Source organism: Chenopodium album, chromosome 24, assembly GCF_948465745.1.
Source record: "Chenopodium album chromosome 24, dcCheAlbu1.1, whole genome shotgun sequence".
Lineage (NCBI taxonomy): Eukaryota > Viridiplantae > Streptophyta > Magnoliopsida > Caryophyllales > Amaranthaceae > Chenopodium > Chenopodium album.
The window spans coordinates 13950551-14022639 of NC_137857.1; the positions used below are offsets into that span (position 1 = coordinate 13950551).

General features: G+C 33.2%; 7 protein-coding genes across 7 annotated transcripts; 2 read left to right on the forward strand and 5 right to left on the reverse strand.

Moving 5' to 3' along the window:
* The first annotated feature begins 12297 nt into the window (after positions 1-12297).
* On the forward strand, positions 12298-17977 carry LOC145610105 (ACT domain-containing protein ACR11-like). The gene is made up of 10 exons (XM_081665368.1): positions 12298-12659; positions 13394-13457; positions 13551-13676; positions 13958-14052; positions 14681-14765; positions 14870-14929; positions 15449-15504; positions 17021-17126; positions 17476-17544; positions 17634-17977. Exons 1-10 carry the CDS (start codon positions 12529-12531, stop codon positions 17694-17696), a joined length of 855 nt encoding a protein of 284 aa, XP_081521494.1. The 5' UTR covers positions 12298-12528; the 3' UTR covers positions 17697-17977.
* A 4836-nt stretch (positions 17978-22813) lies between these two features.
* On the reverse strand, positions 22814-24241 carry LOC145610576 (putative F-box/LRR-repeat/kelch-repeat protein At1g11620). The gene has a single exon (XM_081665888.1). It carries the CDS (start codon positions 24239-24241, stop codon positions 22814-22816), a length of 1428 nt encoding a protein of 475 aa, XP_081522014.1.
* Positions 24242-27848: 3607 nt separating this feature from the next.
* On the forward strand, positions 27849-31746 carry LOC145612320 (transcriptional repressor ILP1-like). Its single transcript, XM_081667687.1, has 3 exons — positions 27849-27970; positions 28637-29768; positions 31279-31746. The coding sequence occupies exons 2-3, from the start codon at positions 28692-28694 to the stop codon at positions 31528-31530; spliced, it is 1329 nt and encodes a 442-aa protein (XP_081523813.1). The 5' UTR covers positions 27849-27970; positions 28637-28691; the 3' UTR covers positions 31531-31746.
* Positions 31747-35917: 4171 nt separating this feature from the next.
* On the reverse strand, positions 35918-37093 carry LOC145610577 (F-box protein CPR1-like). Its single transcript, XM_081665889.1, has one exon. The coding sequence runs from the start codon at positions 37091-37093 to the stop codon at positions 35918-35920; it is 1176 nt and encodes a 391-aa protein (XP_081522015.1).
* Positions 37094-42660: 5567 nt separating this feature from the next.
* On the reverse strand, positions 42661-44048 carry LOC145610578 (uncharacterized). The gene is made up of 2 exons (XM_081665890.1): positions 43676-44048; positions 42661-43370 (listed from the first exon to the last, which is right to left on the reverse strand). Exons 1-2 carry the CDS (start codon positions 44046-44048, stop codon positions 42661-42663), a joined length of 1083 nt encoding a protein of 360 aa, XP_081522016.1.
* An 8676-nt stretch (positions 44049-52724) lies between these two features.
* LOC145610579 (F-box protein CPR1-like) lies at positions 52725-53933 on the reverse strand. Its single transcript, XM_081665891.1, has one exon. The coding sequence runs from the start codon at positions 53931-53933 to the stop codon at positions 52725-52727; it is 1209 nt and encodes a 402-aa protein (XP_081522017.1).
* A 4859-nt stretch (positions 53934-58792) lies between these two features.
* Positions 58793-59746, reverse strand: LOC145610580 (uncharacterized). The gene has a single exon (XM_081665892.1). It carries the CDS (start codon positions 59744-59746, stop codon positions 58793-58795), a length of 954 nt encoding a protein of 317 aa, XP_081522018.1.
* Between the last annotated feature and the right edge of the window lie 12343 nt (positions 59747-72089).

The window sequence follows — 72089 nt, forward strand, 5'->3', positions numbered from 1 at the left end:
TATACAATATTTTCTACTTTATATTATTCTCATACAACATTCTTTACTTTTTATTTTTTTCATACAATATTCCTCTACTTTTTCTATTCTCCTTAAAAACCATACTTTTTAGAGTTATTTACCTGTGATTATGAGACGGAGGGAGTATATTTCATGTTACACTTAACTATGTGACAAAACTAATAAAAATGATGGATATAAATAATCGTTTTAAAAGACTTATTACTGTTAATTGTTAATTGTAATATATAATAATATTAATGTCTTACGCACTTCCCATGAGTGGGAGATTTTCATGACGGAGGTTGACTTAGATGATACTATGTCCATGCGCTTCGAGGACAGATGGTCAGTTTTTGTTGAGGAGAATGACATCCACCTCGGTGACACGTTGCAAATATATTATGGTTTGGAAGGAAGTAATTACTAAAGAATTTTTAGGGGACAAGTTGGTATAAGTGCATATCAACACAAACCCCCCCCCCTTCATGGTGAGGGAAGTACTTCACGTCGTATTAATTACTGTCTGGTAGAGTTTGAATTACGAAGACAAGCCACCATTTGGAAGCTTGATTAGATAACATGTCCACACTATATTGGTGTTGTATTGACCAAGTCTAGAGATTGTGGTAAATTACTTGCACCCTCAACGAGTTTAACATTTCGTTAACATTCTCATTTGTGTCCATTAAATTCGTTTTACATATTTTGTGCTTGTTTTATCAGAATATCCCTATTAAATTTGCAAGAGCAAACTTTGTTAGAATGGGAGAAATCTTAAGACATGGCCCGCGAAACTCCATATTGCGAAAGGGGATGTCAAAAGGGAGTTGGAAATTGTTTGGGCTACATTTTACAAGGGATCAAGGCTAACAAGGATAACAACATTTATTGACAAAACAAGCACAACATTCAATTACAGATCTCAGTATCACAATTGTCACCCAATAACTACGATTCTAAAAATGAATCACAGAAAAAATCTCCTACTTCATTGAGGTAATCAAGCAATGAACGACTAAATCCACTAACTCACATCAAATAGAAATTAAATTTAGTAGTGTTGGTGAAAAGACATAAATGTTGGTTATTGCATTGTTCATATTGCACAGAAAAAGCTGGAGTCAATGTACTATGTGTATGAGAATGGGTAATTAGAATACTATAATAAAGGGTTAAGAAATGCAACTAACATATCGCCTTGTTGCGCCATTTGAAGGGATACTCAAGGTCATTTAGTCACAACTTCAATTGGCCATGAAAAAACCAAATTCTGGACTGCAAAAAATCCATTAATGTAGCCTGCATGTACACATTATGAACCACAATTCAAATTTGTATACAAATATTTATACACAAAGACAATTTTCCAGAGAGCAAGAGATTTTGTGTCTAAAAACACAAGTAGATAATAGTAGGGTTGGTGGCAAACATATTAAAAGTAACTAGGTTGGTTGGCTTTCAAAATTGGTTTGTCTTAAATAGGCTCAGTCCAAAGCTGTATACCAATATTCACAACATTGCATGCTTATATTTTCCACCGGACTATGTAGGACATGTTAATAATTTTTCATTCTTGAACAAGAGACACAATTTCTTTAGTAAACATATTTAAATGACTTATTACAAGTTGAGTGACCTCAACACATAAAATCAGTTGTGTTTTTTGTTTCAAGGGAATCAATAACAAGGACCTCTTCTCTGTTCATTGAGAACGCAGAACACCACCATTGCCCATTGTTAACAATTGGTACACCTAAATTCACAAATGAGGTTTAAGATAAGAGCTTCACATTGAATTAGAAACAGAATTCATCAAATAACTATACCAATTGCACCACATTCAGTCGGTTAGGTGTCGTCGTTAGTTGCCTGGCATACACCTTCACAACCTTATTTAACTCCTCTAAGCAACCATTTGCACATAGTATTTTTATCTATAACAGAAGTCGTACTTAGTGTCACAGACGTGATCATTAGTCTAAAAGGAAATAACCAAATGGAAAGGACATTTACCCTAAATGTCAACTCTAGGATGAAACGCCTACTCTTGTTTGCCAATTGTGTCTTCCAAACCTTTTCATATATCTACAAGTAACCCTAGTATACTGCATGAACACAACATTACACCAGTTTACTTCTCGACTTTTTCAAAAATTTTAAACAAAAATATATCTAATGTGTGCATTACCTGGTCACAAACATTCCCTTTAGCACTTACAATCGAACCACATAGACTTAACTTCACATAGTCTCCATCATACCTAAGGTATGTTCAATCATGCACAAACAACAACCATCAAATATAAAATTTAAATTGGTAAACATGTGAGGCCAATATACATAACATTAAAGTCTGCATTTACTCAAGATTCCTTACTCTTTCAGAAGAAGTAGCATGAGACATAACATATTGTACTAGGGGCTCACGAAACCTTCAAATGCCCATAGTAGGGATGTCAACCGGTCGGGGCAGGGCGGGTTTTGGCATTCTCATCCCCATCACCGCCTCGCATTTTCATCCCCATTCCCACAACAGGTCTGAAAATTATCCCCATCGCCGGCCCGACAGGTCTAACTTCAAAACCACCTCCACCCCATCCTCATGTGGATATCCATCCCCGTCTCAGCCCCACATAATCTCCGCCCCATCCCCACCAAATCCCCACCTGAAATCTACCACAAATAATATATTTAAATCATTCTAAAAAAAATAAAAACTGTACTATAGACTAATTCAGGCCTATAGCTCAAATAAAAAGAAAGAAGAACATACTCAACATATTGAAGGAAAAAAAAAAAAAAGTAACTCCAAATTGTCCAAAGTCCAAAGTCCAAATATTAATTTTTTTTTTTGAAAGATCCAAATAGTAAAAATACTACAAGTCTACAAATATTAAAATACATAATAAGAAATCCATTAGGCCTTGAATTATTCAGTGCAAACTCCACTTGGTTCGGAATCGATATCTCATGTTTCAAATTCTTCCTCTAATTATCCCACTAATTTAGCATATTCGTCATCCTTGAATTCTCCATAATCCACAAATATAATGTGAGTTTCTTCAAATACAAATACAAATTATTCAGTTGGGATTTTCTTCACAAAATTAAATACAAATAGGCATGAAATATAATTTTCTAAATGTTGCAGCTTATCTAGACTTCTAGAACAGATCATTTATATCAATATCATGCAACTCAAAAAAACAAGTAATTAAACATCATAGCAAAATATCCAGTTGATTAGTCAAATTATTTTTCATTAAAAAAAATGGTTTTGTTACCAAGGACAGACGCAAATCAATTAAATTAACTCATACATAATCAAACTTGTAGTTTTAAGCATCCAAAATCTGAATGGCTTCTTAATTTCTTAGTTGATTAGTCAACTTATTTTTCATCAAAAAATTGGTAAGGGAAAAAATAATTGGGGAAAAAAAGAGAGAGAGTTAGAGAAATAACCGAATAGGAAGAAGTGCACGCCGATCGGAATTTTAATTGGAGCATTGACTGGCGATGAGATTTAGAGCATCAGAGGTGGTGATTGATTAGATCTTGAGAGGAAGTAAGGTGAGAGGAGAGACCGAGAGAGTAGTGTAACAGCTAGGGTTGAGATTTTGAGAATGAGAATGAATAAGTGTGGGTTTTCTTTTTCGAGGAAGTCTAGAAACTTTATTAATTAAGTCAGCATTTTTTTTTTTGCTGTATACATAATAATATTATGTACACATGGGTCGGGTATAATGCGGGTAAGGGGTGGGTCAAGCGGGGCGGGGAGGGTATGGGGCGGGTCAGACGGGGCGGGACGAGTAATGCTTACAATCCACCCCCGCCCCATCACCCATGGCGGGTATGGATTATAGACCCATCCCCGCCCCAAGACCCGCCAAAGGTAGACCCATCCCCGCCCACTAACATCCCTAGCTCTTAGGCCTCCAGCATCTTACATATATAATAAGCAGGAAACATTTGAGTCCCAACAGTCTACCAATGATTCCTACTACACCCGGTTTTCCTACTCACCTTTTGTATTTGGGCAGTGGTCTGGTCCTTTACCGGGGTAGTTGGTTCATCTTCAGACTCAAATGGATGTCCTCATATATGGGAGAATATATATATCAAAGGTTGGATTATTTTGGTAGAAGTGGCGAAAGGTTGGATTATTTATGTTAAATCTTCCTTATATATATTATATGTATACACAGTGAATGAAATAAGAGATAGAATATTCCATTTTATATAGAATTAGGAGAATATATAGTTTCCAACACCAAACTAATTCTTCTCAAAGCATCTACACTTACATATAACTTATTAAGAGAATATTTCAAAATTTTCACCTTATACCTCAGAGCAAGAATGTCGGCACATGACAACTACAAATTGTAACCCGACCAATACTTGTCAAATTTTACAAGCATTGGTTGCACCATTTCATTTAAGTAATCATAAGGACCTTTATCCGTCTCAAGCAAATGGCGAGGCACCCTTGAAATACACATTAAAAGTAGGATAATTCTCCACTGAAAACATACAATTAACCTCATAAAAACAACTCCAAAAAATTGTGAATCATGCTTACTTTTTCCTACTCCTTTAAAAGGACTGAATATATGATTGAAATGAAGCATGGCTAGATCACAAGTGAAGAAAACATCTTTGAAGTAAAGCAAAGTGTCAAGCATTTTATACTTGGAATTCCAACAGACTTGCATATCAAAATTTAATTTCCTATTTACATCTAGGTGAAATATCTTATGCGCACAATCATATAGTTCTTCACTTCTATGAGAAGATAGTGATCAACTTTATCAATGAACCAATTTTATTAATAAGATTAATAAACATCAATATATACTCCCTTCATTTTAAAATATTTCCTACATTTCTCCATGCGCGAAATTTAGGAGGAAAGAAAAATTGGTAAAAATAACCCCAACTGTCGTTGGTTCGCTCAAAATAATTCCAACTTTGGATTATTTTTGAATAACCCGAACTTTGGGGGTTATTCGCTCAGTATGGTTCCATGTGACCGGTTACTTGTTAAAGAGGTAATTGTTTTTTGGGTTTAAGTGACTCGTATCACCATGTGAATGGTTAAAAATAAATTAAAAAATAACTAAAAAAAAAAAGACACAGCCCCAACCTGAACCCATGAAAACCCCACCACCACCCACGTCCGGCACTTCGGTGTCCCTCCTCGCACCAGCCCAGCCCAGACCCCCTCCAGTACCGCCAACCCAGCCTTCCTCCCCAACCGCGGCCCGGCCTTACCCGATGCTCTTTCCCTGAAACCCCCTTTGTTAAACCACCGTAAAACAAACCCAAAATCCTGTAAAAAAATACCAGTTCGCCGTATAAACACCAATTTGGGGGTTTGTGCAATGGGCTGGTTTTTTTTTTAAAAAAAAGGGTTTCAGGTACTTTAATTTTTTTTTTATTTTTTTTTTGTGCAGTGGAGGTTACGTGATTTAGAGGGAAAGAGGAGGGAGGCGCCAGCACCTGCGTGAGGGAGGGATGGTCTGGGAGCCAACACCGGCGTGAGGAAGGGTCAACGGTGGCGGTTGGGGACTCTGGAAGCAGCCGGTGCCGGAGTTATTGAGGGTTGTCGGGTATTGATCCTCTCTAAATATTTTTAGTTGTTTTTGTTTTTCTTTTTTATTTTTAAATTTTTTTTAAAAAACCAATCTTTTGGTATGACGTGTCCCTGTAACTTGTGTCCCTATAACTTGATAACAAGTTTGGTGACCGGTTGGGACTGTTTAAAGCGAATAACCCCCAAAGTTCGGATTATAAAAAAATATTCTAAAGTTGGGATTATTTTGAGCGAACCGGCAAAGTTAAGATTATTTTTACCAATTTTTTCTAGGAGAAACTGGAGAAATTCATAAAGGCCATGTTTGGTAAATGGCTTTTTGGTGGCTTTTTGGTTAGCTTATGGCTTATGGCTTTTTTATGTGGTCAAACAGCCAAAAATGTGTCAGGTAATTGGCTTTTTAGCTAGTGAAAAAGCTAGCTTTTAAGCCAAAATGAAAAAGCTGCTTTAAGTAGCTTTTTTTGTTGGCTTTTGGCTTGTTGGCCCACAAATTATCTAATAAACAGCGAACAACCAACAATTAATTTACCAAACACTTTTATAAACAGCCAGCTTAAACAACCAATTTCAAAAGCCATTATAAACAGCCAAACATACCAGCTGGTCAAACAAGCCAAGCCAACAGCCAACCGCAAACAACCAACAGTCACTTGCCAAACAAAGCCAAAATATGGAGGTAGTGGGATAGGTGGTAAAATAAAATATTTTAAAACGCAAAAGTTGTACAATTGAGAATTGGAAGAGAGAGAATATGAAATTAATAAAATCTAATTTATGTGGGGTTCACTAGTTAAGATTAAAGGGGTTCACTAGTTAAGATTAAAGGAAATAAATATTGTAAAAGCTTATCAAATAAGGAAATGGAGCAAGTATTCAAAAACTGCTAGAATTGGAAAGTGGAGTAAGTATTTAAAAACAGTGCACATAAAACAATGCCTTATCACAACTTAACCTTCCTCTAGGAACCAGACGTCACTTCAAATAATATATCATGACTACATCATTGTAAGTTACATTATCAATGGTGATAGAGAGTATCCTATTATCTTATTTTCACTAGCTAAGAAACATACATGTCTCATTAACAATCAGTGGCGGATCCATGATTCCAAACTAGGGGTAGCACTAAACGAAGGGGGAAAAAAATTATACACCTACTAACTTGAAACTCAAACTAATTTAATTTTAAGTTGGTAATAAGTTATCAAGTTAACTTTTTGCATAATGTATAGTGACTATGTGAAAAAAGTTAACATCAAATTTTTGAATATATATAGATTTTACATTGAGTTATTATCTGCAGTGATAAATTATATATGTACACAAAATACTTTGAATTACAATCATATAAAAGTAGTCAAATTATAAGATATTACTAACTTTCTCCATAGACAAATTATCCATACTATTAACTGTTCGTAACCAATTTTTTATGAGAGTTAACTTTTATTTAATTGAACATTAATGTCAAAAATGTGGAAATTAATAATTTGGGAAGAATCAATATTTTATGGAAGTCATTTTTATCTAAATCTATTTGAATATAAATGTCAAGAAAGAAAAAAAAAATATCATGAAAAAGGAAAGTAATTTGGGGATTAAAATATTAATGACGCAATCTTTAAAAAAATAATAAATAAACATTGATATTCGGGAAAAAAAAACAACAAAGGCATAGAAAATAGAAATGAACCAAAAATTAGCATGGGAGGAGATTCAAACCCAACTCAACTGCCTAAGAAAGTTTTGATCAACACCTTAGTTACCACTGAAGCAGCTTCAATTATTCCACAAGATAAGCATTATTTAATGGTTATATTGTATTTCACATGATACATTTTTTGTAAACAATTTTTTTTTCTTTTTTCTGGGGGTAGCACGTGACCCCCCCCCCCCCCCCCCCCCCGGGTCTCAACATGGATACGCTAGTGTTAGCAATACTTACCCCATCATATGGAGGAGCCAGGGTCCTAAACCTAAGAATTCTTATATGGGGTGTCCAAGTATTATCAACAAAGTGAGAAGTGACACAAATAATGTTATGTTGCCTAACATGATTTGATTTTCAGTTATGAATTGTTAAACAAATGTTACCTAAAACATCAGACAACAAATGTTTTAATTTATTCCTCTCTAAAACCAATTATTGCATTGTTTTGTACAGGCGGGTGTACCATGCGTAACATGCACATGATACACCTGAAAGAACATTACCCTATAAATAAAAAACATAACTTATAAATAAATAAAAGAACACATCTTATAAACAAGGAAAATTTGTGAGGAAGATCTTTTAAGAGGTCGACTTTGTGAATAAGGACCTTTTAAGAAAAAAGTTATGAGAAATTATGGATCTTATAAGCTGTGTGAGGTCGTCAAGAAGGATTTTGGTTGGGTTTTTGTCTAGTATACGCATGACTCCGGCATTGACTATCAGGTTCCTAGTACATGTCACTTAAAAAAGACTTTCCCCACACTTTCCTCCATTTCAAATAATCCCGTGCTACGCACATGAGGGGAAACGTGGGGAAAATAATAAGTAATTGGGGGTCTTTTTTCAGTGTCATATGCTTGGCACGTGAAAGTCAATGCTAGAATCAGGCGTTGACTAGCCAGAAAACCAACCAATGCCCCTTTTTTCACAACCTCACACAACTTATAAGGTCATTTCTCACAACTTTTGTCTTAAAAGGTCCTTCTTCACAAAGTTGCTCTTTTAAAAGGTCATTTTCGCAAATTTTACTATAAATAAAAGAACATTACCTATAAATAAAAAATTGTAGTTATAATAATTTATTATACATTACAAACGAACATAGAGTACATCATTATTATGAAAAAGAACATCACATATAAATTAGGGAACATTACATATAAATAAAAGAACATAACTTATAAATAAAAGAACATTACATATAAGTAAAAGAACATAACTTAAAAATAAAAGAACATTACATATAAATAAAAGAACATTGCCGTTCTGAAAAAACACATTACATATAAAAATAAAGAAAATTACATATAAATAATGGAAAATGCTACTACCCAAACCCATGGAAGAAGATGATGAACAACAATGCATGGTAGTGCAAAAAATTCAAACAATCAAATAATTTTATGATAATCAAGCTTCATAAGAACATAAAACATCATCACAAAACACAAAATAAAGGTAAAAAGAACAAGCAAAGAGAGTTCACCATTGAAGCACAACCTAGGGTTTCAATGAAGTAGAACAAAGATGAACAAAGAAAGAGAAATCATGCCTCAAATGAGTAAAAAAAAACCCTTGCAAAGTGAATTAATAGTGGAAATCAAGCAAATTAAATAGAACACTCAATTGCAAATTCGTTCTTTAGCGAAAATCAAAAATACCCAAATTTCACAAATCATGAAAAATCCAAAAATTTGGTTGTGAAATTCGGATTTAGGAGTGTTAAATATAGTAAAAATGTGTTTGTAAGTGATGAATTAAGCACATAAAAGCTATAAACATCAAAAAATAAAATAAATTGAAATAAGAAGTTAGAAAGAGGATTTGGTTCTGAATCGTTACTTGCCTTTCTGAGGTAGGGATGTCCATTTTTTTTACTTAAAGTTTTTCTTCTACCTCTCTTTTTTCAGTCTCACTACCCTCATTTGTTTTGTCATTCGGGAAATGCAACCTGAGGGGTACTTTGTGGAGAGGAGAGAGAGAAAAAATGAAGTGGTGAAAAAAATCGGAATAATTCACTTGTTCGAAGGACACCATTCATTTCAGAAAGAAGGACCGGGGATGATGGTACGAAGTGAGTCATAGAGTCACATTTGCCTAAATTGGTCTCTACTCGATTCTTATAGTAAAAAGTATTACATGCGATGCCAAAGGCACACAAACATAGATTCAATTTGCTACAAACTAAATTAGGCTAAATTGGTTAAATATTATGCACACATAATTCTAAGTATAAGTGACCACTTCAATTAACAATAAGATTAAAAAAGGAATGAACCTAAACCGGTCATCCAAATTATTTTATTAGTCGTGATATTCAATTACATGATCACTTTAAACATGCAATATGGTGATAAGCTATAATAATAGAAAAATAATTATATTAAAAGCAATAATTTAACCATAACATCGTTAGTCAAATCATCAAAGATATAACAATAACCCTAAACATGATATTAGCAAATAATAATAATAAGATTAAGTAATTAAATTAATAAATTACTAACATTACGCACGCTCCTTCAAATTGTTACATCATGAATAAATTGTTAGTAATTTCAAAAGTAGAACATTTAAAGATCTTTTTCCTTAGCGTGGATCGGGATTGAGCATTCCTCTCCTTTAACTTGGATTAATAACACCTTCATGCCTTAGTCAAAAGGTAGAACCTTCGGATCTTGTTTTGGACTTTGAATTACTTGAATAGAGTTAGAAATAAAGCTAAGAACAATAGAATTGTAAGTCAAAGCTTTACGTCTAAGCCTTTTGAAAAATAAGGGATGAAATATAGTTGCTAGGATCTCAAAATCGCCTCCACGAAAATCAGAAAAGATGATGGTATTTGTAGACTTAAAATTGAGTGAGATTTTAAGAAAAGATAGAATTTAGAAAACGCGTCACGGGTTAGCAGTGTTGCGGTTTTTGTTTTTTATCATATCTTTTGATCCCAAAGTCGAAGTAAGATAAATAATATACCGTTATAAAGCTCTAGAAGTCTACTTTCCAACAAAATTAGAATCAGATCATTGATATTTTTATTTATTTTCAAATATATAGCAAAATAGTGGGAGGGTGTCAATTTTTGATAGAGTTTATTTTGATCGTATATTTTTTGTAATAGCTTGGAATTAGGCATATGATATATCATTGGAAAGATTATTTCAAATTCTATCCAACCATATAATATTTGAATATAAACTATGAGGTTTGAAAATCAGATTTATTTGATTTGGGCATTAATTATGGGAAAATTTGTAAATTACAACCCAAAAAGGAGTCATGTTTTGAAATTACCACCCATTAAAACTTTTATTTTAAATAACCACCCATTAAATTAAAAAAACATTTCAAATTACCACCTTTTTTGGAATTTCGGTGGAAAATCCGGTTGAGGGCCCCACATAACGGCTAAAAACGGTGAATTTGACTCTTTTAAATGTTTCCCTCCTCGATTTTTTTTCTTTATAAATTATCCAACATCAATTCACAACTTTTGCCCCAAATTTCATCCAAATTTCCTCAAATTGCAGCTGGTACATGTCTGAAATTTTGGAATTAGGGTTCTTGGGGCAATAAAATTGGGGGTTTCTGCAATTTTGGAATTAGGGTTCTTGGGGCTTTAAAATTGGGGGTTTTTTGCAATTAGGCTACATGTCTGAAATTGTAAAGGGTCCCAATTTCTCACCTCAAGCTCGCCATTGACATCACCATTTGACAGGAGCTTCACCTACGCGCTTTTGGTCCCCAGAAAACACACCAAGATGTCGACTTCAACAGCACATGCAAGTACAAATAGGGTCCCAATTTGCAGAAAAAAAAAAGTTAGGGTTCTGATTCAACCCTTAAGGGTTAGTTGCAAAGTTGACAGAGAATTAAAGGAAGAAAAAGGGGAAAGATTGATGCTTTTGGATGAATTAATTGAAGAAATTGATGAGAGAAGATGTTTTTTTTTTTGAGTTTAATGTTCAATCAGAAGGTTAGGTCAAGGGAAATGAAAAAAAAGGAGGGAAGTTGATAAGGTGGGGCCCTCAACCGGATTTTCCACCGGAATTCCAATGTAATCTGAAATGTTTTTTAATTTAATGGGTGGTTATTTAAAATAAAAGTTTTAATGGGTGGTAATTTCAAAATAGGACCCTTTTATGGGTGGTAATTTATAAATTTTCCTTAATTATGAAAAGAGGAAATTGGGCTAAGGTTTAAGGATTTTCGGTTAAAAAAAAGGGGCTTTTTGGGTTTTATGGATAAAAAATGGATTAGAAAAAAGTAGTAGGATAGAACAAAAGGTCTATTCTAGATCCATTACGCGAATCAGACCAAATTAGGCAATGAATGTTCTATCGTCGTCAGGCTTTTGGTCGAGGCGACATAAATTTTAGGTGTCTACACATAGTGGTTCACTATGTGTTTAAGTCGAAACGATTGCGATAATGAGTGGTTTAGTTAGAATCCCGATTTGTTTAATTTTGAATCATAAGTATATGATGCGATTCAACTCTCGACCAGGATATATCACCAAATCTATAAATTACTTCAAAAATATTCGATATTAACTTTACTTTTAAAAATGACCATATAGCTTATAATCTATTGACTCTTATGTTGCCCAAAATTTTAAAAAGAGAAAAGATAGAAAAGTTAAAAAAGATTACACTTCCAAAAATAAAAAAATAAAAAAAATTAACACACATATCACTCAGAGCTAACACAATTGGCTTGCATACACCAAACACGTCACTATTTCTACATCTTCCTCCTTATCACAAGGTGGAAATTACAATACAACATCCTCTTGAAAATAATAAATTCCAAAATTCCAATAATTTTCTATTTTTTTTTTCCTTTAATTTTCATATAAAAATAAAAAAAGACAAATAATCCAAGTCAATAATAATAAGAAAACAGCCATATATTGTCACACAAAAAGTCTTTTTCTTCTACACGCACTAATCTCATATAATGGCGGATAATCCAATATCAAAAATAACATCATCCAACCACACTTCATATTCTTCTTTCATTACTATAAACCAAATTCATTTCATCCATTTCTTCAATTTCTTCTTCCTTTTTCTTTACTTTTTCGTTTTCCTCTAGAATCCTCCACCTCTTTTTTCTCACCAATCTTTTTTTTTCCAGATCTTCCCATTAATTTTTAATTTCTGGGTATTTTTCTCTTCAATTAAATTGGTTGATTTCATCGATTTTTGCAAAAATGGCGGTTGCTATGGCTTCTGGGAGCTTAGCTGGAGCTCATACTCTTTGTAGAAGTAAAGATGTCCCTTTTTCTGCTAAGGCTGTGTTTGGTATTTCTTCTCGGAGGCTCTGCTTTTTTCCCCGGCAAAAGTATGATTTTTAATTTTAATTTTATTTTCTCTTTTATTTGTCATTTTTTTAATGTTTAAAATGAGGTGTTCAAGTGATATAGACGAGATTTGATCTTTACAACTGTCGTAAATGACTTTAACTAACTAAGCTAGCTGACATTCTCGAATCAATTTTAGTCTTATGCTTAATTTTGTTATGATTTAATATCATGTTAGTTGATTGCTTTGATTGGGCATTGTTTGTCATATACTCGCTTCGTCTCTAAAAGTTCTTTGTGTTTGGACATAGATTGTCTCTCAAAAAAGTCAAAACATAAACAATTTTTTAGAGATGGAGGGAATATGATGTTGGTGGCCTTGGTGTAGCAAATAGTGCAGAATAAATATATTGCAACATTGAACTGATATTGATGTTGTTAGTTGATTGCTTTGGATGCATATTGTATACTATGTTGCTTAGCTTAAATTTGATTTTAATACCAGTATGTTTTTTCACACTGAATCAGCTTAAAATTGATATTGATAGTTGATTGCTTTTGATGGTATTGTATATTATGTTACTTAGCTTAAAATTGATTTTGATATCAGTTTGTTTTTCACCATGAATCAGCTTAAAATTGATGGTGATAGTTGATTGCTTTGGATTAGTTTTGTATATTATGTTGCTCAGCTTAGAATAAATTTTAATATCAGTATGTTTAGTTGGATTGCTTAGAAAGAAACATTTTTTAATATTACTGTTCTTTGCATCAGATTCTCGGTATTGACAACACCAATCTCTGTTAGTCCACAAGCATCCTTGTCTACAGCTGTGGAGGTATATTAGCTCAATTTATGGCTATGGGTTGAATTCTTTGATCTTCAGTTTTATAAACTTATGGTTATGATTGTTTTCATTTTGTGTTGTTAGGATGGAAGCTACCGAGAAACAGAAGATGTCCCGACCCCAAAGGTTATAATAGATCAAGATTCGGATCCAAATGCAACTATTGTGGAGATAACCTTTGGTGATCGTCTGGGTGCCCTTCTTGATACTGTATGTTACCCAATTATGTTGCTTATTGTTGTTATTGCTATACTCTGAATACTCATATATACGATGATACAAATACTCACTCTGGCTAGGTTTAGCTGCTACATTTTTAGTTGAAATTACAGTATCATGATTCAATGTGACTTCTGATTCCGGACAGAGGGAGTATATATATTTGGTTTACTTTGATGGTTTTATTATAATAATTACTCTGCGAACTTGTGATTACTCTGCTATGGTACTCAATGCTACCATCATGTGATCATTTACAATCTGGTTTCCAGATGAACGCACTGAAAAACCTTGGGCTCAATGTGGTGAAGGCAAATGTCTTTCTGGATTCATCTGGGAAGCACAACACTTTTGCCATTACTAAAGCGTATGTCTGGTGCCGTTATTTGGATTCTATTTTTATTGTTATTTTGCATTACTAATTGAAAATATAATTGTTAATTCTTCCTTTCCTCCAATTTTTTTCCGCATGCTCAATGCCAATTCTATGTGCTTTATCTCTCTATCTGAGGCTTGCCAATTTGTTATCTGTTTAATGTATTTCATCATTTCAGTGTTTTGAGTTATTTTGTCTGTTTGTCAGCACTTAACAGCTTCTGCCAATCCTCTTTTGCTCCTTTGAATCCGTGGCTCATTATATTTGTTTCATAACTGAGATTGATTCCAGATATGAGCTTTTGCAAGCTGTCAGATGTTTGACACCTTTGCTTCTGCTGTTTTGCTCCTATGTTATGAAAATAAAGTTTGTTTAATTATTTTTATATAAAGCTCTGCAAGCTCTTCTATACATTGCATTATCAACTGAACATCTAAAAAAAAAAAAACTTGTTAGTTGTCACATGCTATTATAGAGAGTGCAATGGTAATCATAATAAGAAATGCCCTTTTCGTGTTTCAGATTGATTGCAGTTTTGCTCATGCATGTAATATTTCTATTTTATTTTTTAATTGGAAATCTGCATCCCTATTAATATAATGTGCTGAATTTCTTGTAGTGATACTGGAAGAAAGGTTGATGATCCAGAGTTGCTGGAGTCAATTCGCTTGACTATTATCAACAATCTGCTTCAATATCATCCGGTATTTCCATCTTTACCAAGCTTTTCTCAAGCTTGAGATTCATTATAATAGCAGAGGAAATATAAATACTATACATAACTTCATTTTGATACTCTCTTTTTTAGGAATCAAGTGAGCAATTGGCTATGGGAGCAACTTTTGGAATCTCCCCGCCAAAACAAGAGGTTGCACATCCAATGATCTTCAAACTTGATATTATTTTATGAATTCTGTCTTGGATTTTGCATTGTTCATGTAGTATTTGACCGTAATTGCATAATGGACCGTGTTGGTCAAGAACAATATCTTTGTACTTCTTTTTCAATCTCTCTTCTGTTTCAATATAATACATTAACAAAAATATTTTTTCAAGGGGCAAATATCTGTTTTCTTGTTTTGCAATAAAAAGACATTTTTCAGGAAAATCCTGGTTAGGTGAAAGAACAATCACATCAGTCAAGAACTCTATTGTTATTAATACTAGTGCAAGATATCATAGCTGCCTTTATTATTCTCGAGTTCAGTTTCTCATCAAACTGTTTGACTATCTGTATGCTTTAGTTTACTTTGGTCGCCTTTTCTTTTTTCTCTTTTAAAGACATCAGGCATTGCAGAAAACATATAGTCATATACCTCCCGTTTGATGCTTGGTTTCTGTTATTTATTATTTCTCCCCATCTCTTAACAAATATAAAATTGGGCAGGTTGATGTGGATATAGCAACACATATAAGTATTAAAGACGATGGTCCGAGCCGCAGGTAATGCGTTGCATGTTTGTTATACTTTATCTATTGTTTCTTAACTTTTTTTTTTGGCAACAATATAACATTTGCATTATTCTTATATCAAATTGACCGCAATTTTTTTACCATAATACTTCAACTATTGTTTTTAGATGATCTGTTTGACTTTTAACTTTATTCACATAAGTTACTTTGATCGTCTTTGTTTTATACGTAAGGTAGATTATAGTCTATGTGAGATCGTGTTAAATTCATTTCTATATTAACAGTACAATGTTAATGTTTAAAGATATTGCCATCATGCCTACTTGAAGCAGGTCATCTATATAAATTATTCTGTATATAAGAACAGAGGAAGTATATATTATAATGAATGTTAAAATATCATTTTTTTTTTTTTTTTTTTGTATGATATCTAACAAGAATGATCACAAATTTCAATGGTTTAAATTGTGAATTGGTAACTGTGAAAGTCAACTTGTTACTACTAAAAAGAACGGAGAAAGCCTGTGTGTTATACTTATTTTGTTTACTAATTCGAATTAACTTTACCAAAAGTGGATCTCTGTAATAGTCTATTGGAATAAACTTGTGTGATGAAATGTATGTTCAAGTTTGTTAAATGAACTCAGTATACTAGGATTGAAGCTTTATTGCTTAAAAATCTTACATCTGTTACAAGTACTTTTCTTCTTCTTCTTCCTCTTTTTTTTTTTTTTTTTTTTTTTTTTTTTTTTTTTTTTTTTTTTAATTTATAGTTTTCATTCACTTTTGAGGTACAAAGCTGTCAAAATGTAAGGAGGCCTGCTGAACTATCTTACGCCTTTGATAAGTATTAGGAGCTTTGATTTTCACAAAAAGTTACTTTTGTGTAGTGAGTCATACAATGCTTTTGAATTGGTCGCTTTTCCATATGTGCAACCTATCTTGTAGATCTTTACTTCCTAACCTTCTTATCAAGTATTACTATTTACTAATTGTTTTTTCAAATCATTGCTCAACATTATTATTTCTGCCCTGTTCTCCTTGCCTTATGTTATCTTATTTCAGATTTAGTAAGTTAAAGTTCAAATTCTGATAAGGTAAGACAAGTTAAGGTTTAGTTAGTTAAGGGTAAGATTATTTAACTATTTATTAAGAGCTAATATGTTTTAATAGTTCAGATTAAATAAGTTAAAAATTTTATTTTCTCCACTTTATTTTCAAATAAGATAAACTCAGGTCTAATAAATTTATACTCATTCCTGTCAAAAAAAAAAAAAAAAAAAAAAAAAAATTATAATCAATTCCTGACCGGACCCTTCGCTTATCTGTCTATTCTTATGATCCATCCTTGCCTCTTTAAAGAAAAAAATAATAAAATTAGACCATTGATGGTGTATAAGTGTATAACAGCATCTAATCTACTATGTTAATTTGTGATTATGACCTTAAACTACAGATCTTTCAAGTGAATGATTACTAACAGCAGTTTTCCAGATATTAACTTTGTTAAAGGCTGTATTTAACAAAATAAAAGTTCATCTTGCAGCTTGCTTTACGTTGAAACTGTTGATCATCCTGGATTGTTGGTGGACCTGGTGAAAATGATAACTGACATTAATATTTTTGTTGAATCTGGAGAATTTGACACTGAGGTAACTTTAACTATCTCAGCACTCTCTTTTGGAGTTGAGAGTTATTTCGCTTGTTGGACATCTGCATATATGCTAGCAATTATATATACTCCATACATTTTTTTCTACTGAATGAAAAAAAAAATGGCTTGCTAATGATTGAATTTGGAGAGGTCCAAAAGTAAACTTTCAATGGCTTCGAAGTATTTTTTTTTTTTTTTTGTTCTTTAACTAGTGTAAATTTAATGTGCTTATCCTGTGATTCCTCGACTTGCTGTGAATTTTGTATTTTCGCTGTCTGTTGGCTGCTTTGATGAAAATTAAAAGCAAAGAAGGCGTAACTTAAATAACGCTTTCAATCAATGTATAGGGTTTACTTGCAAAGGCCAAATTTCATGTCAGTTATCAGGGTAAAGCCTTAATAAAACCTCTTCAGCAGGTAAAACTTTTGCTAAAGACATTAGATTCTTCAGTAAACATTTGTGGTTTATGTCAGTAACGTTAGTCTAACGAGTTGCAATGGCTTAGGTTGTTGCAAATAGTCTGCGGTACTTTTTGAGACGACCAACAACAGAGGATGCAAGTTTTTGACCTGTTGAAAAAACAATGAAAACTAATTGGACAGGTATATTATTGATTATGTCATCATGGTTCAACTATTGCACCTATTCTTGGTTGCAACTGTTGTAAAAATCATCATTTAATATGTAGGAAATTGAACAAGCACATTTTTTAATACACAATTGATGTACCTGCTTCTGTAAATTGATTTATGTGAAACTCAGAAATTGAGTACACACCCTGGTCAAATTTGGTCATTGTATATTTGGAGTTACCTCCACATAATCCATGCAGAAATTATTTAACTTTAATAGTATATGTTCTCAAACGCTCAATTTACTACGTATGCTCTTTGTGATGGCTTAAGGATCCTTGGTTCTTAGCATTGAGCCGCAGTATATTGAAGAGAGAAGAGGCTTTTTGACTCGAATGAATAAAAACCAACTAATTCTCAATTGAGAATTGGTGTGGTGTTTGGGTTTATAGTCATTTGTGGTTTATGTCGATAAAAAAATTGTTTGGAAGTAACTTATATATGTGAGAAGACAAGTCTTATACAGTAGTTTATTTTTGACACAAAAATCATTAAAACAATTGAAATTTCAATCCTTTAAAGTGAAGTTTGAAGTTTTCAAAAAAAAAAAAAAAAAAAAGGTGAAGTTTGAAAATTTGATCCTCATCTTTTCATAATTTTGTCGAGCAAGGGCGAAATGGTGGGTAGTAAGAGCATCTATTGTAGCTTGCTTTTCAACATCCATTTTTAAACTACAACTCTTTTTAGCAACAAGTGTTCCAATGGTAAGCTACAATAATTTGTAGCTAACAAAAAATAAAATTTTAAAAATAAATAAATAATTGTACACATGTTACAATATGACTGGAGTTTATTTGTCTATTTTTCAATAAATCATGTAGCTTGCATGTTACTCAATTTTTTGTTCTCCAATGATAAGCATGTAGCTAGAAACTTTATTTATATTGCAAGCAAGTCCTTACAATAAACCATTGGAGATGCTCTGATGATACTGAATTGTTTCATTAGATATTTAGTTCTTAACATGAAGGCAGTTTAATTTATTGAATTGCTCAATGAGGAATTATTACTGGTTATGTAAACAAAACAGAGAAAAGTGCCACACTCTAGGGAGAGATGATGTTCCCTAATATATTGGAACAAAATATCTTTGTGGTGTTTGAAGAGTCAAATATACATTGGGTGTTGAACAGAAAGTTGGACCAAAATCCCCAATAATGACCAAACTTGAAAAACTCGAATTTAATGGGTCAAGTCCAACTCGAAATTTACCTGACCTTTTGAGTGACCAATTACCAGATAAAAATATACGAAGTATATTGTAATGATATGAAATAGAGGGAAAAAGTGAGAGTGAGGGATAGCTCAAGTGGTTAGAGCTTCCTTGGTTTCAAGAGATCTTGAGATCGATTCTCACCCCTGCCCTTGTGGCTCTCTAAAAAAAAAAAAAAAAAAAAAAGTTGCATTGTACTTTTGTGTTATAATATCACTATAATAATAGTTCAATTAATTTCATTATTATTTACTCATTTTTAAGATAATTTAACTAATTTTGATGTACATCTAAAATGCATTTGAGATGCTGTTTTCTTCTAAAAGTTTGACAAATGTGAACACCAAAGATATAACAAAATTTAAACAAGTAATTAAGTGCCCTTGACTTGACGGATACACTTGTAACCAAAGATTTTGGATCAAGGTTCAATTTTCTTGACTTGTAATCGAAAATGATTCCAACAAGACTTTAATCTAAATTCCCAACCCAAATCTAACCCAACTTAACCGGTCTAGTTGACATATCAGGATCAAAAGGGTTCAAGGGTAGTTCAAACTTCAAAATATGGTGAAGTCTTTTCTGGTTTAATGAAATTGTCTAAAGCATTTATAAATGGTAGTAGATAAAAGAAAGACTGTAACATTTGAGCAGAATGAGGTGAGAAGAACTGGAGAAGATGAATAGACAGTTAGACACTAAGACTTTCCTCTAGGGCTAGGTGCTTGCGTCTCTGGAGTTTGATCAGATTAACCAATGCAGCAGCATTGCCAGCATAGGACAGGACATGAAAGAAAATATACAGGTCGGGTCAATAGAGGGATGTGTAATGAGAGAGGGGAAATTCTCTGTTTCTCGTATTGAGAAACGAAATTTGTTTCTCATGGGGACATTTTCGTGAATAATCAACAACTTTTTTCATAATTGTGGGCTCCACAATTGAATAAAGTTGTTAGTTTATTTATGAAAATGCCATGTGAGAAACAAATTTTGTTTCTCACTATGAGAAACTGGGGCATCCTCATGAGAGAGAAAACAGTGGAAGAATAACACTAGAAGTATGTGAAGTATCAGACAACTTGATCATAAACTAGAAGTTGAACAGAACCACATGAAATTTTTATGGTAAGATATAAACAAATAACAAAGTCATACAAACAAATACCTTGCAAAGGCTGAATGATAAAGAAGCCAATCTAATGCAGGTTACGAAAACTTACTCAGGACCATTTTTCTGTAATCTGAAAACTGGTAGTGACATAAAACTGAAACAGATATGATAGTACTGACATTAAAGGATAAGAATAAAAAAGGCGTTACACATATGTAAACGAGGAGCTTGGCATGTCTGAGAGACATCTTTGTTGAATTTGTTTCATTTAGAGAAACAAATGTGTACGTCAATCCTTCATCATCGACTTGAAACATTGCTTTAATGAATGACAAGGAAACTAAACAGCCTACTTACAAACAACTAAAGCATAATAGATGATGCCTTTTCCAAATTTCAAAGGAATCCCATAAGACCAGCAAGCATCTCCTTTGTCATGGAAGATAAAAGAGAATCACTTCTTGTAATGAAATGCTTACTTTGCTGCAACTTGTTCAGTCCGAATATTGTCTTGTTCCTCTTACTAGTCTCTTTGGTTCTGCCTCTCAAACTCAAATCATTTTACTTTTTGTACATTCGATTTCCCAAAATATGCTCCTCATTTAGCTAGCATAAAATGATGGCAAGTCATTATGGCATATCTAGATCTCAAAGATACAACCTCGCCTAAACTAACAATTAAACCATGTAGGCAGACATGCATAAAACACCACCTGATTTCATGAAAATAATCAAAACCTTGGAAAAAATTTGAAGACTAGTGTCAAAGATATGTGGTTCTTTTGACTTAGATTTCGTGGATACTGGCCAGATCTAATCATAATGCTTATATGATCTGGAGTATCATTAGTATGTCGGGTTCAAAGATATTCAAAATTTAGAGGAACAAAATGATTTAGGTCTCTGTATCCTATAATCTGAGTTTATCCCAGGAGCAGTATTCACATCATCTTTTGATACTTTTTGTAGAGCAAACCATAGTTATACACTGTCCCTTGCCTATGTTTAGAAACTTCAGATACATTCTAACAGCAACAAAGGAAGGATTTGAGATAGTAGAAGATCAAATACTCCAAAAGGTCAGCAAGAGGTAGGAAGAAATTAACGAAACCTAGCATGCTGTTGGCGTTACTTGGTGATACAGGCAATCATTGATGAGTATAAACTGTTTGATTTTGCTGGGAACAAACAACTACAGCACTACTACTAGTTCATTAGTTTGGACTGATTTTATTAAACGTGGGGATTGAATAGTATGGGTATGACGGGATTGAGGTTTGACAAAAAGAATCAGATCCTAGAAGAACTATTATAACATAGACTAACACATTATTCTTAAAATAAAAAAAAAAATTTGCATAACTTTTTGTAAATAACGCAGGAATCATGTCTGCTAGCTTAACTAAAACATTCTGTGACACTGTTATAGCAGTAAAACAATGGCTAGTTATTTTGAGATTTCTTAATTTAATGGCCACCTTCGTCTAATCAATAAAAACTTAAATCAAGTAGTCAGAAACAGCATAAACTACTGTCTTATTTCATTGGAAAATATTTTTCGACTAGTGTATTATCGTCAGGTTGTCACAAATTATGCTCCTGGGTTAACCATATTAGATAATTAAATGATAGATGTCGTATGCGTTTCTTGTGAGTAAGATATGTAGCCACTGCCCAATGGCCTGTTCTAATATTACTGCTAATACTATAGAGCAGTATCAGTTTGTTGTGTTAAAGAAGACTTCAAATTTCCGAGGGACAGATTGATTTAGGTTTATGTATCTAGTGATCAATTATATATCCTAGGAGAAATATATATTCACATCATCTTGCAACATTTCTTCTAAAACAAAATAAAGTTCAACAAATCATCGGTCATTGTTCCCAGCTTATTCTCAGATTCATTCATCAAATAACGATGACCAATTGAACGAAATAAAACAAATATGGTACTACAGCATGTGCGGCTAATTCATCAGTTTGGACATTGATTTTATTATTGTGCAGATTGTGAAGTATTGGTAAGACGAGAGGTTTTGGCAGAGACATAGAATCAATTCTATTAAAACATAGATACTAACATATTCAAAAGTTTCACTACTTTCAAGCCAAGTATGAATGAAAATTTGCATAGCTTTTCTTAAATAATGCAGGAATCAAATATACAAATCTCATGTCTGCTAGATTAATGTAAACATTCTGTGACCCTTTTATAGAAAGGGTGCCTATATCACCTCCATCAACTATAAATTTTTATCAAACTGCTTTTAAACATGAATGCGAAAGCAAAGATTATAGGTATTTGCAATGTATTTATATAAAATCATAGCAATAGAAACCAACAGTAATACATCTATAATAAAGCACCAAACATAGCAGTGCCCGCTAGTTGTTCCTTTGATGAATCCAATATCACGCTATGGAAAAACACTAATTAAATTGTTTCTGCGCGCTGTTTACATAATAAATCTAGAAGAAGAACGAATCATCAAAATCACAAACACAATGAAACTCTTACACAAGTCTATAAGATCACATAACTCGACATTCCGAGAAATGGAAGCAGTACAACAATTGTCCTAATATCACAACAAAAGAAGTTAAACAATTTTCTAAGAAATGTTTATTACACTACTCTCTAATTGGTTTATTCTGAAAATTTCAAGCGGCTAACAACTTGTAAGTTGATACAAGCCATGCTTATGTACCTGTTCTTCGCCTTTGGATCTCTAAAAAGGATTCACTAAGCTCTCGACATAAGTATCTGCATAACATATTCGATTACCAACAGTCCTCCCACAAGTCTGTATCTGCTGGCTAGTAACGTCATAAGATATCAGTTCTGTTACAGGATAACGTGAAGTCAGAACGAAAATTTTACCAGAGTGTTCATCATAAGTAACCCTTGCAACTATTGCAGAACAGTTCTGTTGAAAGAAATTATATGCATCTAAACTCGAATTTTTGTTATCGTACAGAATCCACCGGTTTTTGGGCACGAGCTCTCCAACATCCTGTCTCATAATCCATATTTTGGTACTCTCAGCAGAAATACCAAATACTGCTAAAGATTTCCCAAAAACAAACAGAAACTTTATCATTCGCCTGTCAGGCAATTCAACACATCGAAATTCCTCCCTCTGAAAATCAAAGGAAAGAACATGGGTGTATTTGAACTCGCCATCTTTTCGAGCTCCATCGCTCATCATCCAATGCGCTGCCCCTTGACAGAAATAATGCTGATGCAGTAATACAGTACCATACGATTTTACATCATTTACCTGAACAGTCTTGGTCTTCCAACAATGATTATTACGCGAATAAACCTTGATCATTGACGACAATTCCTTGATAGAGATTTTATCCTTTGCACTAAATCCAATCACCTTGTAATCTTTACAAGAAGGATCAAACCCCAGAATAAAACTGTCGACGGGGCGGTCGAGGGGCCGACAAGGAGGAAGTATCAAAGATTTATTAACATAAGGGTTACATATCCTCAACATTGGATACAGTGTATGTGTAACACCATTATCTTGAAACAAAAACAAACCATTCAAAACATCCCAAATAATGCAATTTCTATGTACCACAGTAATTTGTGTAATTTCTTCAAATGTTGATTTAACGACTTTGATTACTTGTCCAAATCTTCCACGTATTCCAATTCTTTCAATTAGTAGTAACCGATTCTTGTAAGAATTCTCGTTGAAACTTTGACAGTGTTCTGTAATAAAAGCAGGGGAATCGATAATTGGAGCCCAAGATTTGCAGACGCCTCGTAATCGTAGTAGTGTTTTCACCGGCAGCTTCAGAAATATATCCGTCCACATGTCTTGAGGTAACTTCATGCCTTCCGGCCACTCGCCGCTGTGTCGGGTTTGCATTACAACCAGGGAGTTGGAAGAAAAGGGTTGTGAAGAGAAAGAAAATCTTTCAAACCGATTCTTGTAAGAATTCTCGTTGAAACTTTGACAGTGTTCTGTAATGAAAGCAGGGGAATCGATAATTTGAGCCCATGATTTGCAGACGCCTCGTAATCGTAGTAGTGTTTTCATCGGCAACTTCAGAAATATATCCGTCCACATGTCTTGAGGTAACTTCATGCCTTCCGGCCACTCCCCGCCATGTCGGGTTTTCATTTTCTGGGTTTGCATTATAACCAGGTAGTTGGAAGAAAAGGGTTGTGAAGAGAAAGAAAATGAGTGATTGCTTGAGCTGTGGAGTGTTTGTGTAATCTAATTAAGTAATTAGTGTAAATGAGAAAATGAGTTGTGGGGTTTTTTTTTATAAGAGAAGCTCCAAATGTCAGGGGCGGGAAAACTAACTACCAACAAAGTGATGCAAAATCGACTGACGTTATCAAAAGGCAAACAAAAAAAAAAAAAAATGTCGGATAATATTTAATCAACCAACTAACTAATCTTTGCAATTAGTCTTAGGTGCTGGAAGGCATTGACAGCTCTAATTCTGATAGGTCTAGTAGCTGGGTCTATCTTGATTAAGGGTTCAAGGATAGTTCAAAATATAGTCAAGTCCTTGGTGGTTCAATGGAATTGACTGAAGTATCAAATGATAGGAAAAAGATCATAGATTGTACCATTTGAGCATAATACAGGTGAGAAGAAGATGAATACATAACAAGGCTTTCCTCCAGGGCTGGGTTCTCGCGTGTCTGGAGCCTGATCAGATTAACCAACACAGCAGCATAGGACAGGACATAAAAGAAATGATGCAGTCCTGGTTAATAGCCCACAGAGGTCAATCTAGTGCACGTTATTATGAAAACTAACTACCGGATCATTTTTATGTAATCTGAAAAACAGGCAGTGAGATAAAACTGAAGCAGTAGTATAATGCTGAAACAAAAAACCGCGCTCCTAAAATGTAATTGAAGAGCTTGACATGTCTGAGAGACATTTATGGTGATAAATTTGTTGCATCAGGAGCAACAAACATGTTCATCAATTCTTGATCCTTGACTTAATTGAGACATTGCTTTAATGAATGACAACCAAACGTCCAAACTTGCAGCCTACTTACAAACAACTATAGCACAATAGATGACACCTTTCTCCAAATTTACAAGAGAATCACTTCTTGTCACGAGAGATTCACTTTGTTGCACTTGTCTAGTCCAAATATTGTCTTGTTACTACAGATCTACGCTCTTTGATTTGGTTCTGCCTCTTAAACTCGTATCATTTTACTTACATTCGATTTTCCCAAATTATGCTTCAATGGTACAAGCTCGCCTAAATCAGTAACACTTAAATCATGTATTCTGAAATTCATAAATAAATACGGGCTTGCCCAGGTTACTCTCCGTGAGAAACAAGAATGTTTCTCTCACCAGTCACCACCATACTTCATCTATTTGCAAGCCGCGTGTATTATTTATTTTTTAAAACAAAAAGCTAAAATTCGTTTGGCATCACTGTGTTTTCTATTTTTTGGTTTTTTGTTTTTCAAAATCATATAATATATGTTATATAATGGTTCAAAAATTAGTCAAACTTATCAAAATCATGATAATTTTGAAAACTGACAATAGAAAAGTAGAAACAACTTTTTCTTATTTCCTGTTTTTGGTTTTTGGTTTTCAAAAAAACTGAAAACAAAAAACAATGCCAAACAAGCCCTACGTCGTTAAACTAGACGTTTTCAGATCTGCAATTCATTATTGTCATCTTCTTCTTGGTTGCCATCATCTTCATCTCCTTCCTTCTCGCATCGCATCATCATCTTCTTCCTCGTCATCGTCTTCACCCTCCGTAACCATTTTCGGCGGCGAAAACCCTAAGAACAAAAGGAGAAACGAACGGCATATATGGTTAACCCTTAATGGTAGGAGTGTTGTCTTCTTCCATTAGTTGTCTCCATTGAAGCCTGGTTGTGAGCTCCATTGAAGGAGATGTTTATTTGATGTACTATCTGTGAAAAGGCAAAATACTAAATTGACATTTTAGCCCTTCTTTTTATCTAGGAAAATTTGACAAAAATAAGCCAACCTTTGCCCGATTAGCTTAAAATAAGCCAACCTTTTAATTAACTCAGAATAAGTCAAGCTTTACTATACGACTAATTTTGTTAAGTCACTTGACTTTATTACCTACAACAACAGGTAAAATGCTGACGTGGATGTAGCCTTTGTAGGTTTTATGATTTTTTTTTTTTTTTAATTGTATATATCTCTTCCCCTTTCCCTCCCCTGTATTGATTTGCGATTAAATCCAAAAAAAATTCCCTCCCCTGCTCATTAATTTTTTGCGATTCATCCCTTCCCCTGATCTTTATTGTTCTTCGAATAAATATAAGAAAATTCCCAAAAATTACAACCTTCTCTTCTCACATCCTTGTATTGTAATCTAATCGCAATATTAGGAAAATGCGGCAACATTCATCAGGATCAGGTTCATCTTCAAACTCCACCAATTAATTCATAATCCCTACACTTCTTAGCTAAGTCAATTAAATCAAAATAACAAAGGTCATCTACATCAACCTCATAGCCTTTTCCTTCCCTCCCATGTAAACTAATTCCCCATCAGCAACATGTTTAAAACTTCCACAATGCCAAAATCATACAGATATTGTATCAAATACTCCCATCTATCTCCCCTACCATTAACCAAAAAAATGCATATAATTATGTCAGTAATTAACGACAACAATCATCATAGTTTTTCAACCCAAAATAAAACATAATAAAATGCATAAATCATGATACGAAGTGCTAATTTCATGTTTGCAATTCAACCAAATTACAATCCCAAAATCAAATACAAAGTGCTAATATCCATAGAAAATTAGAGCAAATAGCATTTTTGTACTACAGCCAATTTCGAAACAAAGGTCTAATACATCACCATAATCATAATTTTTTATTTTTCTTTAAAAAAAGAAATGGCCTAGGGTTTAAAATTCAAACCGGTAATTGTACAATGGAGATGAGCTCCTGCAGTAGTAGCCAATTGGGGAAATGCAATGTCCTTTTCGTCTTCAAAAAACGCCTTTTTTTCCTTCTTCGTTTGCGGTACTATTGTGGTTGAAGCTCAGTAATGGCGGGCGACTTAATAAAATTAGTCACATACGAAGTAGTAAAGTTTGACTTATCTATACTTAGTATTTAAAAAAGCAAACCAAAAAAGACATATGTCATCATTCTATTACACTTCCCTATCATTTTTTTCAACTCAATGTGCCACATGTCGTTATTTATTTTTTATTTTAAATTATACAATTCTTCCTAACTCTTTCATTAAACACTTTATCTTCATCTCCCCTCTTTAATTCAATCTTTTTATTTTCTCTCTTTGATTTTAGTCCCTCCATCTTCTTTCTATTAAGTCTCATTTCAAATTAAAGTCCCAAAATTTTTATTTCTTTAATTATGTTTTCGGTTACATATTACACTCATAATTATTTATTGGTATTTTCTCACTCATTACTCATGCAATTTTCTATGAACAAGCCGTGCATTGCACGGGCCAAAAGGCTAGTTCTAAGTTAATTACTAGTAAAAGATTGACTTATTTTAAGCTAACCGGGTAAAAGTTGGCTTATTTTTGGCAAATTTTCTTTTTATCTATGGAATTGACAAAAATACACATTACAAGTTTCTCTCGGAGTGAAACTTGTATTTTCCCCTTCTTTTTATCTATGGAATTGACAAAAATACCCTTTACAAGTTTTAATCGGAGTGAAACTTGTATTTTCCCCTTATTTATTAGACCTTGAATAACTGTGACGGGTCATAGAATTGGTCTCTCTCAGATTAGTGAGATAACCATTGAAGTGCACTCAACGTTTTCCATTGAACTGCAGTTGGCGTTCTCCGTTGAAGCGCAGTTAGTTCTTGATCTCCCATTGAAGCAGCTTCTGAGGTAAGTTGTTTGTATTTGTTATCATCATATCAAATATCCCTAAAATTATGAAATCGATAATTGAATCAAATATCCCTATAATTATGAATCAAATATGATTGCTAATGTATTGCACAACACTGCATTAAGTGTAGGGTTCCAAAATCTTAACTATTGCTTCTAATTTCTAAGATTATGAAAACAAGATTATGAGATTATTGAATCAAATATCCCTAAGTTGTTTGTATTTGTTATCATCATATCAATTTATCAAATATCCCTAAAATTATGAAATCGATAATTGAATCAAATATCCCTATAATTATGAATCAAATTTGGTTGCTAATGTATTGCCCAACACTTTAATGTTAGGATTTAACTATGAAATCGGAGTTCTTTTCCCTGATTGTCACTGCATTAAGTGTAGGGTTCCAAAATCTTAACTATTGCTTCTAAATTCTAAGATTATGAAACCATCATAACCAAAATAAAACAAGATTATGAGATTATTGAATCAAATATCCCTAAGTTATATGTTTTTCCGAGATAATTGAATCAAATTTGGTTGCTAATGTATTGCACAACCCTTTAATGTTAGGATTCAATTATGAAATTAGACCTTAATTGTATTTATGTGATTGTTTAGTCTACTTATTGTTGCTGAAACAATGACCGTAATTGTAACAGGTAAACTTTATTGAACATTTAGATTTGATTGGCGATTATTGAGGGGGCTTTGGCAATGGTATCAATGAGCTCTAGATCGAAAAATTTTCGTCGTCGAGTAGGTGATGACAATGAAGATAATGAAAGTAGCGGTAATGGGGATCCATCTAAAACTCCCACGAAGCTGTCTTTGAACAAAGCTGCAGCTTCTAATAATAAACCGAAGAAAAACCACCAAAAGCTTCTTAGTTTTGCTGAATATGAAGAAAATGAGACCCCATTTTCTCGTCCACAAAAATCTTCCTCATCCCGTCTTTCCAAGTCCAGTTCCTCTCATCATATTACGTCTGTCAAGGATCGTCGTGGGTCTTCCTCGACTTCACTTCCCTCCAACGTTCAACCTCAAGCTGGCCAATATACAAAAGAAGCCCTGCTTGAGCTTCAAAAGAATACCAAAACCCTTGTTAGCTCTAGGCCGAGACCGGCAGCATCAGACACGAAACCTAGTCCTTCCTCAGAGCCTGTAATTGTTTACAAGGGTCTTGTCAAACCAGTTCTAGAAACTGGGAGTGCTGGTGATGAGTTCAATGAAGACAAACTTTCAAGAAAAGAAGAGAATGCTTCTCTGAGGAGGGAGAAGGATATGGATCTTCTAGATCAAGCAACAATTAATGCTATACGAGCAAAGAGGGAGAAACTTCGTCCATCACAGGCTGCAGCACCAGATTATATGTCATTGGATTCTGGAAGCAATCATGGAGCTGATGAGGGGTTAAGTGATGAGGAACCAGAATTCCAAACTCGAATTGCAATGTTTGGTGAGAAGATAGATGGTCCCACAAAGGGTGTATTTGAGGATGTAGATGAAAGACCAGTGCGTGCTGGGCAGAGTAGTCTGGAAGATGATGACAATGACGAGGAAGAGAGAAAATGGGAAGAGGAGCAATTTAGGAAAGGTCTAGGCAAGAGAATGGAAGAAGGACCTACCGAAGTTAGCAGAAATGCATCATCTATTCAACCTCAAAGTTACATGTACGCATCACCTAGCATTGGAGGGGCAATTGGTGGTGTACAGGGTGCTGGGACAATGTCCATATCTCAGCAGGCTAAAATTGCCAAACAAGCTTTTCAAGATAACTTGAAGAGACTTAAGGTATGTGTAATTTTTTTCCTATTTTATTTTATTTATTTTTTTTCAAGAAACTTGTTGCGGTATTGTGGAAAATCTAGATGGTAGTCAGGGGTGGAGATGTAGAGAGAAAAAATTGGGTGGATAATTGTGTGAGACCCAACTCAAGATAAAAAGTAGAGAACTTTTAATTGCTAAAAAGGAATAGGGCAAGTAAATCAGGATACCCAAAAATTAAGAATATTGGAGCAAGTAAATGGAACAAAAGAAGTATTACATGGACAAAAAATTTTCTTTGTTTTACTTAGTTGTTATGGATATGTGCTCATATATACATTTAATAAGATACAATCCAACCATTGTCACCTCATCACAAATGAACACTTGCTTGTGTTATTGTTTAACTCCTAAGGAAGTAAGAAAAGTGAGAGTATTCATCTTAGACTTGTTATCTTTTTTATTTTTTTTAGTATATTGTGATCCTATAGCTAAGAGGCATACCCGTGTTCATAGTTTTTCCACCTGATAATGGGTGAATTTTATTTTTAACTTATTTGAAAACCTTGATTGATAAAAATAAGATACTTTGGCTCAAGGTGGAGAATGAAATGTCCATTATCCGGTATAGAATTTCCTCCATCTGCTTAAGAAAAGATAATTGTATTTTAAATGTAGATGTTTTCCTTACATTTTATGTGAAGAAGTGATTGACATGACATATGTTTAGATTATTTGTCACTTTTTTTTTCATGATGGTTGCATCTGCAGCTTGGGTAGTTTAACAAGCTCCAAATAGGAGTGTAGGATGGAGCTATGGAGGGTTTCGTATGTGCGAACTTGTCCTCCCTATCCCTATATGAGTTAAGTGTGAGAGTTTAATGTTAGAGCTCCCTCATACCTTCAAAGTTGGGAATTTTTTCCTCACAATGTCCCTAGAGTTCTATGGGTTTGAGTCAAAAAAACTGCTTCTCATCATATCTTAAAAAAAGAAAGAAAGTAAAGGAACTGAAGAAGTAAAGATGCTTATACTTTGGGGTCTTCTACATATATATATGTTAATCTGGATTACAGTTTTTGTGGTCTAGTCTTATTTTTAACTTGATGATATTCTATTTTGTAATAAACTGTAAGTACTGGTTATTTTATGTCAACTATCAGTAATGTGCATCAAGCTGTAAGCTGCTGTGGACACATGATTATTATCAATCTTTTCTGTAATTCTAGCTTTGAGTGAAATTTACTTCAAAAAAGTAGAATTTGTCTCTTTCTTGAATGAAAAGTAGTCGGAGTTTTAATGATATTAAAAAAATGGGTGGTATTTTTGGTGAATCATGAAACATGAAGTCATGGCCATTTGTATTTTGTAAGGACTGTAACCCTGGTGTAATTTTGTTCTGCAATATGTAGATGTTAGGCATCCGTTTCCACACACCTTTTATGCTTGTGGACATAATAACGCTTCAAGTTTTCATTCTTTGCCTTATTGTGTTCTCATGTGTTTTTCTTGATTTCTGATCTGTTTCTTTGTTTTTAGGAAACACATGCAAAAACCATGACTTCACTGGCTCGTGTTGATGAAAGTTTATCTGCATCACTGACGAATATCACTGTGCTTGAGAAGTCTTCATCTGATGCTGGAGAGAATTATATATTTGTGCAAAGACTCCGGGAAAAGGCTACACATACAAAGCTAGTAGGCCCGCATACAACATGTGCTGGCAGCGTCTCATTGGCTTACAAATTTGGGCCCATTTTCAACAAAAACCAAAATTTCAGCCAAAACTAGTGTATGGCCCACACGAAGCTCCGGATAATTTTTTATACATTTGTAATTGAGTAGATAGGTTTATTCTTTATTATTTATTTATTCATTATTTGTTTATAATTGATAATAGTTTCTCATTAAATAAACTAGATGAAGCCCGTGCGATGCACGGTTTGTTTGAATTTTCTAAAATATATATTTTTTTTTTTTGTATTTATGTGCTAAAATTTGTTGCATATTTAGATAAAATTATTAATATCAAAAGAAAATATTTTATATTTAATTAATTTAAACTTAAAAATATCATTTGTCAATTTTGCTTACGTGACATTTGAATTATTTAATTGTAAAATAAATTAATAATCTCTTATTTAATTGGCTACAACTAAACTTTATAATCCTATGAGGCGCGTTAAGAAAATTAAATCCTATGTGGCTCCCTAAAAACTCGGGAAAAAACTCCCCTATATATATATATATATATTAGATTATTTATGAAACAACTATTGAGTGTTGACTAATTATATAAACATGTACGTGTAAGAAAATTATATAGACATATCCTTTGTATAAAATTTATAGTATGATGAAAATAAAGACATAATTATTATCAAAATATTTAAATAACTAAAATTTATAACAATAGTTAATTTTTCTTGCTTGTATGTAATATCTCAATGATCATAATTAGCAAATAATAGGATCAATTTTTTTTTTTTTTTTTTTTTAAGAATTGCAGTTATTAAATTTTCAGATCTCCCTCCAATCCATATACTTATATATTTATGAGTCGAGTATGAAAAACATGATTAATACATGGATGAGATGGTAAGATATCTAATGCATATTTTAGTGGTTGTGAGTTCAAATCTCATGATAGACATTTTTAAATGCTTTTTAATATATAAGTATAGATTTCCAGCAAAAATTTTAACTTTTTCCCAAAATTTCAACCTACAAATTTTGAATTTGGAATTTTTCTTTTTCCTTTTTTTTTTGGTCAGAAAACACTTTTTTTTTTTAAAAAAAAAAAATTTAATTTGGCTTTCCAAAAAGAAACCTGAAAAAAGGGTTATGTTCTTCTCTGTAGCCGCCATCTTTTGCCGTTACTCCAATTTTATTTATTTATTTATTTATTTATTTTTTTTTTTTTTTTTTGTAATGTTGATCTTTTTCGCTAGGATGTTTTCCCTAATTCATCCTGCTGTTTATCCTCTCTTATAGTTAAGGGATTTATTTTAAATTTTATGCAAGAATAAATGAAGCTTTGGTTTGGTGGTGTTCAATAAGAATAATTGAAGCTTTATTGGTGTATAATCAACGAAATTTACATTCCACATAATAGTTGAATCATGTCTTGAATACTGATTTATGATTATTTTATTAACAATATAGTGGATTTGTTAATTTTTCACACCTAATTTGTTTGATGTAGCCATTAACATTCAAGTTCAATGGAGAAATTTTTCCCCCAATGTAAAAATATAAATTCTGAAATTTTACATTGTTGGAAATATAACATATGTTTCATCAATAATGGATAACATTATAATTAATCATAGTCATTCAATATTCGCTTTAAGGAACATTCAGGCGATTCAAATGGCTGAAATGTCAATTTGCAAGCAAGACGTCGAAAAGAATAAGGCGAACACCGTATTTTCATAATAAATCAGTAACAAATACTGGAAACAAAGTAATACAAATACTTGAGTTGACCACTTATAAATTGTTACTAAACAAATTTGATTGATAGATCACAAGTACCTAAGTGTAAAGTATAACAAAAATAACTACATTAGTACCGCTTGATGTATAGAGACTCGATCCCTACACAATTTATTGTATCAATCTGTCCATATTGCGGTTGCATAAACTGAAATCTTTAATACCACGTCGTCTTTAGCATCGGATTAAAACCTATATATGATACGTATTCCACGCGGTTTTCTTTTTTTCCAATCAATGTCTGCGGTAGGGTACGTATGCCTTTGTATTTAGCCGAAGACAAGTGTGGGGCGACCCCGCCCTGTTCGATTTGTGCCCAAACAGTCACAAGTGTTTAATCTGCGCACAAGTGTTTACTTCCTAGTATTCTAATGTAAGTCGTTTCATTCGGAGACTTATATCAATTTTTATCCATCGGTGCTTTGCCTAAGCTTTGAGTAATCGTCTCAATATACTTGTCTCCTTTATGACAGTTAATTTTTCTTCTTGAAATTGTGATAGTTAGAGCGCGAATTGAACAAGGTAGGGTTGCCCCATTGTTCATCCATAGTAAACTACAAGATCCCGATAACGGGAACCACACCATATGATATCATTTACTGTCCAGATGATATCTTGTATTAGTTCCATGATATCCTGTATTAGTTCAATGATATCTTCTATTATATAGGTTTCATGATATTATCTATAGTTTGATGATATCCTCTATTGGCTCTATGATATCATCTATAATTTGGATGATATCATCTAGGCACTAGATGATGTCATCTATTGCCTAGATTATATCATTTATAGGCTGGATAATATATATATATATCCTCTAATGGCAATATTACGATATCATTTCTAGGCTGGATGATATAGAAATGATATCCTTTATTAGTTTGTTGGATAATATCCATCTAATCGAGCATATCATCCTGCCAATAAAGGATATCATATAGTCAATAAAGGATATCATCTAATTAGTAAAGGATATCATCCAGTTAGTAGAGGATACCATCCAGTCAATAGAGGATACCATCCAGCCAATAAAGGATATCATCCCGCTAATTAAGGGTATCAAAAATCCGCATTTTGTCAGTCCGGACTGACGAAACATTTTGTTAGTCCGGACTAACACAATATATATATTTTCTTATAAAAGTTATTTCAGTGAATAATTTTTTAATTTTTAATTATTAAAACTTTTATTCATTTATAATTACAAATATTATTGATCAAAGTTTCATTGATATATGTGCTGAAGAAAAACGTTTTACCTTAAAGAAAAATTAATGGAGTATCTCAATAACGCTACGTCACTCCTGCATATAAAGAAAAGAGGTGAAGTTGATTGATAAATTTTACTTTTTAAATATTTTACTTATTAATTGAGATTTTATGAGTACAAGTAAAAAAAAAAAAAAAAAAAATTACAGAGTACGGGTACTTAGTTTTTTGTACTTTGTTAAATCATTTTTTTAACTTGTAGTTTCCTGAAAAAAAAAGTACAAGAACATGGTATATGAGGAGTTTTATTTTGTTTTCTCAAACAATCTATATAATAAATCTTCAATGCCCTTTAAAACTAGTAGAATAAACTAGAAGTATTTAAATTCATCCCACACACAATTAACAATAATACATTTCTCTATTCATTGTTTATTAGTACTAACATATATCTATACAATTCTTTTCTGACATAGGGTTAATCGTACATTAATTTAAACAATTCACAAAGCAAACGATGGAACTTTCAAAGCAGTACTTAATTGAGACATTGCTTTAATGAATGACAACCAAACTTGCAGCCTACTTACAAACAACTATAGCACAATAGATGACACCTTTCTCCAAATTTACAAGAGAATCACTTCTTACACGAGAGATTCACTTTGTTGCACTTGTCTAGTCCAAATATTTTCTTGTTCCTATAGATCTCCTTCTTCTACTATGCTCTTTGGTTCTGCCTCTTAAACTCATATCATTTTAGTTGTTGTACATCCAATTTTCCCAAATTATGCTTCTAAATTAGCTAACATTAATCGATGGCGTGTCATTCTAGATTTCAATTTTCAAAGATACAATCTCGCCTAAATCAGTAACACTGAAATCATGTAGTCTAAATACATAAATAAATACCATCTGATTTCATGAAAACAAATCTTGGAAACTATTTCGAGACTAGTTATACACTTATAAGTTGTCGCGGCTTATTTTGCTAGGTTTACCATAATAGATAACTAAATGATAGACACTGTCGTTTATTCCTGTGAATTAAACATATAGTTATACACTGTCCCCTGCTTATGTTGTAATACATTCTAACAGCAACATCCATAAGAAATCATAGCAAAAGAAACCAACATTAACATCTACAATAAAGCACCAGACAGTTCCTTCAATGAATCAAACTGTCAAACTGTATCTGCATGCTGTTTACATAAAGAATCTAGAAAAAGAACGAACCATCAAAATCACAAACACAATGAAACTCTTACAATAGTCTCTAAGGTCACATAACTCGACATTAACGAGGAATGGAAGCAGTACAACAATTGTCCTAATATCACAACAAAAGAAATCAAACAATGTTCTAAGAAATAATGTTTATTACAGTACTCTCTAATTGGTTTATTCTGAAAATTTCAAGTGGCTAACAGCTTGTAAGTTGATAGAAGCCATGCTTATGTACCTGTTAATCGCCGTTGGATATTTTTAGAGGATTCACTAAGCTCTCGACATAAGTATCTGCATAATGTATTCGATTATCAACAATCCTTCCACAAGTCTCCATCTGCTGGCTTTTAATGCTATAAGACATCAGATTCGATTCACGAAAATCCAAACGCAGAGCGAACAATTTACCAGACTGTTCATCATAAGTAACCCTTGCACCTATTCCAAAATTCTTCAGTTCATTGAAGGTATCTGCATCCAATCTCGAATTTTTGGTATCATACCGTTCCCATCGGTTTTGGGGCACGCGGTCTCCATCATCCTCTCTCATTATCCATACTTCGGTTCTCTCAGCAGTAAAACAAAACACTGCTAAACATCTGCCAAAAATAAACAGAAACTTGTTCATTCGCCGGCTCTCAGCAGGCAATTCAACACATCGAAATTCCTCTCTTCCAAAATCAAAGGAAAGAACATGGGTGTTTTCGAACAGGTCATCTGCATCTCTCACCAACCAATGCGCAGCCCCTTGACAGAAATAAGGCTGATACAAATCACGCAATAGTATATCACTATACATAATTGCATCATTCATCTGAACATTCTTGGTCTTCCAACAACTATCATTACATGAATAAACCCTGATCTCTGACGACAATTCGTCAAATTTGGAAGACTTTACTCTAAATCCAATCACCTTATAATCTTTATTGGAAGAAGTAAACCCCAAAACAAACATGTCAATGGGTAAGACGAGCAGCGGACAAGGAGGAAGATCCAAAGATTTTTTAACATAGGGGTTATATAACCTCAAATTTGGAATCAAAGTAGGTTTATAATCATTATCTTGGAGCAAAAACAAACCATTCAAAGTTTCCCAAACCCTGCAATCTTTACCTATAGTAGTAATTTGGGCAATTTCTTCAAGTCTGGAGTTAACAACTCTGATTACTTGATCAGTCCATCCCTTGCCTCCAATTCTTTCAATTAGTAGAAAGCGATTCTTGTAAGAATTCTCGTTGAAATGTTGAAAGTGTTGTGTAATGAAAGCACGGGAATCGATTATTGTACACCAAGATTTGCAGACGCCTCGTAATCGAAGAAGTGTATTCACCGGCAGCTTCTGAAATACCACCTTCCATAAGTCTTCCGGCAACGTGTCACCCGGTTGGGTTTTCATTTTCTGGGTTTGCATTATAACGAGGGAGTTGGAAGAAAAGGGTTGTTGTGAAGAGAAAGAAGATGAGAGATTTGCTTGAGTTTAGGAGTGTTTTTGTAATCTAATTAAGAGATTAATGTAAATGAGTATGATTTGTGGGGTTTTTATAAGAGAAGCTCCAAATGTTAAGGGGCGGGAAAACTAACTACCAACTAACTGAAACAAAATTAACTAACGTTATCCAAAAAAAAAAAAAAATAAATAAATAAAAAGCACTCATAAAATTAATTAACCCATTCACTGTAAAGAGAGGTAATGCTCCCTAGTTTATTGGAAGGAAATCATCTTTGTGTTGTTTGAAGACTCATAAAATCTAACTCTGACTTAGAATTGATTCAAAAATCAAAATAATATATTGTGTCTTGAAGATAAAATTGGAAAAGATTCTAGAAAATGACTGAACTCGAAGAATCTGAAACTAAATTGGTTAAATCCAACTCAAAATTGACCCGACTTTTGAAGTTACAAAATTATAAATTGACGTTTTAAAAATTCCCACAATATTATCTTGTAAAAATGGTAAGTAGAGGTAAAAAAAAGAGTAGTATTCTGACAGGTCATCAAATGATAGTTCAAGGATTGTTCAAAATCTTGGTTGTTCAATAAAATTAACTAAATGATCATATGATAGAAAAAGATAGATTGCACCACTTGAGCATAATACAAGTGAGAAGAAGATGAATACATAACAAGGCTTTCCTCAAGGGCTGGGTTTTCGCGTGTCTGGAGTATGATCAGGTTAACCAACACAATAGCATAGGACAGTACATAAAAGAAATGATGCAGCCTTGTCAATAGCCCGCAAAGGTCAATAATCTAGTGCATGCAGGTAATGAAAACTAACTACAGGAACATTTTTATGTAATCTGAAAACAGTCAGTGAGTAAAAAAAAACGCGCTCCTCATATTAAATGAAGAGCATGATATTTTTGAGAGACATCTATGATGAAATTGTTGCATCAAGAGAAGCAAATTACAAATCTGTACATCAATCCTCTATCCTCAACTTGAGACGTTGCTTTAGTGAATGACAACAAAACTGGCAGCCTATTTACAAAACAACTATAGCACAATATCAGCAGGCATCACTTTGTCATAGCAGATAAAAGAGAATCACTCCTTATGACGAAATATTCACTTTGCTGTAGTTCTCCTATTATGCTCTTTGGACTTTGGTTCTGCATCTTAAACCTTACTCTTTGTGCATTTGATTTTCCCAAAATATGCTCTAAATTAGTTAACATAAATGATGGCTAGTCATTCTGAGATTTCTATATTTCAAAGATACAATCTCGCCTTAAATCATGTAGTCAGAAATACATTACAAAAAAGAAAAAAAAAAAAAAATACTACCCCCTGATTTCAAAAAAACAAATCTTGGAAAATATTTAAGCCGATATTTAAAGACTAGTGTCTTGTCAAGTTGTCGCAGTTTAATTTGCTTGGTTTAAGGGTTTACCATACATTATAGTAAGTAAATGATGGATGCCATAGTTGGTTCTTGTGAACTAGATATATGATTATACACTGTCCCCTGCTTATGTCAAGATACATTCTAACAGCAACAAACGAGATCAATGCTTGGGGACCAGTAAAGATGAACTGTTGAGCGAAATCCAGCATACTGCTACTAGCACTACTACTAGCTCATTAATTTGGACTGATTTTATTCACAGGTATTGCAGGGACTTATATAGTATGCACTTGAGCAATGAAGCAACCAGCAAGATAGGGCTTTACTTGGCATATTGCTGAGGCCAGTTCAGTTCTTTTCATACACCTGTAGCATTTATCCTTTCATAGGTAACGACATTTGGACAATAATACATTGGTACTGTTATGCACATAACTGAATCGGGAAACTTCTAAACAATATTTGCTGTTGACATTGTACAAACAAGTCTTTTTGGAGCATTATGGATGGTCCCTTCTACATCAACTATGGCTTCTGATTACCGTACACTATGTGAACTACTGTGTGGACAGATACCGGTCATACATTTTTATCATAGTCAAGTCATTCAAGACTTCAACCAGATTCTTTTTTACCCTCCAATTCCCACCTCTTTGCATTTACTTCATCCCAGGTCTACTTTTTTTGTTAGGGATCGGATGCAGTTTTTGTTTAAAAAACCATTTTACTTTGAAAAAATTTGCGTTTCAGTTCTGCTTGCGTGCTGTCCAGTTTGTAAGTCCCTTGCTGGTTGCTTCATTTCTCAAGTGCACACTACATAAGTATATATGTTAAATATGCAGGGAAAAAACGAATACAGCACTACTACAAGTTCATTAGTTTGGACTGATTTTATTCACAGGTATTGTAAAGTATGAGTATAACATGAGGTTTTGGCAGACACTAAGAATCAGATCCTAGAAGAACTGCAGTACAGTACTATAACAAAATCATTTTGTGGCTCTGTTAGGCAAAGAAGCATTAATGCAAAAATGAATATTATTGTTATCTGTAATATATCCATATGAAATCATAGCAATAGAAACCAACAGTACATCTATACATAATAAAGCACCAAACATAGCAATGCTAGCTTAGGTGTTTGTTCAAATAATACAAAAGCACACTAACGAATAAGGCTAAATTGTTTCTGCACGCTGTTTACATTATGAAACTCTAACACAAGTCCTAAGATCACATCACACAACATTCCGAGGAATGGAAGCAGTACAAGTCACCAAGCTCTTGACATAAGCATCTGCACAACAAATTTGATAACCATAATTTCTTCTAATAGTCCTTATCTGTTGGCTAGTAATCTCATAAGACATCAGTCTCATTGGAGAATATTTCCAAGACAGCAAGAAATATACACCAGAATATTCATCATAAGTAATCCTTGCATTTTTGTTCCTTATGAAGAATTTAAGTGCATCTAAACTCGAACCTCCTTTAAAGTTCTGAACCCATGGTTTCTCAGCCACCAGCACTCCAACATGTTCTCTCATAATCCACATTTTGCTACTCTCAGCAGAAATAACAATTTCTTGATTTTTTTTTTGGTGGTAAAAGTCAAAAAAATCCCTAGAAAGATGCAGCTCAAATATTAATCATACCAGTAAATAATTTATAAATGCAATAAAGTTCCAAGGCAAATTAATAATTTTGCAAAAATTATCAAAAAAAAAAAAAAAGATAAATAGAGTTTAGGAGGGAAAATTCCCTCCAAAATGATCTTTACATGAAGAAATCAAAGCTACACCTCCATACTATCTAAAGTGTCAACTTAATTAGACCATCTGCTAGCTAATTTTTTGTTGCTTATTGACCCTTTCAGGAGGTTATACACTTGTATTCTTTGTAAAGTTGTGGAATTTATTTATGTGGAGTTCCCCTCCCTTGATCGAGTTTGGAGATGTGACGACTTAAATTAAGTACGAGTAATTAATATTTGGCACATTAGTCAAATTCAGCAAACCAACTTAGCCAAAGTGACAATTATGTATAGGCCTTCAACTTCTCAACAATAGCAGCCAAATCGACAGCAGATACTTTACCCATAATCTCTGCACAGTGCTTTAACGCGCTGATAACTACAACACCTTGAATTCTGCAAAGATCAGCTTGTGGAGTTAAACTCGACAAGAGCACAAGCAAGGAGAATAGCTAAATGATCAGGAATTCAGGGCAGAAATACAGCTTCACTATAACTTTTTCAGCAACTTTTTGTTTACTAATTACTATCACCTTAATAGTAGTGCCTTTCCATGCCTAGCTAGTCATACTACTTGTTTAAAGCCATTATCTTGCATTCATGCGCCGGAGATAATTTTTTTATTAAAAGTCCGATCCTCAGCTCCAAACTTCAATGAAGCTCAGTCATAGTGTTACTACTCTTATAGTCACCTCAAAGCGATCTACTTCAATTTTGTAAGTCATTGCCATATTTAGGGGATTGTTATTTATAATCAGTAATAATATAGTCACCTCAACAGTATTGGAAAGTAATGGTTTATTTTCGAGTAATCACAATAGAATTGAGATGTCTGATACAACACCAAAGAAGATTCAAAATTCCTACCTGCACCAATAATCGGAAAAAAAATGAAGTGGATCAAAGAGAAAATATCATCATCACTATGTAAATTCAAAAGGCATACAATGCAAAGAAGATTGACATACTAATGATTCCAACTTTTCGTGTTTTTTTTTTTTTTTTAACTTCAAACATCTTAGATGCAATACTGGTTACAGCACTTATACATAGTCAAATACATTATGAACAAGTTCAAACAACTCAATGGTGGGGCAAGCTCATCTATTCAGGTTCATGGGTTCTCTTGGTTATATGGTTCATCTGATCTGGTGAAGAGATCGAGCTTCAAGAAATAGTAAATGGTTATCATCAAGGAAAAAGCTCTGATGAGCCACAAAAAAATTCCTAATTCTTCCATTTGCAAATTGTATTAGCCATCCTTTATAAGATCAAAAAAAAAGTGGCTTGCTGGAAACTCTGTCTTTAGTTGATACAGGACGTGGGACGTATAGGCCATTCCAAAGTAGTCTACATTAGTTTCTTTTGCCCTTTCTAAGCGATCAAAAATCTAAGAATTGGTTAATATATTCAATATAATTAAGTACGGGATATTTACAAAGTACCGTCTTGATTACATCAGATCTGGAAAGAACAATAAAGATAGCAAGGAGTTCAAACTTCACACTACCCAAGCTAGCGCAGCATAAACCTAACCAGAGAAGCTAACTTCACATGTATGCTTGATGTATCTAACTACCTACCAAATGACTTAATTCACACCAATGAGAATGAAGTGAAAAATAAATGAAAATTACAATAAAGACATGATTTTCAGTATCAGATACTAAGTTTCTGTTGTCTAATCAACCAAATTGATGCAGAGATGATAAGGCTGATAATACGGGGCAGTACAAGATTGATGTGGCTAATATAGGTGACATAAAACTCATGCTATTTTCAATTACAATCCTTTACACAACACCACAACAAAGTAGCACAACCTTTTTGAGAAAACATTTCTTTTGAGAAAAATGGCTTGACTATATTTTTACATCAAAGAAGGAACACGTTTTACTCGAGAACATGTAAAAAGATTGAGATGTAGCAATCAACTCACCAGTGGTGCAAGAAGCAAATAGAACATGCACAGCCAAACGTACAAATTTGGCACTGAGAACTTCAAAATCCTTTCAATGTGGATAGTGTGAATTAAAAGCTTATGCATCAGACCATTAAAAACTATGAATTTGTTATGAAATAGAGTTATCAGTTCAGAATTTGCATGAATTTGCTAAAGATTGATATATGTAGCATCATACTGCACCACCAAGAATGGTATATTAATTGAGCCGAAATGAAACCAAGAGATCCCTCACTTCATAGGAAACAGAGGAGACTAAAACAAATTATTTTACCAAACCAAGATAATAAGGTAAAGAGAAAATGATATATCTAGCCAAAATAAAGAACACCACTATATATTCTTAGAGTAAGACATGAACCAAAAGAGCTTGGCATCCCGAACCAAAAGATTTCTGATAAATTACTTTGTGTTTAGCCAAGGTGCAAGCGAACACTTCGATGACTAGGAATGAAGTCCTTACTTGAAGAGGAGACATATTGACCACGGAATTTGATCTCACAACCTGAGGGATTATGAAGACTAAAGAATTTCTCACACAACACATCTTCTTGCCTTGAGACTTTTGCTTTATTACCTCGTATAGAAACATGAACCGATAGCAATTCCAACACTTTTCCGCAATTCAAAATGTACTTTATAATCTCAAAATCAGCATTACTCTCACTAATATATCTTATCTTAATCCTCTTTAACCGACTCCAGCAAGGGCTGCAACAAGAAGGCCAATGCTCGAGTGCATCCCTTTTTGTTAAGTATCTCGATATTTCTACTTTGAGCACCTCTAAAGAGGGACAGCATTGTAGTAAAAGCACCACATCATTCCAACTCCAACTACAACTAGGTATCTCACAATAACCATGATACATCCCAAGAACAACTTCATTTTCTAAACTACAAACAGCCTCCAAAGCATAGTTATCTATTTTAAGAGATCTTACTTCAGAAATCAACTGCGCAAGTCCTGCTATACGACTCAGGTAATTAATTTCCTTACCAAGATTAATTTTCTTACTAAATCTAAATTCTGCACTTATTAATGCACTAGAATACCCAACAAAACGAACATTCGCTAAACCAAAAGGAACATGTAATGTTATTTCTTCTAGCTTTGACAGATTAACTACAAGTAGGTAGGTTGGATTAAAGTTATAGTCATACGCTCTAATAATAACCAGTTTCTTGATGTAATGAGCCGATAAATCCAACAAATGATCAAATATATAGCAATTACCGTGAGCCGTGATCACCAGATTTAAATCTTCCAATAGTGGACAACCCCTAATAATTGTAGCCAACGCATCATCCCAATATCCAGATAATTGTAGTTTCTTTAATTTAGGAAGATTCACAACAAATCCACATAAACACAAATATTTTTAGTCAACATAAGCACAACTAGAGATTGACATTGAAAAAAACAAGTACCCGTAGATATAGTAGTAGGTATATTCGATTCAACCACAATTTGCTCTGGATTTCGAGTGCATAGATCCCGAATCCAAGATTCCGCATTCGAAAAATCATAAAAATCTCTCGACAAACAGAGATAAAAACTGTTTACTTTCGGAAAGGGAAGCTTCGGGAAAATAAGAGGTGCAGAAGAATTATAACGACGAGAAGGAAGACAAGTTGGGGTGAAGACGACGTTAGTGATGTGAGTCCAGAGATAACGCCATTGATGAGACAACACAGAGGTGATTACGGCAGATTTGATTGGAAGGAAGGAGATGATGTGTATAAGGATTGTGTCTGGGAGTAAACTCAATCTATCATTCTCCATTATTTTTGGTTGCGCCATATTCATTAGGGTTTTAACACGCAAACTGTAGTATACACTATACAGAGAGGTTCTTATATACATTGGGTCATCGATTTTATTTGCATATAATATTTAATTATTTTTGTAAAATGATTTTATGTGATATATATGAATGATTTGATTTGTATATATCTTCTTTTTTGACGTTTTGTATATATCTTCTATATAAATAATGAATACATTTTTTGTTTATGGTTACTTTTCTATAAATATAACTAGATAAGCCCCGTGCGAATGCATGACATTAAAAAAATTCATTGAAATAAATATATATTTTATGTATGTCCCTCATTTGAGGATAAATTATAAAAACATAATCATTAATTGTGATTTGTAATGATATTTAGATTTTATTAATTTTGAAGAAGAGTAAAAACTTAAGCAAATTGTGCATTACGGAGTACTCTTTAATAGAAAGTAATTACATTTTGAAGCCAGATAGTCATTTATAAATTCATAATATACCTATGGAGTAAAATATAATAATTGTCTTTAAAAAAAAAATAAATAAGAATATAATGTTAGCAATTGATTTAGGTGGGAAAAATTTTAACAACAACTTGACATGTGTACAATATTAAAAAGTGATGATATCAGCGATTGTTGTTTTTGTATATTTATAGATTGTAGATTTTCTTCACCAAAAAAAAAAAAAATAGATTGTAGATTTTTTTTTTTTTTTTTTTTTTTTTTTTTTTTTAACTTAACCTTTTAAAAATAATCTTCTATCAATGATACAGTAGTACTATTTTATGGAGTTGAATAATTGTATCGGTATTAACTTAACCTTCCACCACCTGCTTATGTACAGATACATTCTAACAGCAGTAAATAAAGGATCAATGCTGGAGGAGCAATAAATGATACTGTCGAGTAATATCATGCTGCAACCAGTAAAAAGTATGGCATATTGCTTAATAACATGTTTTTTTATCGCCTCTTATTCCCTTAAGGGCATCACTTACAGAGCTTGCAGTTTGCAGGAAACGAACAAATACAGCACTACTACTAGCTCATTACTTTGGATTATTTTTTTTATTCACAGGTATTATAAACTGTAATTTATGAGTATAACGAGAGCTTTTGGCAGACATTAAGAATCAGATCCTAGAAGAACTTCTACAGAACTAAACACAGATACTAACACATTTTTCGCAATAGTTTGCAGAACTTTTCATGAATCTCATGTCTAACAGATTGACAAAATCATTTTGTGACTTCTGTTGTAGCAGATACCATTGTAGGCAAGGCAAAGGGTGCCTTTACCACCTCAATCAACTAACAACTTAAACCGCTACAAATAAGCATTAATGCAAAAATGAGTTATCTGTAATCTATCCATATAAAATCATAGCAATAGAACCAACAGTATATCAATTTGGAAAATTTGTTCAAAAGGACCAAAGAAAGTGACTCTTTTGTTCAGAAGGACCAATTAAGACAAAAGTTGTTTAAAAGGACCACAAAAGAGACTTTGGGTTGTTCAGTGGGACCAAGTCACGTTTTCAGGCGAGTCAACGCCGGAAGTCCGGCGTTGACCATCACGTGCTAGTCACGTGAGTCATTAAGTTGGGCCTTTTTTTTTCTTTTTCTTTTTTTCCCATTATTTCACGATTTTCCCCAAAATTCTTTTTTTTCCCCAATTTTTGTAATTGTTCTTCTTTCTCTCTCCTCGAATGACACTGTTCATGGCATTTAGTATGTTCTGCCATTGTTGGTGAGGTCAGAGCAGCCATTTAATTGGGGTTAAAGGTATAGTCTTTTAAGTTCTTCTCTCTCCAGTCAATTTCATTTACCTTATTTCAGTTGCTTTCTCAACATTTCTCTGTGTTTCTCTGTATTTCGACCCTAACAATGGCTAAAGGGAAGGGAAAGCAACTTAGTCCTCTTCAATTTTCCCATATTCATGTTCCTGCAATTTCAATTTTGAAGTACAAAAACGAACAACATCAAGCAAAATCCCCTAAATTCGACAAATTGCAACCAAATTCACAGTACTAACCTTGTTCCTCGTCTCCTCAATTGCAATCCCGAATAATTTGTCACCAAAAAGAGCCGCAATTGCAGACTTGCTTTGATTCTAGGGTTCGTCACTTCGAGGAGAGAGAAAGAAGAAGATCTAAAAATTTTGGGTGAAATCTGATTTTGGGGGGAATTAGTTAGGAATAATGGGAAAAAAAGAAAAAGAAAACAAAAAGGCCCAACTTAATGACCCATACTCCGGCGTTGACTTGCCTGAAAACGTGACTTTGTCCCACTGAACAACCCAAAGTCTCTTTTGTGGTCCTTTTCAACAACTTTTGTCTTAATTGGTCCTTCTGAATAAAAGAGTCACTTTCTTTGGTCCTTTTGAACAAATTTTCCTATCAATTTATAATAAAGCACCAAACGTAGCAATGCTAGGCGTGCGTTCAAAGAATACAAAATTACACTAAAGAATAAGGCTAAATTGTTTATGCACGCTGTTTACATTATGAAACTCTTACACAAGTCCTAAGATCACATCAATCAACATTCTGAAGAATAGAAGCAGAACAAGTCACCCAGCTCTCGACATAAGCATCTGCACAACAAATTCGATAACCATAATTTCTTCTAATAGTCTCAATCTTTTGGCTAGTAACGTCATAAGACATAAGTGTCACCGGAGAATCTCTCCAAGACAGCAAGAAAAATACACCAGAGTATTCATCATAAGTAATCCTTGCATTCCTGTTTCCTATGAAGAATTTAAGTGCATCTAAACTCGAACCTCCTTTAAAGCACCGAACCCATGGTTTTTCCAGCACAACCTCTCCAACATCTTCTCTCATAATCCAGATTTTGCTACTCTCAGCAGAAATACCGAATACTGCCATCGATTTTCCGAAATCAAACAGACACTTGAACATCTTCCACCCAGGCAATGGCACTCGTCGAAACTCCTCTACACCAAAATCAAAGGAAGACATATGTGTGTGTTCGAAACTGCCATCATACTCAACTACTATATCTCCATTTATCCAATGTGCAGCTCCTTGACAAAAATAACGGTGATGCAATCGAATACTAAAACTCGAAACTAGATTATTCACACCAACATCCTTAATCTTCCAACGACGATTATTAAATGAGTAGACCGCGATCTTAACATTATCTACTCCATTGTCATATCCTCCAAATGCAACCACCTTGTAATCTTTACTAGAAGAATCGAACCCGAGAGCAAAGTTGTCGACACCATCGCCGGGCAGTGTGAGTGGACAAGGACGAAGAATTTGATGTTTTCGAGTAGAGGGATTCCATAACTTCAACACTGAAAACCTTGTAAACTCATAATATGGAGCAATTCTTGGAACAAAATCAAACCATTAAAGATATCACGAATCTTGCAATAATTGGATAAAAAACCACATATTAATTTTGTTGAATGTAGATTCATCAACGACTCCAATTTCTAGTCCTCGCCATTTATTGTATTTGACTTTATGAACTAAAAGCAACTGATTCTTGGTAGAATTCTTGTTGAATAATTCAGAGTGTTTTGAAATAAGGGGAGTCGATGATTGAACGCCAAGATTTACAGACGGCGCGAAATCGAAGAAGGGTTAACACCGGGAGCTTCAGAAAGATTTCTGTCAATAAATTTTCACATAAATGCATGATTTCAGCATAAAATTTTGTTACGAAAATTTGAACTTGGAAGAAAAGGGTTGTTTTGAATATCTCAGAAAATGAGTGATTGCTTGAGTTGTGAAGTAAATGATTTAAGTAATATTCTTTGTTTTTAGTTTTAAGTTGATGTAATAAGTGAATGATTTGAGGGGTTGTTATAGGAGAAGCTCAAAATGTAAAGAGGCGGGAAAACTAACTACCAACTAACTGAATCAGAATTGATTGAAATTATGCCAATAAAAAAAAAATTGGTTATCATTTTTTATTATAAAATATTCAACGAACTAAAATATCAGGGATTGTGTACTATCTGTTAATGGGTGGGTCCAAAAACTTCTAGGCCTAATGTATTACTAGTAGTAAAGTGCTAAAGTATACTTGTATAAGTTGTTTCATTTCATTCATTTTTTCGAATTTCCTCAATGAGAATCCGGGTAAAATGAGTCCAAAACCTTATCGGACGAATCTGACCATTGAGAAAACAACTCATCAGCAAACAAAATAAAGACAATCTTGTTATGGGTGTGGACGTGTGGTATTTACCCTTGTTATGTAATTTTTTTTTATTTTTATTTTATTTTATTTTTTTTGTGAAAGAGCTTGTTACGTAACTTTCGCTATCTCGATCTTTTCATTTTTTTTTATTTTTTTTTTTATTTTGTAGTCATATGGCCATTTTTGTGATTTAATTTCTTCCTTAATCTTTATACCCAAATAACCCAATCCAAATAGTGCAATTAGTAGTAAAGCAATAAAATTAGATACCTTATGCTCAAAATCCCTATAACTTTGGGTTTGGTTAGAAATTATAGGCATTTGAAGATCATTTAAAAAAGTACTACGTACGTACGTATATTGGTTGGGAGTTGTTTGGGATTTAAAAACTTTTTTATAAACCTCATATGGTAAGCTTTTTGAAAGTAATGACATCAAAAGGACCATAAGACAGTGCTTCTCTTATAAAAACCCCAAATTCAAATCATTTTACTTTTTGTTCATTCAATTATTTCATTTAGCTATCACAAAACAATGGCTAGCTGTTCAGAATTTTTCAATTTTATAGAGTATAATGAGGGGTGTTGGCAGACACTAAGGATCAGATCTTACAAGAACTTCTACCGAACTAAACACAAATACTAACAAATTCTCGCAACAGTTTGCATAACTTTTCGTAATCTCAAGTCTACCAGATTGACAAAATCATTTTGTGGCGCTGTTACATTGCAAATTCTGTTGTAGGCAAAACAAAGGGTGCTATACCACCTCTATCAACTACCAACTTAAACCACTACAAATAAGCATTAATGATTAAATACGAAAATGAAGATTACAGGTATCTGTAATGTGTCCAAATGAAATCATAGCAAAAGAAACCAACAGTACATCTATAAAAAAAAGTAACAAATACAGCAGTGCTAGGCATTCCTTCAAAGAATATAATATCACACCAAAGAATAAGGCTAAATTGTTTCTGCACGCTGTTTACATAATGAAACTCTTACTCAAGTCCTAAGATCACATAACACAACATTCCGAGGAATGGAAGCACTACAAATGTACAATAACAGTCTTTATATTACACTGAAAATTTTTAAGTGACAAACACCTTGTAAGTTGATAGAAGTCATGCTTATATACCTGTGATTTTCAATCATCATATCGCAATTGGATCTTTTCCAAAGTTTCAAAGCTCTCGACATAAGCATCTGCACAACAAACTCGATAACCATAAACTCTTCTTATAGTCCTTATCTGTCGGCTAATAATGTCATAAGACATCAGACTCATTGGACCATATTTCCAAGACAGCACAAAAAATACACCAGAATATTCATCATAAGTAATCCTTGCATACTTGTTCCTTTTAAAGAACTCGAATGCATCTAAACTCGAACCACCTCTAAAGCACCGAACCCATGGTTTCTCAGGCGCAACCTCTCCAACATCCTCCCTCATAATCCACATATTGCTACTCTCAGCAGAAATCCCGAATACTGCCAACGATTTCCCGAAATCAAACATACACTTGAACATCTTCCTCCCAGGCAATGGCAAACATCTAAATTCCTCTGCCCCAAAATCAAAGGATGAAAAATGTGTGTGTTCGAGCCCGCCTTCATACAAAACTGTATCTCGCCCTCCCCTTATCCAATGTACACCCCCTTGACAGAAATGACGGTGGTGCAATAACACAGTATATCGCGAAATAGGATTATCCACAACATGAACATTCTTCATCTTCCAACGATCTTCATTTAATGAATAAACCGCGATTTTATACAAATTAGCATTTACTCTATCATTTCCTCCAAATGCAATCACCTTGTAATCATTACTAGAAGAAACAAACCCCAGAGCAAAGTTGTCGATACCGTGGCCGAGCTGCTCAGAAAGTGTACAAGGACTAAGCGTCCGAACTTTTCGAACAGAGGGATTCAATAACATCAACACTGGATACATTGTATTCTTAATTTTTGGATCACGTATTTCTTGGTACAAAATCAAACCATTAAAGATATCATGAATCTTGCAATTTTCTGTTAAAAAGGCAATTAGTTTAACTCTATCGAATGTAAATTGATTAACGACTTCGAATTCTAGTTCAGTCCTTCCATCATCTTGTGTAACTGCATGAATTAACAGTAACTGATTCTTGGTAGAATTCTTGTTGAATAATTCAAAGTGTTGTGAAATGAAAGCAGGGGAATCGATGATTGAACACCAAGATTTACAGACGGCACGAAATCGAAGAAGTGTTAACACCGGCAGCTTTAGAAAGATTTCTGTGAATAAATCTTCACATAAATGCATGATTTCAGCAGAGAATTTGAACTTGGAAGAAAAGGGTTGTTGGGAAGATCAGAGAAAATGAGTGATTTCTTGAGTTGTAGAATAAATGATTGAATAATTTTCTTTGTTTTCAGTTTTGGGTTAGTGGAAATGATTAAGTGATTTGTGGGGTTTTTATAGGAGAAGCTCAAAATGTAAAAGGGCGGGAGAATTAACTACCAACTAACTGAAACAGAATTGATGAAAATTATCCTACAAAAAAGGGAAAATTTAGGGATTTTATTTTTATTATTATTATAGGTTTTTTTTTTTTCTCATACTCCACTAATACTTTTTATATTGGTAAAAAAAAGTTAATTTGATTTCAAAATTTTTTTAAAAAAAATATATTTAATAAAAAAAAAAAAAAGGTTAATTTTGGGACTTTCACAGTTTCACATTGGGTTTGTTTGGTTAGTAGTTAAATTAAAAGAGTTTTTTGGGTTTTTTAGCTCATATGAGGAGTTTTAAAAATGTTGACAATTAAGAGTATAACAAGTCAAAGTTCCACATATATAAATAAAAGATCTTGTTAGTTTCCCATGTATGAGAAACATCTTTAATGAATCATTTTACATCAAAAAAACAATGGCAAGTTGTTTTGAGAAATCACAATTTAATAGATACCTCGTCAAATAAATAATACTAGTGACCGAAATCATATAGTCAGAAGACTCAGAACTGCATACTGTACCACCTGATTTCATGAATACTCAAAAAAATTGGAAAATATATTTCTAGACTAGTGTATTTTTATCTCGTCACAAATTAAAAAATTATGTTCCTGTGTTAACCATAATAGATAGCTTATTTGATAGATATCGTAGCTATTTCGTGTGAGTAAGATATGTAGCCACTTCCCACTGGCCTGTTCTAATAATACTGTTAAATCAAAATTCAGTTCGTCGAGTTTAAGAATAATTCAAAATTCAGAGGAAAAAAAAAGTCTTTGTATCTTGTATATCATCTTGCAACATTATTGGTGATACTCATGCTCACACTGCTGCTGCTGCTTTCAGCTCATCAAGACATCAAGTAATCATCAGCTCAAGTCACAGCTGGCTAAGGAACTTTCTACAATGCTCTTATCAAGTGTTCTGGAATCACCTAGATAGTTCTAGAATCTTCTCTAGTTTGTTACGAGCTATTGTCCAGCTCAGTATTCTGTTACAACAGAATGCCAGGTCAGAACGAATTCTGTTGTATTATAGCTAATATTATTTGCTGTAATAATTTTGTATACTTGCTATAAATAGTCTTAGAGGCTAGAGCTGTAATTTTCTTCATTCATTCATTCAATAATAGAAATTCTTTCCCAAACTTCTCTCTCTAAAATCTCTCTAAATTCTCTCTAGAATTCTGTTAGAAAACTGAGTTAGTTGAAGAAATTCCGCTGAATTTGCAGAATTCAACAAGGTATCAGATTCATTGTAACAGCAATAGACGAGGAATATACACAATCATCAAATGACGACTAGGTGAACGAAATTAACCAAAAAGAAACCTGCTAATTCTTACTCAGTTTGGACAGTGATTTAATTATGTGTGCAGATCAATTGTGAAGTTCGGGTAAGAGTGACATAAGACTGAGAGGTTTTGGCAGACATTTTAGATTCTAGAAGATCTTCTATATACAAATACTACACATTTTCAAAAGTTTCAATACTTACAAAGTCTGTATGAAAATTTGCATAAATTTTCGTAAATAATGCAGGAATCAAATACGAATCTCATGTCAGCTAGCTTAACTAAAACATTTTGTGACGCTGTTATAGATTAGCAATAGAAACCAACAGTACATCTATAATAAAGCACGAGACATAGCAGTGCTAGTCGTTCCTTGATAAAACCGCTATCATGCTAAGAAAATAGGCTAAACTAAATTGTTTTTGCGAGCTACTTTATTACACAATGAATCTAGAAAAAGAACGAAGCATCAAAATAGCTAACACAATGAAATTTTTCTACACAAGCCACTAATTCACCTAACGCCACATTCTGATGAATGGAAGCAGTACAATAATTGTCCTAATATCACAACAAAAGAGATAATGTTCTAAGACATAATTTGCTGTCTAATTGATTTACTCTGAAAATTATAAGAGATCGACAAACTTTCTGTACCTCAGTACCTGTGAACTTCACTCAATGCCTTTTCATCCATTGAATTCCTTAGAAAGTCACCAAGCTTTCAACATAAGAATCTGCACAACATGTTTGATTACCAACAACAGTTACGAAAGCCATTATCCGTTGGCTAGTAATGTTGTAAGACATCAGTTTCGTTTCAGAATTAGTCGAAACCACCACGAAAAATTCACCAGTGTACTCATCATAAGTAATCCTTGCAAACTTGTACTCTTTGAAGAAGTTATATGCATCTAAACTCGAACCTCCTTCAAAGCACAGAACCCATGGTTTCTCGCCAACAACCTCTCCAACATCCTCTCCCATAATCCATATCCTGCTACTCTCAGCAGAAATACCGAAAACTGCTAAAGATTTCCCAAAAACAAACAGACACTTGAACATCTCCATCCCAGGCAATTCAACACATCGAAATTCCTCAATCCCAAAATCAAAGGACAGAACATGGGTGTATTCAAATCCGCCATCATTTCGAGCCCCATCACTCACTATCCAATGTGCAGCCCCTTGACAGAAATGATGCTGATACTGTAGTACAGCAAAATACGAAAATGGCTCATTTACCTCAACTGTCTTGATCTTCCAAAGCCGATTAATACCGGAATAAACAGCGATCTCAGACGACAACTTCTTAACAGAAACACCATCATTTCTTCGAATTCTAATCACCTTGTAGTCTTTACTAGAAGGATCAAACCCCAGAACAAATTTGTCGTCACCTTGGCCGAGCAGCCGAGGAAGTGGCCTAGGAGGATCAGGAAGTCTCCAAGATTTTCCAACAGAAGGATTCCATATCTTCAACGATGAATAAAATGTAGCATCATAATCTTGGTACAAAAACAAACCATCAAAAACACCCCAAATCTTGCACTTTTCTGATACCTTAGTAATCTGACGAATTTCCTCAAATGTGAGTTTATTAACAACTCTGATTACTTTTCCTGAGTATCCTAATCGTAAAGGTCCAGTTCTTTCAATTACCAGTAACTGATTCTTGTCAGAATTCTTCTTGAAATTTTCACAGTGCTCTGTAATGAAATCAGGGGAATCGATAATTGAACGCCAAGATTTGCAGACGTTTCGTACTCGTACTAGTGTTTTCACTGGCAGCCTCAGAAATACCTCCGTCCATAAGTCTGGATTTAACTTCATGTCTTCCGGCCACGCGACGCGGTGTCGGGTTTTCGTGTTCCCGCTTTGAAGTATAACCATAGTGTTTGAAGCAGATCTCATGTTGTTGTGAAGAGTAAGAAAAATGAGGGATTGATTGAGTTGAGGAGTGTTTTGAAGTATAACTAGAGTGTTAAGTCAATTTCTTTGTTTCAGTTTTTGTGAATTGAGGGGTTTATATAGGAGTAGTAGCAAATATTGAGGGGTTTTTATAGGAGAAGTACCAAATGTAAAGGGGCGGGAAAACTAACTACCACCAACGAACTGAAACAGATCGAATTAGCTAAAGTTGTCCCAAAATAAGAAGAAAAAAAAAATTAGGAGTATTAAATTTTTTGTTAAGCTTTTAGGGCTTGAATCTTTTCCATGATTGGGCGTGATCCAATTTTATAGGCCCAGTGTATTGGTAGAGTGTATATTTGTTTTAAAAATCTTTTTGATAAATCAAAGTACAAATTTTTACCCAGTGTATTGGTAGAGTGTATATTTTTCCAATATTATATTTGTTTTAAGGCAGGGAACACTGCCTGCACCCCCCCCCCCTCCGTGTGTGCCCCGCCCCCGCCCCCGCCCCTTTTCATTTATGAATTTTCTTAAATTTTTTATAATATGTTCATTTCTGTATTGGTAAATGTTCATTTATAAATCATTAGATGTTCATTTTTATAATAAGGAGTTTTTGTTCAAATTAGTATATTTTGAATTGCATTTTAAGAATTTTTTTATCAATAAAAATGAGCAAATTTATTTATATGGATTGGTGCGTTCAAATCATTTTTATTATTAGAAGTATTGCATCATCCAATGTACATTTTTGTTTATTCGTGTTTCAACATATATTCATTTTTGTATCATCAAATGTTCATTTCAAGAGCTATGTGTAAGTTTTATAGTAAGATGTATGCAAATACATACGTCTTAGAATTGTATTTATATAAATAAAGAGTTGTTAAAAATAATTTCCAATATAAAATAAATTCAATTTAATTACAATAATAATGCATTTCCATACAGTTATACTATTACATGTAATTGTTTCATAAACACGAAAGTGAACATTTCCATCATCCAATGTTCATTTATGTTTAATGTATGTTTTCTGTAGTAAACTATAGGATTATTGTAGTTGTATTAGAATATAAATGTTGTACACGTGAATTTCAATGATTTTTATTCTTTTAAAGACGCTCATATATATTTTAACTAGTGAACATATTTTAAAATTTGTTATTTTGTGTATTTGTAATAATTCTTTTAAAGACGCTCATATATATTTGTGTTTATGGGATTATAATATAAGTTGTACATGTGACTTTTAATGTTCATTTATATATATATTTGTTATGAATATTTAGTCTTTTGTTTATGAACATATTGTTATCCTAATATGAACATTATATAAGTCGTCAAAAAATATGAACATTATATATACTTTGGGAAAAAAAAAGTTTATTTCCTTTTAAATGTTTGCTTTTGAAGGATGTGATTTGTAATAATACTTTGGGGAAAAAAAAGTTTATTTCCTTCTTGTTAAAATCAAATAGAAATTTTATATCACCAAAAATTGAAATATTGGATATTAAATACACAACTCAATTCTACACATATTATTATACACAATGAATTCTCGATCCAAAATCGAAAAATTCAAGCTAGTGTTATTGTTAATTTCCTTATTTTTGTCGTCTTCCTGTTTTTTCCTTGCTATCGTGTGGTGTAACTCACTATATCCACGACTCTTTGTTTAACTAATAGACAAAAACAAGAATTATTAGTTAGATTTGAGCAATAATAAGTGTTGAAATGAACCAATTTTCATATGAATATGAAAATATAACAATTGAAATGATCGATATGGAAATGAACATATATTAATATATAAATGAACATATATATGTGTAGAAATGATCATATATTAATATGGAATGAACAACTATTAATACAATGATGAACATATTTACATAATTGAATATGAAAATGTACATTTATTAATATATAAATGAACATGCATTAGTTTAAAAATGCCTATGAAAGATATCAATCAATGAACATGAAATATATACGTGAATAACTCTTGAAGCTATCAATATGTGATTTATCATACATGCATCTGAAAAAGAGACATAGGTTGAAACTCAAAATTTAATCGAGCATGAAATATTTGAAGAAGCTGACCAAAATATAAATATTTATCAAAATTCTAGTAATCGTATATTAATATGTGAAAACCATATAATTTTATACGATTGAACATCTACCAAAATACAAATGAATATTCATCTAAAATAACTTTCCACTCCAAACTATGAAAAAGAATTAACATTTATATATACATTGACTATGTAGTAAATATTTTCCACACTAAACTATGAAAAAGAATGAACATTAATACAATGACTATGTAGTAATATATTTATATTAATCATCTATTAACATGTGAATGATTGTTTACTAATATATAAATGAACATTTATTAAAACGGAAATGAACATTCAGTAACAAAGAAACACTACGAACTAATTTAATTAATGCTTACTTTTCTCCAGATTCTTTGATGTTCTTCTCTGAAACAATATCCTTCAACTGCAAAAAAAAAAAAAAAGAAAAAAAAAAGGGAATATTTCATAGTTCATACCCAAAAATCAAAAGGCACTTGTTCAGATTACTAGTTTTTAATCGAAAATTAGTAAAAATTACTAAAATGCAATAGTTCATACTTTTTTCTATGTTTTATACTTCGATGATGATCATGTAACACAATTGCAACAAAAAATTACTAAAACTAGGGTTAATACTTTTTTCGAACTGAATATGAACAAAATCACTTACTCCTTTGAATTTCAACCTTGATTAGTTGTAGTAACTGAACAATTTTTTCATAATTTGTCATAAATTCATAGAAATTTCCAGATTTGAAAATGCAAAAAATAGATGTAGAGAGAAAATGTAGAAAATGGGTGAGGAGAGAGAAAGTGAAATGATAATGGCTTCTTTTTTTTTTGGGTATATATATGTGGGGGAAACATACTGCTATTACTATGTAATTACTGTAAAAGTGAGTATTTGGGGGAAGGGGTGTTAATTGTTAAACGATGAGTTAAGGGAGGGGTGTAGGGTAAGATGCCTAGACTAGAGTCTAGCTATATATAATTAAAATCAAAGTGAATGCTTGCCCTTCTTCCTGTCTCTTTTAATTGTAAAACTAGTTTTTGGGCCCGGGCGATGCCCCGGATGAGATTATTACATGGAACTGATCATTAATGTATGTGGTAGATCATTCAACTTTTTTGTAATTAAATTTGTTATTCATATTGTCAAATATTACTACATCCGTCTCCTTTTGATAGTCCTTGTGGGGAAATTTTAGTCCCAAAATGTTCACCCCATTTGCTTTTTCCAACAACCATTAATATTAATCTTTTACCAAAATTCCCTCCAATTTGCAACTATTTTTGTGCAAATTTAACTTTCCCACGTAAATTTTGTTTTCCCATGTACTTTTATTACTTTCTCTCTCAACTTTTTTGCATACCCAATGTCAATTTACTTTTTCAATGTACTTTTATTATTCTTATTTGTATTTATTAATTCCTGTGAAAAATGCCCATAAGGGACTATCAAAAGGGGACGGAGGGAGTAATATTTTGTATTCAAAAGATTGCATGAAAAATCACATGGCTTTGTGGTAAGATATTTAGTTCTAGAAATAGAGGTTGTGTGTTCAATTCTAGTAGTGAACTTTTTTTTCAATTATAAGTGCATGACATGCAATGAAAAATAGGGATGTCAGTGGGGCGGGTCAAGTAGGAGACCCGCCCCATTCCCGCCCCACTGGGGCGGGGATGGGTCTTAGTTTGGTGGGTGGTGGAGCGGGGATGGGGATAAAAATCATACCCGCCATGGGTGATGGGGCGGGGGTGGATTTCCGGCCCCCGCCCCATCCCCACCCCACTATACCCGCCTCACTTCGTATCCGCTTTATCCCCACCCGTCCCACTTTGTAGCCGCCTCATCCCCACCTCACACCCACATTTTTATATTTTATAAAAAAAAATTATATACTTTATTGCTATTTTATATACGTAGTAAAAAAAAATTATGTAAGATAAAATAATAGATGTAATAATTTGTAATACACCTATTTTATAACTAATAAAAAAAAAGTGTGTAACATTAATAATCATTTTGTTTGTTGTAATTTATATTAAATATGTTGGATTGCGTATTGCTTGATGGGGATTAGGTGGGGATTAGCAAGTCTTAGGTGGGGATGGATATCCAAGTGGTGGTGGGGCGAGGATGGTTTTGGAATTATACCCGCCGGGGCGGGGATGAGGATGATTTTTTGACCCACCGCGGGGATGGGGATGGGAATGAAAATTTTAGGTGAGGATGGGAATGGGAAGGCCAACATCCGCCCTGCCCCGCCCCATTGACATCCCTAATGAAAAACAAATGGAAGGAAAAGCCACGTGGCGTAATGAGTAGATGAGTGGGTGACGTGGCATAGTGAGGGGAGTTTACGTGACACGTGGACGTTATTAGAAATGTCTTTTAATATATTAGTATAGACTAGAGTTAGGCTTAGCCAATATCCCGAGTTTTTTTTTTTTTTTTGACAAGAGCAAAGACCGACCCACAACCTATGTACTAGTCACGAAATCAGCTAAATTTATTCTACATTGCCTTGCAATGTCATGAGCCCTTCGAACTTGGTCTCTTTCGACTTTTAAAACGGTGCACTTTTGGAAAGTGCCTCCCACTTCCCTTATCTGTTTTATCGTCCAAGCAATTGATACTTCCTTACCTTGGTCACCTTGCAAATTATTGATTAGCGCAACTGAGTCCATAAGTATTAAAATCCCTAGTTCCCCTTTCATCTTTGCCCATTTTATCGCTTCTAAGCAGGCTCACGCCTCACACTATAAAGCCGACGAAGCCACTCCATGCTTTCCTCCTCCTTGTGTAAGAGTAAGAGTGTTGTCACTCCCGTTACCTGTGATAACCCACCCTATACCAGCACTTGTAGACCGTTTGTCCCAAGCACCATCAACCTCCACAACAAAACTATCATATCCAGTCTTGTCCACTCCCAAACTTACCTGAAAGAAACCTAGAGGGTGACTAGGCTCATTCCCTGTGTCTTCATCTAACCCATTATCCTGTTCTACTGACTGAGCAAAGTCCTCATGCTCTTGCAAAGCCCTACTAATAGATCCCATAGAAAGGCTCATACCTCCCACTACCCCATTGAAGACGTTATCATTCCTTGCTTTCCACAGCCCCCACAAGGTTGCGATAAAGGTCACCACACGCATGCTATGCTTACCATCCTCGCTATAAAACAGCAGGATATAGTGCTGAATCCACTTCCTCACAGAATTGAACTCAGGAGACTCAGAGCAAATAGTTCGGGAGCCATTCTCCCAAACTTCCTTTGCTAGATTACAAAACCGAAAAATGTGTTGGGTGTCTTCTCTTTCCACCCCACAGAAAGCACATGCTACCTCCACATGTATCCCTCTTTTTTCAAGGTTTGTCTTAACCGCTATCCCATTATGAAACAGCCTCCACATGAAAACCTTCCATTTAGGCTGGATACCAAATCTCCATATTAGCTTCACAAAGTCTTGTTCCTTTGCTGGGAGCATATCCCTGTTTAGACCATTCCATCTGGAGAGAAAATAGTATCCTGTCTTCACCGTGTATCTTCCCGATGGATGATGATTCCAATAAAAGTAGTCCTCTTCCCCATCCGTAGGAAGCTCTATAGACAAAATTGCCTTTGCACTCTTCCATTCAAAACATTCCCTCACCTTCCCTGCATTCCATGTCATAGAGCTCCTATCTATAAAGTCACTAACCTTCCAATGCATTGCTGCTCTCAGTGTTTGGGTAGAGTTGACAGTTGGAATCTCCCCTTAAACCCAAGCCGAGCTTATAGCCTTTATACTCAACCCGTTCCCAACTTTATAAGCAAAACCCTTTTTAAGAGATTCAACGGATCTCTGTAAACTTACCCTTCCTAGGGATGGATGACCAATCTTCTTATGAGGTCTAGCCATGTTACAAATCCCACAATTTTGACACCCTCCATGCACTTTTGCCAGTAGTAGCTGTGGATTAAGATGTGATGAGTCTATTTTATATATATATTTATTTTCCGTCCCACGGTCATATTTGTGCTTATTTGAGCTCTACGGAGCTATTTTTATTACTAATATACGTTTTCTAGTGTTTTTGTAGAGTTGGTATTATTTTGTAGGAATTTGCAGATTTATGATAATTCCCGAGCTTATTTAAGCCACTACAAAAATATTAGAGGCGGAGCGTATTTTATGACCGTATATTTAAAGCCCAAGATCGAGTTAAAGGAATTTAATTCGGTGATTAAGGGCTCGATTAGTAAAGAAGTCCAATTATAAGCTACTATTACGGACCAAGTAATGAAGCCACAAAACATATGACAAACAATAAAGGTCCAAGAGTAAACAAGAACAGCTTGTCTTGTGTGCGGCCGGTCACACCGTGTGGCCACTTAAAGTAACCCCTATAACATTGATTAAGTAACCCCTGTAATACCAACCGAGTAACCCCTGTAACGCTAATAGAGTAACTTTATAACAATGAAGAAGTAACCCCTTTAACACTAACCAAGTAACCTCCATTACACTAGCGAAGTAAATCCTATAGTAGTTGGCCACACGGTGTGGCCAGCCACATATAAGACTTTGTGAAACAAGAAGGTTCAAGGAATAAGCCCGTATAATATCACATCAGGTCTGCTGGACATAAAATGGCGGGCCCGATCGGGCGGCCCAATGCCCGATCGGGCGAGTGTGTTGCAGTTTTCTTGCTCAAGTCGGTTTGCTACAGCTTTGGGCCCATTGATAATATCCATCTTTCACGGTTAAAGGAGAGGAGCATGCTTGTGGGCTATTTTTATTTGGGCTTGCTAAGTTTGGGTTTTGTTTGCTGATGATGTCGGTGTAATAGTAGTAGTTGATTGAGAATCAAATTGCTTTTCCTTTCTTTTATAAAAGGAGGGAGTTACGTAGGTCTTTAGCTAGCTTTTATTTAGGAGTTTTCTTAGTTTTTAGTCTTAGTCTTAGTTTTAGTTTTTAAGTTAGTTTTCTTTTCTCTTTCTCTCTCTAACTTTTCTCTCTCTCCTCTTAATTAAACTCTTAGTATTACTTTCTCCCTTGTTTCTCTCTCTAAACTTTTGATTTATGCAATTTTATATTTCTTTCTTTTAGTACTATCTCTTTTCTCCTTATTTACATATTTTCTTTGCTTTGATCTTAATCATGTCTCCTTTAATTGCTTTGTTTAGTTTAATTTTAATTATGTCTGAGTAGTTTAATTCTAGGGTTTATGGGGATCCATAATTAATATGAAGGGATAATTTGTTATTATTAGTTATTGATATTGCATGATAATTTCTTATTGAATTGTTTTAATTCTTTGCAATTAGATTATGAATCGAGCAGATGTGATTTGATTGTAAATGTTTAGCAATATTGAATTGATGAATCGAGCAGATGTTAATTTGATATTAAAGGCTATTTTCAATAGGAACTTAGATCTAGTAAATTGTGAGAGCCTGTTAGATCTATGTTGGTTAATAAATTGCGAGAGCCTATTAATCATGTTATCTGTGCAATGTTGATTAATTGATTGTTATGTTTTATCCCGGAATATTAATTATTGATGAACCTATGACCCTAGGCCTTCTTATTATCGACTTTCTCTCTAAACTCGATCTCCGTAGTATAATTACATATTAAAAACAACAATTTGGTTACTTCAATAATTTAGATTATATTAATTAATTAGGAGTAGAAAGACCAGTTTCCCTGTGGATTCGACCCTATTTCCCTATCTACTTTAGTTAGAGGACTTAGGTAATTACTTTTGATTAGGTGATACGACTTTAGCCTGTCAAGATGCATTCTCGTAGCTTGTTTGAAAAGCAAAGCATCATTTAGGGCTGTCGTTCCCCTTATCCCTAATCCTCCCATGCTTTTTGGAAGTTGAATGACATCTCTACTTACCCAGTGCATCCCCTTATTGCCCTTGTTTGACCACCAAAACCTTGTAATTAGAGAGTCAATCTTGTTTGCTATACTCTGGGGAAGTTTGAGACATTTCATAACGTGAGCTGAGATAATAACCAAGCAATGTTGATAAGAATTAGTTTTGTAGCTTGAGAAAGATTAAGGTGAGCCCATGACAGAATTTTCTCTGAAACCTTATTCACCAAATATTGGAAGGAGTCTTTCCTTTTTCCTTGTATGTCAATTGGTGCCCCCAAATGAGTTCCAATATTAAGGGTTTCATTCATTGCGAGAATACCTTTTAAGATCACTTTCTTCCCCTCCTCCACCCTCGGGGAAAACTTCACAAAGGACTTATGTAGATTTAGTTGTTGGCCTGATGCCTCCCCGAATCTTTGGAGGATATCCTTAATACATCTACAAGAGTCCTCCGTAGCTTTGAAGAAGAGCATGCATCATCTGCAAAGAAGAGATGGGAAATAGAGGGAGATCGCCTTGACACTTTTAGGCCTTTGAAAAGTTTGATGTCTTCTGCCAGAGTCAACATTCTTGAAAGAATGTCCATACAAAAGATAAAGAGGTAAGGTGATAATGGGTCCCCTTGCCTTAACCCACAATGCGGAGTGAAGGTTGCTGTAATCCCCCGTATTTTTAAATATATTAGTAATGAAATTATGTTTTATTCATAATTTTTATTTGTATTTTTTTTTCGGATTTAATTTCAAAAGTTTCAAATTATTTTTGGGTTTGATGAACGATTTTATTACAAAGAACTTTTTATGAACCTTTCTTCACTAATTTATGTCCAACAAACCAAACCCATTTTCCTTTCTTAATTGGCCCATTAATTTTATGAGGCCCAACCTTAAAACTAACCCTACACCACTCTCTCTCCTATAAATACCCCATACATCTCCAAAATTTCCCACACAAAAAGGTTAGTCTTATTTTCATCCTCCTTTGTTTCATTATTTTGCTTAATGTTATTTTAATTGTTTTGGGTTTTGATTTTAGTATAAAGATTATATTTTTAGTATTAAATTATATTTTAATGGTATAAAGATTATAAATTTCAGATTATATTTATGTTATAAATTTCATATTTTATGAATTATAAACCTAGGGTTTCAATTTATTGAAAATCATGATTTTAGGGTTTTTATGAACAATTGATTTAGGGCTTTTATAGTAATGATGTTTTAAAATTTTGGTGATTATATTACTAATTAGTTTCCAGATTATTTTGAACACGTAAATTCGTATTTTAATGTTTAGATTTCGGTTCGTTAATATTAATCCCGTTTTAATCCCGATCAGGTTCTGAACTCATCCGATTTTGACAAAAAAGTAGTGTTTTCCATGTGGAAACGATGTTTTAAGAAAGACTCACTACCTTTGGTAGTGAGCACCACCCTCTCGTGGCCAAATTCTGCCTCTAAATATGATTTTCGGGCAGTTTTTCATTTTTAACGAAGTTTTTTATTTTTAAAATTTTATCCTTGAGTTTGATTAATAAAATTAATTATTTTTAAAGTTAATTAAGCATATAAATATATGTTTTATTTATTTTAATAAGTTTTTCATCATATTATATTGTTGGAAATTACTTGGGATAGTAATATTAATTGTTGGTTGTTTTCTAGGAAGTGATTATTCCCTAGGAGAATTTTAAGTGATTAAAAGTGGCTCAAAAGGATTGTTTGTATGAGGTACGTACATGTCTACTTCGTTATAAGTAGTATCATGTTTAGGTACCAAAAGGAAAGAACTTAGTTTCATGATTAGGGAACACTTGGATGGAAATTGTTTGGTTACACATTGATTTAATTCATGTGCTTATGTTTATGAAACATGTTTTGGTGAATTGATTATGTTTGTATGGAATTATGGATGCAAACATGTTGAATTATATTGGATAAAATGTTTGTATGGAATGTTGATACAAGCATAATTTTATTGGATTGGTTTGTCAACCACATTTGATTTATTAAAGGATTGGAATTGAATGATTTAAGTGGAATGAATTTATTAATTATTCCACAAGGTTATTATTATTTATTTATTACTCAATCATAACTTGTTAGTATGTTGAGTAAAGGTGGATTAAGCCGAAATGGCTAGGTGAGTTGAGTATGTTCAACAATTTTGGATAATTTGGAAGTTTAATAGAATTAAAGATCAATTTGTGATGTGATCACCATTTCCTAAATAAGATTAATAATAAATTGATGTATGATTGTTATGTATGGTCTTCTTGATTGAGTCGGCTATTAATTAAAATTGTAATCACGTAAAGTGAAACATGGATGAGCAATAAAACTCTGGAAAGCGTGCACTTCTAGAGTATTGACAATTATGGGTTGGGGTACACGGTGGTAGCCCGTGGCTTTTCGAGGCTTGTTTGATCAACATGTCCTCTTCTCTTTTGGTATTTACATTTTATTTTATAATGAAAGTTAGATGGGATCCTAGACTAACTTTGTGAGAATGGAGTCGCGCCCATTCTTTCATCGCGCTAAACTTTTATTTCAAATGGTCATTTGGGGCCTGGATTGGACAACCTGGTCTATTGCTTACTCCAAACTAAATTAATTAAATTGAATATAATGAGTCAAGTGTTTGGAATTAGTTAGTAAGTATGTTGAGATAGTTGAATTGTTTAAGTGTGGAGTCTTGATTAATGAATTCGTGTTGTATGTTTATTTATTATAATTAATTGAGCATGCTAGGTTTGTACGTTGTAGCTTGTATGTACTCAGCTTTGCTGATTGCGTGCTTTTGTGTGTGTTATCTTTGGTCATGGCCTTCGCCTTTCAATGACCCTGTGATGATCCAATTATTACACTTGTATTATTGGGGAGCAGTATGCACAGGTTAGCTTGATGATGTGAAGTTAAGGGATTTGACAAACGCATTGTCAAGGGATTGGTGTGATTGAGAGTATTCGATTCTTGTGTTGAACTTATTTATGCTTTGCTATTTCGTTTATGTTTTGGATTTTTAATATTGGTTTGGTTTTAAATAAGGGCCTTATATGGTTCCAATTTGTAAGCTTTGACTTATTCGTTTTCTAAATTGTGTTATTTTAAATACTTAAGTTTGATTTTTCCGCTGCGATACTTTGATAAAGCCTTAACGTTTTAACACGTGGCGGTAACATGTCAATGGTTCTCCACTATTTTATTTAAAGTAAGTGGTTTGAAAAAGGGAGAATTATTGGGGTGTTACAGTTGCAGTCGTCTTCCACAATATCCCGAAATACTGCATTTTTTCTCTCACTTTCTAAAATTTATTAAGCGTTTAGAGATATTTGTATTAAGCATGCATTAAATGAAGTACGACATTTCTTTTTGCCTAACCTCTTTTTTAATTTGTTCTCATGTTTTTTTTTTTTTTTTCCTTTTTGTCTTGGAAAATTGAAAAATCTCTACATAATAAGAGTAGAATTGGAAAAAAGTAAAGGAAAGATTCAAAACATGAGGAACTTTTTGAAACGTTGTAAATGGAATACAAGAAGACCAATAAGGAATTGTAGGAGTAATGTTGAGGTTTTCATTTTGAAAGTAAAAAACGATTGATTAAGTATTGCACTTAACAAAAAAACGCAAGTATTTTTCATTGTTTGTTTACAAGGTAGAGAGTTAAAAACAAATACGGTTTCTTAACTAATTTAATGTACTTGTAACATTTTAGTTCCACAACTATTGAGTGAGGCAAATTGAACCCTCAACTACCAAGGAGTACTATTTCCGGCTAAATAGTCTAGACACTATTTAAAATTACGTGGCAATTTTATTTAATTTTTTTGACAAAGTGGCAAAATTTAATTATTATTTTATTATAATAGTTTAATGACTTGTAAAAAAAATAAATAAAATAAAACAATTGAACTTTTATTTACGAGAGAAATAGGGGGAGTATTTGGGACTATTGAACTTTGAAAGTGACCTTTTACAGTTTCACCGTTTAAAAAAAAAAAAAGGAACAACATTCTCTAATTCTTCATTGTTAAGTTATAGTGGGATCGGATTTGGGATTGTCATCTGATCAAAGGAGAGGAAAATCTGCAAAGCTAACATCTGGTGAAAGTAAATTTATCCTCAATTTCATCTAATTTTTATCTTTTTTCAGTTTAAAAAAAGTTGAAAGATTGATAAATTCAAAATATCCATGCTATTCATATTACAGTTCCTAACTAATATCAGTATATGTGTAGGTACTTGGTAATTGAGTTCGTAACGCACCCGCGATAAATATTTTGAGCATATGTGTAACACCCCCAAATCTCCCTCTACGGAAATACTAGTATAATACGTATAATTATACCGTAGAGATAGACTTGGGCGTATTACCGCCGCGTGATTACGCAAGGCTACTCAAACTTACTAAATAAAACCAATACTTTGCAGCGGAAACTCAACTTGCTTTTATTAATACTTATAAAAATAGTAACATTTGGATGAGTACTATAAATAAAGACAAGACCAACATTCCTAAACTAGGTGAAGCAAATCCCGGGACTCCCGTATGCTCATTCATGACTCCACCTGAAAATAGTCAACACTGCTTACCATTACGGTAAACAGGGCGAACCAAAACAAATAAGAAATACGGATTAGCAAATTATGCTAAGTACGGTAAGTGCAAGATAATGTAAACTCAATTTATTCGCAAACATGCTTTAAAACCAATTTCCAATAAATAATCCAATAATTCCAAAACTCATGATTCAAAACCAATTCCAATGATTCAACATGTAAAATAATTGATAAACCAATTCCTTTAAAAATCCAATTCCTTTTTGAACCAATTTCTTTAAATCCAATTCCTCACCCAAGTGTGCACACTCCCCAAGCTAGTCTCTTTATATTACAAGGCTATTCTTGAGGAAAGACTAGGTCATACAAAGTCCATAGTCTTATCAATAAACCAAATCCCCATAGTGGGATTACCAACATGCTTATAAAGCATTAATAATAATAATAATATTTCAATGGTTTAGTAATAAATCCTTTTAATATCCACTAATTCCAACATAATTCAAACTCAAAACCTCTAAAATAAATACTTGAGAATAAAATCTCATATTAATACTTTTCAAAATCAATAACTCTTCCTTGAAAAACCTTCTATTTAATTCAATAAACTTTTCAAATCAATTCCTTTAAACATGATAAGTAATTCGATCAAACCATTCAAAACATGATTTAAAAATCAATCATTCAAAATACTTTTATCAATACCTCCAAACATAATTTATTTCAAAATCACAATTCAAATCAATTTAATTCAATCACCAATCAAATCATATAAAACATGTTATTCAAACCAATCACTTTCAAAGATATCTAGCCACCTAACGTACCTTGATCCTTGCTTAGCAAACACACCAAAAGAACATCAAGAATCTTGGTTGAACACACCCTACAAATAAATATAACCTTAATCAATATAAGGTTAACAAATAATTAAAACCCCCCCAACTATATGTACATGAACCTTTTAAATTATTTTCTCATAAACATCATTAAATATATGATTTTATATAATTAAAACTACTCATAATAATTTTATATTAATCTCCCATAATAATAATAACAATAATTGAAAAAGAGAAGAGAAGAAGAAAAGATAAGAAACCAAGGAAAAGAGAAGAATTGGATTTGCGTAGGAAATAATAGGGCAGAACTTGCTGAGGCTATAACTCCTTTGATATAACTCTAAATTGGGTGATTCTTGAGCCTAACCTCTAGGATTTTTCGAGAGGAACAACTTTCAGTGAGACGTCACTACCCCAAAAAACTGACCAGAAGTGCCCGAAAATTGGCTTCAAAGATGGACGGGATGATTTGTGTAAAATTGAGGAGAAGAAAAGAAGAGAATTGGTGTGAAGAATGTGAGAGGTATGAAGGGGTATATATAGGCTAGTATGAGCATGAATTATGGTAGGAAAATGTAGGAAGAATTATGGTAATTAGGGTTTAAGAGATTACTTGGAGAAGTGAATAAAGAATTAAGGAAAGTTTTGATATTTGAAGGGATTGTGTATAATTGAATATGGAAGGTATGTATGTCATGAAAAATATTAAGGAAATTGGAATTGCTTGGGGAATAATTAAGAAGAATCAATGGCAACAAAATATAATAATTGGATATCAAAAAGATGGAGAATTAGAATTATGAAAAATAGGAGATTTTAGGGAGATAATTAAAAATACAAATTACCAAAATATTTTCCCAAAATCTTTATGGGATGGCCGAAATTATTGAGCTTTCCTAAGCTCATATTTTCGGCCTTCCTATTTAGTATTTAGGAATATATTTTGCTAGTCTTAAGGAATTAAAAATAATTGTGTAAATAATATATATTGTAATAAATAATTAAATAATAAAATACCAAATATTCACCAAATAATTTAACTTATAAAATCAGATTTCATACATAAGAAAATCTGAAATTATTAGCTAAATAAATGGGATTTTCGGACTTATTAAAATAATAATAAAATATAGCTTTTGCCTTAATTAAAATATCCGAAATATATAAATAATCCGGTTTTTAAAATAGGATAAATGGATAATAAATCTTATCCAAAATAATGATTAGTTTTCAAAATGCTTTTGGCGCCAAAATTCAAATATTATTTTGGCTCCAAATAATAAATTTACTAAAATACCCTTTTTATAAAATAATCCTTAATTAATTAATTAGGAAAATACGTATGAAAATACGGGGTATTACAATATGATCTTTTTGGATGATCAACAACAATATAAAGAATATACAACAACGATTTTTTTAATTTATAATTGATTTTTTTTTTTTTACATAACGAATTTTTGGATAATTTGTAGTACAAATATGTTGATACATTAAATGAAAATCCTTAAACTATTAACTGATTTAGTTTTTGAGAATTTTTTTTCATGTAATTTTTAAGCATTTTTTTTTTAAAAAAAAAAAAGTCCTAAACTATTGCCAAGTATGCATTGTAGGTCCCTAAACTATTGATGACTAGGCAAGGTCTCTAAACTATTTGGCTAAAAGTAGTACTCCTTGGTGGTTGAGGGACCAATTTGCCTCACTCAATAGTTGAGAGATTAAAATGTTACAAATACGTTAATTTAGGGACCGTATTTGACCTTAGCATTATAGAGAATACTAATTAGATCAGTCGTTGTACGTAGTTTCCCACGCATGTCCACAAGAAGTCATGCCCATATTGCTTGCCTTATTACATATTAGCTCTCGTATATAATTCCTAGTTTACTAATCCACAATTCCTTTTTATATTAATTATCTTGGATTTATTTTTTAAGAAGTCAGAGTTGTTATTGTTTATTAAATATACATCGTTATATTTTAGGGTTCTTATACTCTCTCATTTTATACAGTGAGTTCTTCTTACCTATTTTCATCTTAGCTCTTTCTTAATCTCTACGGGATAAATTTAATCTCACAAAATCCCTTAAGTTTTACCTATCAACAATTCCACCCAACTAGAATATATTGAAGTAGAATATGGCTTGAAGACAAACAATTGGGAAGGAAAGAGTAGTAGTAGTCTACTAGTCTTACTAGACTTGATCAAAAGTAGTCTTGCCAAATAAGTCTTTTTTTTTTTTTTTTTTTTTTTTGGGGGGGGGGGGGGTGTGCGACCCCCCATTGATCTTGGCTTGCTTCTTTGTTCTTGGCTACTGCTTGGTTAACCCCCGAAGCCCCCCTTGGGGGGAAGGAACATAGCAGCCAGCTTAAAAACGTTAGCTAGCGGCCTCTGTCTGACCGATCATTCCGCTGGCATCTCGCAGAAACCCGTATGATAGGCTAAGAGTGCTCTAAAACTCTTTTGATCATAAAAAAGTGACAGTAAAAAATGTGGGGGGGTGGGGGGACCTAACCTTTGATTTTTAGCTATAGTTGGCCCAAACTGAAAATGGCATAAAATAGTGAGTTAGCCACATTTCTTTGGCCCGAATTAGGCCAACTATTTTTTGCTGGTGGGCCTGGCCCATGATTAGCTCCAAGTCTAAACAAGGAAAGCACATAAAGTACAACAATTAGACTATGCATTAATCTTGCATATGGAAAACATAAATGCTTTTGGCACACCCTCAATTAATTTTGGCACACCCCTATGTGAGAGCATGAGGGTGTGCCAAAATTAGTTTCCCAAGGTATGGGCTATAACACCTCTGACTTCTCTGTTTTATGTTTATGTATGCAGTGGCATCCTAAATCAGTAAATCACATACTTCCTCCGTTCCAATAATATTGCAACAAGGATGAAATTACACACCCCAAAGCACATTTATATGTTCAATATCTATAATTGTGTAAGTAAAAATCATAAAAAATTGATATTATGTAAGTATTTTATGAGACGAATCTAACAAGATGCCACATGAATATATTTTACTTAATGTACAAATCATATTATATGGTTAAACAAGAGTTAAAGCTGAACTGATTCAACCTATTAAACAATCCATTAGTCTTTCACCAAAATTCTAAAATAAAAATTGCTCGCAAGTTACTCTTAAAATCCTCAATAATCCCACAAACATATACCCATCAACAAAGGTTACACTTAAGCTTGTTCTGATTGACTGAATTGAACTAAACTTATTAAAGCTGAACTGAACTAAATTGAACTAAACTATTGATTAGTGATTTTTAACTACGGATTAATGATCTTTGATTATTTATTATTATATATATGTGTTTCTACAAAAACATATAAAAATATATATGGAAAATATATTAATATGTTACTATTAACATGGAATCCCAAAACATTTAAAAATAACATATACTATGTAATTTAAAAATAAAGTATTAAAATGACAAAAGAACATAAAACAGTGAATTTTATCAAAATTATTATTATTATTTGTTGTTGTTATTGTTGTTGTTACCAATATCATTAGACATAAACTGAACTGAACTGAACTTATTAGAGCTGAAAATAATCTGAATAGAACGTGCCTTTAGTAACGGAAATGATTTAATTGAATCCGTTTCCAACCCAAAAATTACCCTTACCAAATATGCTCTTAGTGAGTTTTCATTACCAACCATGGCTAAACTAATCCGTTACCACACTATTTCCCTAGCCTACACCACTCTCCCACAAGCAACAACACCTCAAGTCTCCACCTTCTTGCTACCAACACCTCCCAATCCTATCATACACCACACCATTTCCTTATCCTACACCACTCCATCTCCCAGCCAACACCTCCATCTCCTCGCCAACAACAACCCCGATCTCAACCACCTGCATCGACCACACTCACAAAAACCAACAGTGGTATGGGGTTTCGTTGGCAGCTTAATCAAAACCTTGGCTACAAAATCTGAATCAAACATCGAAACTTACCATCGTTATTTGCATAGGAATTCGGCTCTATTAGAAATATGATATATGTTTATCCAAAAAAAAGAAATACTTCCTCCGTTCTTTTTTACTTGACCCGTTTTGACTTTTACACTATTCACCACCCATCCTTTGACCGTCTTTTGTGAATGATATGTAAGGAAAAATATATTAATGTGAGATAGTTTTGAACTCATCTCAATAAGTAGTATCATAATAAACAACTTTTATAATTTTTACTTATGAAGAATTAAAGTTGTTGATCGCTAAAGTTTTGCATTGGCAAACGTGATAAAAGAAACAGGTCAAGTAAAAAAGAACAGAGGAAGTATGATATATGAGTTTGAATATAATGCACTATTCTTTATTTTCTTTTTTCTAAATAATTAATTACTTCGTTCTTTTTTACTTGACCTACTTCTTTTATCACGCTTGTCAATGTAAAACTTTAACAATCAATATCATTGTTCTCCATAAGTGAAAATTATAAAAGTTATATATTATGATAGTACTTATTGAGACAAATTCAAAAATATCCCACATGAATATGTTTTTTCTTACATATTATTCACAAAAAACGGTCAAAGGAGAAGTAGTGAATAGTATAAAGTCAAAGCGGGTAAAAAAAAACGGAGGAAGTATAATTTTTTTATGGTTACATGCTATCCAAAATACTTTCTAAGTTATGCCCCCAAACTTTTTCAGTTTCTAAGTTGTGCCATGCTTTTTCAAACGTCTAAGCTGTGCCCTCATCCTCACTAATTTTTATTAACAATAACCTTTGA

Coding starts and splice junctions, on each gene's coding strand:
- LOC145610105 (XM_081665368.1), top strand. CDS start 12,529: ATGGCGGTTGCTATGGCTTCTGGGAGCTTAGCTGGAGCTCATACTCTT. Junction 13,458..13,550: donor CCTTGTCTACAGCTGTGGAG/GTATATTAGCTC, acceptor TTGTGTTGTTAG/GATGGAAGCTACCGAGAAAC. Junction 14,766..14,869: donor ATCTGCTTCAATATCATCCG/GTATTTCCATCT, acceptor TCTCTTTTTTAG/GAATCAAGTGAGCAATTGGC.
- LOC145610576 (XM_081665888.1), bottom strand. CDS start 24,241: ATGCAAACCCAGAAAATGAAAACCCGACATGGCGGGGAGTGGCCGGAA.
- LOC145612320 (XM_081667687.1), top strand. CDS start 28,692: ATGGTATCAATGAGCTCTAGATCGAAAAATTTTCGTCGTCGAGTAGGT. Junction 29,769..31,278: donor ATAACTTGAAGAGACTTAAG/GTATGTGTAATT, acceptor CTTTGTTTTTAG/GAAACACATGCAAAAACCAT.
- LOC145610577 (XM_081665889.1), bottom strand. CDS start 37,093: ATGCAAACCCAGAAAATGAAAACCCAACCGGGTGACACGTTGCCGGAA.
- LOC145610578 (XM_081665890.1), bottom strand. CDS start 44,048: ATGGCGCAACCAAAAATAATGGAGAATGATAGATTGAGTTTACTCCCA. Junction 43,371..43,675: donor ACCTACTACTATATCTACGG/GTACTTGTTTTT, acceptor ACCTACTTGTAG/TTAATCTGTCAAAGCTAGAA.
- LOC145610579 (XM_081665891.1), bottom strand. CDS start 53,933: ATGAGATCTGCTTCAAACACTATGGTTATACTTCAAAGCGGGAACACG.
- LOC145610580 (XM_081665892.1), bottom strand. CDS start 59,746: ATGCATTGGAAGGTTAGTGACTTTATAGATAGGAGCTCTATGACATGG.